Source organism: Schistocerca gregaria, chromosome 4 (assembly GCF_023897955.1).
Source record: "Schistocerca gregaria isolate iqSchGreg1 chromosome 4, iqSchGreg1.2, whole genome shotgun sequence".
Lineage (NCBI taxonomy): Eukaryota > Metazoa > Arthropoda > Insecta > Orthoptera > Acrididae > Schistocerca > Schistocerca gregaria.
Window position 1 is genome coordinate 193065916 of NC_064923.1, and position 72089 is coordinate 193138004.

Here is a 72089-nt window from a genome sequence, read left to right on the forward strand (position 1 = left end):
ATGATTGTAGGGTCTGAGTACATTTGAACGTATTGCAGCAATGGCTTACGCCACAACTGTAGCAAGACGGTGGAGATTTTATTTTGCCAACAAAACGGTGCTCTGCACACTTTGTTTCAGATGTTAGCGGTTACCTAAAAGCCGAACTACCTCAATGTAGGACTGGACATGCTTTCATCGTAACTCTCCACTTCTTCAGTGACTGTCATGGTCACCATATTTAATTCCACGTCATTTTTCCTTAGGGGGAGTGACTGCCAAAGATTGTGTGCTCCTGCCTCCACAGTCACTTAATATGGAAGAGTACAAGGAAGGATAATTAATGAGGTAGCTGATTTGTCCATGACATTTTGTGACATTTGGGGCAAGAGATTGACTAATAAATTGACTTGGATGAACGAAAGATCTCCTCGCTAAGCCACGGAGGTCCAATTGGTGTCTACCGGTTGCTGTGTCATCCTCTGCATTGTGGCGTCATGCAGATGTGGTGTGGAGGGCCATGCGGTCAAGCACACCGCTTTCCTGGTAGTTTTGCAGATTTTCCAGATCACGAAGCCACTACTGTTTTGTCAAGTAGGTCCTCAGTTGGCATTACGAAGCTGAGTGCACCCCTTACCAGTCCTCCCACCAAGGAAAAATTCTTAGCAGTACCAGGAATTGAACCAGAGTGCGCCACACGGCAGTTATACACAATGGCCACGCGGCTACGGAGGCAGCTGCACTGACATGTACTACATCAATATTTAGCACCTGTAATTTGATTGAACAACGTGGAGAGATGCCCTATCCGCCAATGTGTCTCTAGTTCCTGTATGTCTTTCAATGTTTGCACAGTCGCGTTCTAAAAACCCCGGAGGTACGAGTATCATTTGAAAAGTTCTACACACTAATGACAGCTTCCAAACGCTTTGGAAACTTCTGTATTTCGAGTAGGGCACCTTCATTGTTGAGCTGTCCGATTACTCGGGTCACGTCACTGGAAGCTTCATCAGTTGTATCAAAACGTTATTCCTTCAGCTTCGGAAATAAATCGCAGTCTGACGGGCTCATATCGGGGCTACATGGTGTCAAGTATTTCCTATCCAAATTTGTCGAGTATTTCTGTCGCTGGTGGGGCAATATGCGGTCTTGCATTATCGTGCAACCGCATTATTATATGACACCAGCTCCGAGCATGTCAGATCTTCTTTGACGAATTTTCGGGTGGAAAACATTATGCAGAAACAGCTTGTGGTACGGGAATGTTACAGACGTCCCCTTGGGCACTCTATATGCGAATATGAGTCCAATCACGTCATACGTAAAGATAGTCATCAGTCTCGTATTTAATTATTGGTGACAAATTTTTTCGGACGAGGGGAATCGGAACTTTTCCTTTGTGACGTCTATGACTTCAGTTCTCCACCAAAACATGGTATTCAGGTTTCGTCAACTATTCTGCCAATTCTTTTGCCACCTGCTTTCCATTCTTCATTCAGGTGATGTGGAAACTCTCTGACAGCAACTTTTCTCATCTTTATCTTTTCAGTTAGATTCTCTAAGATGAAGTGAGAGACATTCTGGCCTCATATGCAATTCCCTCTATCTCCTCTCAGAATGTCATTAATAATAACTTGAAAGATGTAGTCTGTTACAGGTGATGCGCTTCCACTTCTTGTGTTGTCTTCAGTGCTTACTCGGCCTTCATGAAAACAGGCAGACCATCGTGATAATGTGCTAATATACATCGCATATTTTCACACGCTTATGTCGTATGGTATTATTTTTTGGGGTAATTCTTCTGATTCAAAAAGGGTATTTTTGGCTCAAAAACGGGCTGTTCGAGCTATATGTGGTGTAAGTTCGAGAACATCTTGTCGACCCCTATTCAATAGTATGGGAATTATGACATTGCCCTCACAGTATATATTTTCTTTAATGTCGTTTGTTGTTAGCAATATAGCCTATTCCCAAGAGTTAGCAGCTTTCACTCAGTTAATGCTAGGCAGAAATCCAATCTGCATGTGGAATGCACTTCCTTGACTCTTGTGCAGAAAGGAGTGCAGTATTCTGCTGCATCCATTTTCAATAAGCTACCACAAGAACTCAAAAATCTTAGCAGTAGCCGAAACTCTTTTAAGTCAAAACTGAAGAGTTTCCTCATGGCTCACTCCTTCTATTCTGTCGAGAAGCTTCTGGAAGAGCTAAAAAATTAAGCAAATTCCAGTGTTACATTGTTGATTTTCTTTATTTAAACTTACGACTTGTCACCTGAATATGTTTTTTATATTTCATTTTATCTGTTTCTAATATCGTGTTATAATTTCATGTATTGACTCGTTCCATGACCATGGAGACTTCTCCTTAATTTGGTCCCACGGAACAATGAATAAATAAATAAATAAATCCACTACGATATTCCCACAAACCTCTTCCAATGTGTTATAAATTTCCGTTACTGTTCTTTCCACATGGGAATTCGATTTTGATGTACGAACGCTGGTCACTACGTATAATCCGAGTTGACTCCGTTCCAGCTTCCATTTTGAAACTGAATTACGATACAGCTACGTGAACCAGCGAAACACATATACGACCGTCGCGCCTAAAGTCTCGGTCACTACTTACAAGAATTTCAACTTGATCGAGTGAACGTAACGGCCGGGGATGCGCAGTGTGCAAGACTTTTGAAATGACCCTCTTACTTACGAATAACACTGTAAATGTAGATTTAGCTGGCAACTTCCAGCCACGGTTCAAGGAGTGATAAATAATGATCAAGAGTAGGTCTCTTTCCGGAATAAAATGGTTGCAGCGAGACGTCAGTTTAGCATCGGTTTTATTGAAGGGAAATCAGTGTTGCGCGCCCGTCACTCTGCGGGCGCGGCCACGACCTCCTCGGTGACCTCCAGCGCCGCAGCCTCCGTCTCCTCGGCGTGGTGTTCCTCGGCTGGCGGGGCCTCCGCTTCATCGCCCTCAGCTGGCGCCGCCTCCTCCAAATCGTCTCCGGGCCGCGGCTGCGCCAGGATCTCGTTCTCGGGCTCCAGTTCCGCCAGCTTGCCTCGCAGCAGGTCGTTCTCCTCGCGCAAGTTGTGCAGGGCGGCCACACTTTCCTGTGCGAATTTTTATTTATTTAACGATTACTTGCGGTGGTCAAATTGGCTCTCTTCAGCTATATCATTACATACACTACTGGCCATTAAAATTGCTACACCAAGAAGTAATGCCGATGATAAACGGGTAATCATTGGACAAATATATAATACTAGAACTGACATGTGATTACATTTTTACGCAGTTTGGGTGCATAGATCCTGAGAAATCAGTACCCAGAACAACCACCTCTGGCCGTAATAAGGGCCTGGGCATTGAGTCAAACAGAGCTTGAATGGCGTGAACAGGTACAGCTGCCCATGCAGCTTCAACATGATACCACAGTTCATCGAGAGTAGTGACAGGCGTATTGTGACGAGCCAGTTGCTCGGCCACCATGGACCAGACGTTTTCAGTTGGTGAGAGATCTGGAGAATGTGCTTCTGTATCCAGAAAGGCCCGTACAGGACCTGAAACGTGCGGTCGTGCATTATCCTGCTGAAATGTAGGGTTTCGCAGGGATAGAATGAGGGGTAGAGCCACGGGTCGTAACACATCTGAAATGTAACGTCCACTGTTCAAAGCGCCATCAATGCGAACAAGAGGTGACCGAGACGTGTAACCAATAGCACCCCACACCATCACGCCGGGTGATACGCCAGTATGGCGATGACTAATACACGCTTCCAATGTGCGTTCACCGCGATGTCGCCACACACGGATGCGACCATCATGACGCTGTAAACAGAACCTGGATTCATCCGAAAAAATGACGTTTTGCCATTCGTGCACCTAGGTTCGTCGTTGAGTACACCATCGCAGGCGCTCCTGTCGGTGATGCAGCGTCGAGGGTAACCGCAGGCATGGTCTCCGAGCTGATAGTCCATGCTGCTGCAAACGTCGTGGTACTGTTCGTGCAGATGGTCTTGCAAACGTCCCCATCTGTTGACTCAGGGATCGAGACGTGTCTGCACAATCCGTTACCGCCATGCGGATAAGATGCCTGTCATCTCGACTGCTAGTGATACGAGGCCGTTGGGGTCCAGCACGACGTTCCGTATTACCCTCCTGAATCCACCGATTCCATATTCTGCTAATAGTCATTGGATCTCGACCACCGCGAGCAGCAATGTCGCGATACGATAATCCGCAATCGCGATAGGCTACAATCCGACCTTTAAAGTAGGAAACGTGATGGTACGCGTTTCTCCTCCTTACACGAGGCATCACAACAACGTTTCACCAGGCAACGCCGGTCAACTGCTGTTTGTGTATGAGAAATCGATTGGAAACTTTCCTCATATCAACACGTTGTAGGTGTCGCCACCTTGTGTGAATGCTCTGAAAAGCTAATCATTTGCATATCACAGCATCTTCTTCCTGACGGCTAAATTTCGCGTCTGTAGCACGTCATCTTCGTGGTGTAGTAATTTTAATGGCCAGTAGTGTAATTTGGTAAAAGACTATATAAGGGCCAGTGGCTGGTCTTTTACGTTCGTGCAGCAATGTTGTCAGCACTTTCCACAAAGTATGATGAGATCAAAAGCATGTGCTGTAAATAGTCTACACAGGTTTGCCGCTGAATGACTTTGTGCAAATTCCACAATATTTCCTCGGAGCAACTGTCCGACAACTTCAGGAGGTTGAACCTTGCTGATGGCCAGGTACGACTGACGGCATCTGCACGTCGACATCCCTTTATATAGAACACGCACGTGAAGAGTGTTCTGTGTACAGGGGCGTCGACGTGCCGATACTGTCAGCAAGGTTCAACCTCCTGAAGTTGTCGGACAGTTGCTCCGAGGACATATTGTGGAATTGGCACAACGTCACAGGGTGGCAAACCCGTGTAGACTAAAGCAACATATCCGCTGGGAAAGCTTGAAGAGTCACAAAAGTGGGTGTGTCAGTTGCTCTATCTACACAGCCAATGAGAGAGAATCGGGCAGAGAACACGTTTGAAAGCAAGAGAGGAAGGAACATTGTCACTTTCTCACTCAAATATTGATGCGAAATCAGTTGAGTGTATGGGATGAAAAAATAGCTGTGCAGTAAGGTCCCAACCTTCCCTCAAAATCTTATATTGTGGCATATTCGAAAGAAACAGTCAAATGTTTCTGATAACAAAGATTATATACATTCTAAGGTAAAAAATAAATCAATAAACAGACGCATCACGAACGAATTATGGATCTGTTCGAATGGAATGGAAATCCGTATGCAGATGTACAGGCAAATAAATGAAAATTTATTTCGGAAAATTTGGATGATTTATCCAATTAAAGAGCTTCACAAATTGAACAAGTCAACAACTCGTTGACCCACCCCTGGCACTTATGCAAGAAATTATTGACTTGATACTGATTGATAGAATTGTTGGATACCCTCATGAGAAAATCATGCCAAATTCTGTTCTGTGCAATTGGCGCTTTAGATCGTCAAAATCCCAAACCAGTACAAGCGCCCTCCCCCCCCCCCCCCCCCCCGTGACGCTCCAAGTTGGCTTTGGTAAGCATGTTGACAATCAGTAGAAACCCTCGCTGTGTGTGGGTGAGCATTGTCTTGCTGAAGTGTAAGGGGCGTAGACTACCATCGACGTACTGCTGTTCTGTAAGGCTGCCACGAATGACAACTGAAGGGATCCTGCTATGAAAAGGAATGGCATCCAGACAATCACTCCCGGTTGGCGGGCTTTATGGCAGGCGACAGTCATGTGATATCCCCCCTCTACCCGCAGCATCTTCAGACACGTCTTTGCCTTGGCTCAGTTCGTAGCGGGTTTCAATTCTACTCCAGTTAATGAGATTCCAGGCCCCAATAACTAGTGATGATGTTTTTGAAGACGTCCCAGACAGCAATGGGATATCAAACTGAATATCGTCCGCCATGCTGCCTGACAGTGTGCCCTCTTTAGTTATCATATGCGGCACCCTCACAGGACAACGGTACACAGACGATATTCTACGCCCCGTTTCGTTGCCCTTCATGGCAAGCCATACTGAGCTTACATTTCAGCAAGATAACGCCCGTCCACACGCTGCAAGTGTTTCTACTGCTTAACATCATGCTTTCAAAACTCTACCTTGGCCAGCTAGGTTGCTAGATCTCTCCCCAATTGAGAACGTTTGAAGCATTATTGGCACGGCCCCCTCAACCCTCTCCGAATTATGACGATCTAAGGCGCAGTTGGAAAGAATTTAGCACGATTTTCTCAGGAGGACGTCCAACAACTCTATCAGTCAATGCCAAGCCGAATAACTTACTGCGTAAGAGCGAGAGGTTGACCAACGTGTTGTCGAGTTGCTCAGTTTGTGAAGCTTTTTCACTGAATAAATGATCAAATACTTTTGAAAATGTAATCGTTTGTTTGTCCACACATGTACTTCACGTCTACAGATTTTCGCCCCATTCGGATAACTGTTTCTTGGTGCGACGTTTTTGTTCTGTTTTGGAGTGTATTTCAATACTGCTCGTAGAAATACAGTGCCTCTTTTCGTGTCTCTCGCTGGTTATGAAAAACTCGCTACACGAAACTGGTGCATCGGAAATGAATGAGCTGTAGAGAAACACTATTGTGACTGACACCGGCTTCAATCTAGACTTTAGTCCACACTTTTTATGGTTAATATAACATAATTCAAGACATTACCACAGTTAATGATAATTATGACAAAATGATGATGATGATGATGATATGTGCACTGGAGAGGATGTTATAAGGAAAAGTATGTGGGGTTTCTGTATGGAAAGCATCCGAAGGATATGAATGGAATGACAGTTGGGCAAGAAAATTTTTGTCGCAGCCTTCATTTGGGATGGGCTAGTTAGGGCATGTCATTGTTGGCAGGATGAGCAGATTTCAGGAATGAACTTAGGTTTTTGGAAGGATGGACTATTGAAATCCCGCTGGGAAAGGAGGTGAAGTATTTAGAGATGGATGGAAGCTGGGGCATGGTAATAGCAGCGCAGCAGCAGGTCAGGGCTAACAAGATTGTGGGGGAGACTATTGAGCGTTGGGACTCAAGTTTACCAGAGATGAAGAAGAGACACGAAAATTCCAGGTGTTTGACAAGATGTGGCAAATTTGTGAGCCGGTACAGCATGTTGATGGGAGAAAGTAGATGGGTATATGAAAGTGAGGTAGTGTGTGTATAGTTCAAGAATATGGAGTGACTGATAAAACTTGGCTGGAGGGCAAGTCCATGCTGCACTTGCGTAGGTCAGTATAGAATGGATGAATGTTTTGTATGTAGATGATAGGTGTAGGATTTACTCTCCATATTCTGTCGGTTAGTAACTTTGTGGTGCTAGTTGGGAAGGCATACACGTTAGATTTTGATTGAGTGTTAGTCCGAGGCATTTTATTGTTTTAGTAAGGTAGGTTGGACAGTTGTGGGTTGTCAGACAAAAGCCTCTGGGATGGAATTCATGAATGGTTTTTCATATAATTATTCCCTTTGTTTTTGCAAGATAGATGGGAAGGTACCAGTGGTCACATCGGAAGGTAAAGTTGTTGAGAGAGGTTCAGAGGAGTCGCTGGGTAGGATGAAGGATAGGATGGATTACAAGGAAGGTAGTGTTATCAACATATTGGAATAGGTACACAGTAGGGGAGGGGTATTAGAGGACAGGTGTGTATTGGAGATAAAGGAGCAGTGACAGGGTGGACCATTGCGGCATGCCTGAATGTAAACGGAAAATTTGGTGACGATGTGAGTTGTTGATTGTTATATAAGATGGACAGTTAGTTGGAATGGAAGCCAGTGCTTGCTTTGACGCAACGTTCATACGCTCACAGATGTTTTATGCCTTACGTTTTAGCGCTTCAAATAAAATATTTAAGCCTGCTTTAAGTACATTAAGTCATCTCTTTATGTATGGGTCCATAACTGTTATGCATTTTTGAATGTCAACATTTTTATAAGTGACTTTTTTAAAAAAAAACGCTTTATTTCATTCAATGAGTTGTATTCATTACACTTAATTTTATTCCTTGCACTTTTTATTCATTATACTTTATGTCATTGGCTAATTTCGTCTACATCACACAAAATATTACAATGTACTTGTTACACATCATGATCCACGTATCAGTGTAAGAAGAACTACACAATGGGTCTCTATCAAAAATCCTGTGCACCCAACTATCAAAGATGTAAAGTATTATATAGAATTTACGGTCACTGCACTTTTTCCTTCCAACTCAAAAAACTTCAAATTTGAGATAGGATGAAGGAATCCTTCCTTCTTTCTGATTTCTTATTCATAATTAAATATTTTACACAATTGGAGATCACTCTTTTCAGTTGTCAGGCAAATCCGGTGCATAATAATCGTGTTTCACTTCCCTTCAGTTTACTTAACCACTTAATCTCCTTTCTCATGCCCACGGTTGATGATTTCACATAGCATAGTATGTCATACCACTCTGTCTCTTTTCCATCACAAAACTTGAAAAGAATTCCATCTTTCATTAAAAAGTTTTCGTAAGGCTGTGGTTTTCTACATGTTTTGTTCCAGAAGCAGATCAATGTTTGATAGTGCAGGAATGCTCTTTCAAGACTAAAACCCGTCTTGGTATCCTTGAAATCTTTCCTATCCGTAATCTTTTCGGATGCAGTGCAGTCTGTTACATCTTTGAAATATATTCCTAGAAAATACACTCACATTTCTTTAACGCATTAACTGAAGATAAACTTCAAACTCATAACTACAATATTTGTCTTACTCATATACCAGATCAGATGGAAATACCATTTAGAGATTTTTGTAATAACATGGCACCAAAGCCCTCTTTGCTTGTGTCTGCATGTAGCTCAGTTTCTCATTTTGGGTTGTTGATTTTTACTACTAGATCCACTGAAAAGATATCTTTGAGCGTCTTAAGTGCTCACCTCTGCTCCTTGAAACTTATACTCTCAATTATTTCTTAGTAAATCATTCAGAGGTTTGGTAATTGTAGAGTAATTTGAGATAAACTTGGAAAATACCCTATTAGTCCTAGAAAACTCTGTATTGCTGCATAAGGTTTCGTTTCTGGAAAGTTTTGAACAGCTATTGTTTCATCAGAGGCAGATCGGATTTATTCACACTCTATAGCATACCGAAGAAACGAACGGCTCTCTTCAAGAACTGGGATTTTGCTAAATTAATTTCCAAGTTGTATTCTGCTGTAGTTTTGAATACTAAACCAGCCTGTTGAAATGCCTCATCATTACTCTTGGTTCGTATAATAATATCGCCCATGTAAACAGATGCAATGTTCTCTCGAGCCAACGACAAAAACCTTCTTCTGTTCAACGTTATAACACTATAGGCGAATTTGAGAATTTGAATGAAACTTTCCTGAAATGCAACTTCTCTGAGTGTGTCGCAAACGAGGTCTATTTTCGGTTTTTCTGTTCAACATCAAAGTGAAAACAAAATTCTTGACGTCTAGCGTGTAAAGCACACACGTGTCTTATAGTTCATTTAAAAGATCTTCATTGGGGGGGGGGGGGGGGGGGGGCAACGGGTAACCACCTTTTACTGTAATTTTATTTCGTTTTCTGTAGTCTATACAGACGCAATGTTGTCCATTTATTTTTACAACTACAACTTGGTTAACGTATTCAGATGAACATGTTTCTGTTATTCCTTGATCAAGTTACACCTGGATTTAGTTGTCAACAGTTTCTTTCACTCCTGGTGACAATGTTCTTGGCTTACTATAGGTTGGTTGCCTTTCTTTCACAATAATCTTCACTGAGACATGAATGGACCTTGTCTTTGTTGGAGTGTAATTAGTCACTAAATCTTCGATAGGTTCTTCTGTTCATCACTAACGGAGCTTTCGGTATCTGATTCTGGTCTGTCAGCTATATGAATACAGAAAAGGTGAGCTTCTCTTTCTGGCTTCCTAAGAGCAACTCTGTCCTTGTTTACTAAACGTCATTTTAGTCTAGAAGATTGCTCACAACTTCCATTTTTTAATTCATGGTACCTCTGGAAACCAAATAATAATCTGTTTCAAATCTCTGATTTGGTAACCTCAATCAAAATGGGAAGGCTAGCATGGTTAGGACATGTTCAGCGGAAAACAGATGATCGATGATGGAGAAGGTTGTATGAGCGCACGACGGCAAGGTCTTCAGCGCCCGCTCAGTAACAGACTGAAACGGGTGTCGAGAAAATACTGACAACAGTAAGATAAGACAGAAAGTAGAACACATGTAACAAGGTTGGGAAAATATGTGCCTACCCACACCGAAACGTCGGACGAAGCATGCCGTCAGCAGTAAAACATGGACAACACAAGAAGAAAGTGGTAGAGGGAGCTAAAACAATATAGCAGATGGAAGTGGCTGGCTGACCTCAAGGAAAAAAGGGAGGAGCCAGCCACTTTGCAATACACTAAAACCTCAAGCCTAAAAGTTTAGGCCAGAGTCCAGACACATCACAAAACTTTAAAACCCTAGACACAGGCGTCTCAGCATTAGCTAAAACACAGGGCAGATCCCCGTCAACTTGTGCTTCTGCCCTTGCATCACGGTATAAAATACAGTCTGTTAAAATGTGCCGGACAGATATGTGCACACCACAAGCATCACAAAACGGGAGATCCTCCCGCTGTAACAGAAAGCTATGTGTGACACGACAGCGCCCAATCAGAAGACGCATGAGGGTCACTTCCTCGAGCCTGAGCAACCGGTAGGAGGAACGCCATGGCCGAGTCGTTGACTTCACCAACCCCAATTTATTGGCCATCACCGCCAGCCATTCTTCCTCCCACAACTCCATGCACTTCTTGTGGAGTGCAGAAATGACAGACTGCAAGGGAATCGGACACTGGACCACATCGTGCTCCCTGCAGGCCTCCTTGGCAGCCCAATCGGCCTGTTCATTGCCCCATATACCTACGTGACCAGGCACCCAGCAGAAGGACACCTCCTTACCCCCCGGTTGGAGCAAGTACTGTCGGTCATATATCAGCTGGACCATCTCCTCAGTTGGGTAGAGGTTCTGTAATGATTGTAAGGCACTAAGAGAAACGGAGCAGGATAGATATAGATTGCCTCGAACACGATTCATCTGCTCCAGTGCCTTCAGGATCACGTGGAGCTCCTCTGCGAAAACGATATATTCTTCAGGGAGGCAAATCTGGGTAACATGATCAGGGGACATAGCGATGATAGAAGAAAGGCTCCCAAAGAAGATGATGATGGGACTTCCTGGTCGTAGAAGAAGGAGAGGAAGACCGCGTGTGAGATGGCTGGAAGATGTGGAAGCCGACCTGAGAGCAGTGGGAGTGAGGAGGTGCAGTCGTGCTGAACACCGGGACTATTGGAAATCTGCGAGTTAGGAGGCCAAGGTCCACAGAGGACCGTAGTGCCATGGAGTAAGTAAGTAATCTTCACACCATCAATATCAACAATGCCTATAACATACTCGCGTCGAGAAACGATATTTTTCTAAATCCTCTCAATACTACCCCTGTATCTTACGAATGTGGAGCATTGATAATCTGTGAAATATTTTGTCTTAATAAATTAAGTTGACCGACAAAGTCAGTAAGCATCTTCGCCTCTCATTTACCTATTCGGAATGCACTTGAGGACTAGGGGTAGTGTCACTGATTAGTTACCGAAACGTCCACCGACCCATGCCTGAACCCCGCCACGGCTTAAATTTTGAATAAAAATCGTTAGCAAAGGCGTGGCGAAAGACTTTTGGCATAAGAAGCCACTCTCGTTCTGCTAACATCCTTGTCAAAGAGGGCAAAGGAGTGGGGAAAGCCTCAGACCACTCTCTTGTCCTTGGGGTGGGAAACTACGCCGACAAGGCGGTAGAATCATCAATGATCAACGGCATGAGGATACAGAAGGCTCTGGAAACCACTGCATTAAAGACACATAATATTTATCCACGGGGCATGTTGCCTGCAACTGAAGAAAGTGTCAGGAGGATCTATCCATCGGCAAAAGATTTTGGACTAGTTCCCGTCTCAGATTTCTGGTAGGGGCTCCAAGAGGGGAGGTAGTAATGAGAAAATGGCTGAATAACCAATGAAATGACACCGTTTTACGGGTCGAGGCGTGGAATGCCGGATGTTTGAGCATGACAGGGATGCTAGAACATCTGAAAATGGAAATGCTCCCGACTCAATCTAGATAAGGGGGAGGAGGGGAGTTTCATGAAATGGAATGGGAAGAAGACAAGGATTTCTAGTCAGACGAGTATGCGGTGATATCAGCAACAGAAGAAAATGGCATGGCGGGAGTAGTATTCGTTATAGGAAGGTAGGGCAGAGAGTGAGCTACTGCGAGCTGTTCGGTAATAGATTATCATCATCAGCATTGGCAGCAAATCAATACCGACAACAATAATACAGATATATATGTCGACGTCACAAGCAGAAGATGTAGAGATAGAGGAAGCATATGAAGATAATGAACAGGTAATTCAGTACGTAACGGGAGATTAAATTCTGATAAGTCGTGGGTGAGTGAAATGCAGTTCTAGGGGAAGGCGCAGAAAAAAGGGTTACAGGATAATATATGTTGGTTGGTTGATTTGGGGGAGGGTACTGAACATCAAGGTCTTCGGCCCCATCGGATTAGGGAAGAATGGAGAGGGAAATCGGCCGTGACCTGACAAGGGAACCATCCTGGAATTTGCTGAAGCGATTTAGGGAAATCACGGAAAACCTAAATCAGAATGGCCCGACGCGGGTTTGAACCGTTGTCCTCCCGAATGCGAGTCCAGTGTGCTAACCACTGCTGTTAGACAAAATCATGGTTATGCATAGATTCCGAAATCGGACATTGGACTGTAAGGCATACCCAGGAGCAGATTTAGACACAGATCACAATTTAGTAATGATGGAGAGTATTCTGAAGTTTGAGTGACTGGTCATGGAAATCAAGATGCAAAGAAGTGGGGTTCAGAAAAACTAAGGAATGAAGAGATATGCTTGAAGTTCCCTGGAGCTTTATATACTGAAGTACTGAACAGCTCAGTAGGTAGTTTGGATGAAGACGAATGGGCATATCTAAAAAGGGCAATCACAAAAGTTAGAAAGAAAAACATAGGTACAAGGAAGGTAACTGTGAAGAAACCATGGGTAACGGAAGAAATACTTCAGTTGCTAGTCGGAACAAGGAAGTACAAAAAGGTTCAAGAGAATTCAGGAATGCATAGACGTAAGTCACTTAGGAATGAAATAAATAGGAAATGGACACTAAGGTGAAAAGGACGTATGAAAAATGTGAAGAAATCGAAAAAGAAATGATTGTGAGAAGAAATGACTTAAGATATAGAAAAGCCAGAAAAACCTCCGGTGAAATTAAAAGCAAGGGCGGTAACATTTAGAGTGCCATGGGTATTCCATTGTAAGATGCAGAGGAAAGAGCAGATAGGTGGAAAGAGTTTATTGACGGCCTGTATGAGAGGGAGGACTGGTCTAATGACGTGACAGAAAAAGAAACAGGAGTTAGCATGGGAGAGACAGGGGATGTATAGGGTATTCAGAACTATAATCAGAATTTAAAGAAGTTTTAAAGATTTAAGATCAAGCAAGGCAGAAGGGATAGAGAACATTCGCTCGGAATTTCTAAATTCTTTGCGGGGGAGGGGGGGGGGGAGAGGGTGGAGGAAGTGGCAACAAAACGACTATTGACGTTGGTGTATAGAATATACGACACCACTGACACGCCATCAGACTTTCGAAAGAAAATCATCCACAAAATTCCCAAGATTACAAGAGCCAAAAAGCGCGATAACTATCGCACAATGAACTTAACAACTCATGCATCCAGGTTGCCGACAAGTATAATAATACAGAAGAATGGAAAAGAAAATTGAGGATCAGGTAGATGATGATCAGTTTGAATTCAGGAAAGGTAAAGATACCAGGGAGGTAGTTCTGACATTGCAGTTGACAACGGATGCAAGACACATTAATAGGATTGGTCAATCTGGAAAAGTATTCGATAGTGTAAAATGGTACAAGATGTTCGAGATTCGGAGAAAGGGTAATATGTAGTACGCGCAAAAATCAAGAGGTAACTGTAAGAGTGAGGACCAAACTGAAAGTGGAAGACCGAACTGGAAAGGGTGTCAGACAGGGATGTATTCTTTCGCCCCTACTGTTCAATCTATACAACGAAGAAACAATGACAGAATTAAAAGAATGGTTCAAAAGTGGGATTATTACTGGAGGAGAAAGGATATCAGTGATAAGATTCGCTGAGTTAAAGTGAACACGAGTGAAAGTAATGAGAAGCAGGGGAAATCAGACCAGTGAGAAACTTAACATCAGATTTGTGATCAGCAAGTAGATAAAAAAAAGGACAAACTGAGAAAGGAAGAAATAAAAAGCACACTAACAATGGCAAAAAGGGCATACTTGGCCAAGAGAAGTCTACTGCTGATAAATGCTGTCTTTAATTTGAGGAATAAATTTATGAGAATGTACATTTGGAGCAGAGCATTGTGTGGTAGTGAAACATGTACTGGAGGAAAACCAGAACACCAGAACAAAGGAAAATCAAAGCATTTGATGCGTGTTGCAGCAGATAAAGGTTGAAAATTAGGTAGGGAGACTAAGTCAGTGCCATCCCACACTCCATTCTTGCCAGATGTATCCAAGATGGCGGCCTGTAGACCTGGCAACAGCACATGTCATCATTCAAGATGGTTGCCATGTCGTCAGATTATGATGCAAGTACCATTAACCAAGATGATGGCTTTTAATGGGAAAGTGCCACATCGAACAAATGTGGAATGCGTTGTGGGAAGTATTGCAGCACGTCCAAGTGCAGTGATGAACATGTAAGAGATATCAACGACGTTGGTGGAGGAACGGATCGCCCCGCCACAAGAACTCCCTTCCGGCCAGGAGCGATTCTAGAAGTTGGTCAGGAGGGGGGGGGGGGGCGAGGGGGAGGTAAGGGGGGGGGGAGGCGGTTCGGGGGAATGGAATATGGCTTAACAAAAGGAGAGTTGGGGTACTCTACTAACAAACTGGTAAAATTTGGCGTTGCTTGAAGTAGTTTTTGGCAACTATTTTGGAATTCAGGGTAAATAATGTGTATTAATAAATAATAAGACGCCTATATTAAGTTAAATGATATATATTCGTTTAGGTAGCATGCGTTGCTTTATGTGGTGGTCACACACCCTATTAAGAACTACGTCCCGCCTTCTGTAATGTCCAGGGAACCATGATTAGTCGCGGTAATTTCAGTGCAATGATTGTCTTCTAACGAAGTGTCATTTCTGTTCGTCTCATAATGCATTTATTTCAGTTACTTTCTGTACTGTACTGTACTATACTGCAGCAGTTCTTTCTATATACGGCCCGAGTTTTATCGAGATATGTTACTTGGTAGGTGACAGATAATGCGAAAGTTAGTTTCGTGCTTAAGTTTTACTTGTTAACCTTGTCTGATTAGGACCATCAGGCTGTCTCTTACATCAGACCGGTACATTTTCTTTTATATCGTAGTTGTCTAAGAAATAGCATTTCTAATACGACGAATAGTATTAAAATGAACTGAGTGACTGTTGTGCAATGTAAGTAATACTCACTGTTGTGTACATAGTTCCGAGTAGTCAGCGCGTACACAACTTTCCCACTAGAGCGCGCCCCGCTAACCACAACAGCGCAGGCGCAGCGCTCGTCCGTCTCCGCACTACGAGATGGCGCTGCCATAGAGGCGGACCAATTTCTGCTTGCGCCAATCCGCGTATTAATATGTAACACAGCCAATGAGATTGCTGCTAACGTAGAACCTTTTCTCCTCGCGGATCACACTCGCGCAGTGACACATGAACGCGCGAGATATTACAACGAGTGTACAGATCTCCGATTACTCAGTCTGCTTCTGTCTGCACCAGTCCATACCAGTCTGCATTAGTCTGCAGTCAAGTTTCAGTGTGCGCGTAATAAGATTACCATATTCCAGTACATAGCCATGAAGATAAATGAATAGACACTTTGTCAAGTATCAGAGATATGTGAGAATAAGATTAACGTACCAAGACCAAAGGAACTTCAGATTGTCAATTGTAAATAGCATCCAGAATTAAGTTAACTAAGGTTTATAATTGTTATTATTTTAATAAATGTGTGTGATAATTAATCAAGTTCTGTTTAAAGTTGGCCACTGTCAATATGCAACTCTAAGTGTGCAAGTGGCATTTCTATCGTCTGACCTAACGGCAGAAGATAAACACGCCACAATAAGACCACGAGACATATTGCTGACACTCGCCTACTTCGTTAGAGCGACAAGTCAAATAATCTGATGGTGTGTGTACCGAAGGTCTTACAGTATGCACACCACACTCACTATGAACTAAAGAGGTTAATACTGGCAACACATGTACTGCTGCTGTTGCCACTAATAGTAATAATTATTAATAATATCTGTGCAGTCCTAAAGCATAGACTGCACACCGACCTGCGCAGTGCCGCAAAACAGCGTCGACAAGGCGCTGACCTGTGGGCCAATGGAAAGAGTGGGTAGCGCCACACCTCCACGAAGACATAGTTCAGCGCCCCCTGACAACGCTGTTTTATCCTGCCGCTCTTGGCTGATCGGCCCATTCCGGTCGCTATCTTCAAGGGCATCCAAGATGGCGGCCTGTAGACTTGCCAACAGTGCATGACCTCATCCATGACGGCAGCCATGACGTCAGCTGATGTCGCAAGTACAGTTAATTAAGATGGCGCTTTTGGCGGGAAAGTACCACGGTCCCCTGGCGGGAAGTTCATATTCCATCAGGATAAAGCAACTCACCTCCACTAATTTACTAAAATGGCAGGAAGATATGTGAATTGGACTACCCCCACTAACCTATATGACGCAACCGCTACCTCTTCCTAGGGATTGGTGGTAAGTGTGAATTTTAGCAGTAAAGAAAGGTCACTTGTGCTATCTCTACAGCAAAGAAAGGGAACTTGGGCTACCTCCACCAACCTAAGTCACTCCAACGGCCACCTCTTCCTTGGAACTGGAGGGGAAAAGGACTCAGCCTGTGCTCGACATAAGTCTCTATTTTGCATGCACTATTTCTTTAAACAATTAGAGGCAGTACCACCATCACCATGGGATCCAGAATCCAACTGACCTAGTACACAGTCCCGCCACCAGAGGATTCTGTTGCCCATTCCATGACGTAACCCAAGATATCTGTGTGGAGGGGAAGATGACGCAGTCTGTGCTGGGCTGCAGGAGAGAGGAAAAATTGTACTTTATTTATTTTGGAACAATTTATTTAGGGATGGATTTTAGATAGTATATTTATCACACTGACACAAACACATTCTCTGACATGCTTGGGATCACACCACACAGCCCACTGAAACTGTAAACTAATTATAAATTACTGAAATAACGCCCTGCAAACAACTATTAAATTACTGAAATAATTTCAGTACACAGACATTCAAACTCCCCCTAAATATTGCAGTACACTGATGTGCAGACACAAAATCAACTCATAAACTGTCCAAATGACACATAGCACAGCCTACAGACCCGCTCACAAAATAATGTAACAGACACGCAAAACAACCTACACAAGCACTGCAGCCCACCACCTGTCCCCTGGACCGCACAGGAGGCTACCGTAAACTCTCCCAGAAGTAGGGATGCACCGGCAGCTGCCAAGCCATGCACAGGTGCCCATTTGGTCCCTCAAACATGAGGTGGCGGAATCCCTTTCATACTTGACAATTGAGAAATTCCTCTCGAAATTCCTGATCACCTGGGCACCATTGCTGGCGCGACCAGACAGGAGCAAAGACCTATTTGCAGAGCACAGACGTTCAAAGTGCGCGCATGCATTGACACCACCATGAGCCACCACCAGATGCAAGCCAGAGCGAGCCATCACTTCCACGCCTCTGCCGACAGCATACCAAAGTCACCTCTGCAGTTAAAGTTCTTCAAGTGCTACATTGATGTCACATGTCAATCTAAATAGGTTTCAAGTCATCCTCTGGGTCGCACGAGCGTGTGTTCACCGCTGCTGGTGTGAACCTTCTCACTACATACGGTCCAGCGAAGACCTAATTGCCGATCAACGCACTCTCGCAGACGCTACAGAAATCCATCTTAGAATAGCTGCTTCCTCCTTAGCAATTCCATCGGGAATTACGTGATATGTAGCTGACACATCACTGTGCATAGCTAAATACCATTGCAAGCACATCTAGCAATGTTCTCAATGCTATACTGAAGCCACATGGCTATCTGAAATAAGAATAAAGTTGAACTCTTGGAAATCGTATAGTGCCTCGGAAATAGTTAAGTGCACTTTTGTAGGAGCTTTTGTGATGTCTCAGCTTGTATGAACGGAAATTCTTGCCATACAGAATCTGTTTACGAAAATAGCCCATAATAATGTCGAATGCATTCTTCCTCGCGATCTTAATGTGACACCGCGTCGATCAGAAGTTACCCTTTCTGCTTTCAACATGCGCAAACGTTTACACCACTATGCAGAGACTCCTATGTCCCAGAACAAACGATGTTTTGTGGATGAATTGTGCTTTATGATTGGCTCTTATCGAACTTACCCACCAAATTACTGATGCCACCAGTGTGGAAAAACTGACTGCCTTTTTTTTCTTTCTGCAGATGAGACTTTAAGCAGCAAAAACGGTTTTACACAGATCGTCATATTACACCAACAATTAAATTTTGCGATATGCCTCTACATATCGTCAAATACTGAAAAACTCTTGCTCAATTACACTGCTCTCCCACTGAAGGCTTGAATATTATAGTGCAAAACCGATCTCCAACCGAGAAATATAATACTGCGTAAAATGTTATGTAGTAAACATACAATTCGTATCCTGTGCCATACAAAATCAGCCATTTTACATCATTCGTACATATACTGCAAATACAGACAGCACCATATACATTCCTCACAGCACTAGATATTTCCCTGTGAGGTCAGCGGTCATCCACCACCAGATGGGTGACCAGAGCACCCTAGAGCAGACCGAATTCACTCTCACAACGGTTCTACACATGCAGGCTAGTTCCCACTCGGCACAACCGCGTTACTGTTTCTGGTCCGAACCTGCTTTCTTGTTTGTTTTTCTACACACATCTCCAGACTGTGAGATTACAAGAACACATGTATTTTCGCAAGGTTTGCCATAATATTATACCATTTTCGCGGTAATTCTCGATATCAAGCACACAGCAGTATCCTACCAATCGATTGCGCAACATAATTCTGAAGATATAGACTGGAAATTATGTCTCTACAAACTCCAAACCTTAGCGAGGAGGAGCGTGCTCTAGGTCATTGAGTAACTAGAAACTTACCCCATCTGTGAAGATCTTTATGTGTGAAATACGCGACGAAAGAAAAATAGAGCAAACTGATATTTCCACTCGCCAATACCGATTTCACTGATGTAACTGATTCCAAGTCATCCCTATAATTTACAAAGTCAAATAACTTGTTTCTCATGTGTAGAGAACTAGCAAAAGTGTCTTCCACTGCTAGATGCATACACCACAATCGATGTTCACTCAACTAAATAAAGACGCAAAATGTGAAGGAGCAGTCAACCGAACAATTTACATGGGTGGGAATAATGTTCCAGTGCAAACACACATCCGTATTTAATTTTGTTAAATTTACACGTTTTCACAAAAGCTGTCCAATACATACTAAGAATTAGTTCGCTATTCAGCCATCTACAGGACTACACGGTTAAGTCAGCTACATTCTTACACTCCAACAGGCCCTTCCATTCAGACAGCTCCTACCGTTAATAGGATTCGTGAATCATTCCCACCACTGGCGCTCCATGTCAAGGACGCATAAGCAGAATCATCCTAGAAAAGAGGTTATATATATGTTTTATCGCAGTACTTACGATTAAATGTTACGATCGCCGTCTCAATTGAACAACATTAGTCAATGTTGAGCAAAGAATCGAAAATACACCCTACTGACGGCTTTGGCTCTGGAAATAAAATTTCTGTACCATTCTTATGATTTAACATACTCTTCCCTTTGCTTTCACAGTACTCCAAGTATACGTTCCTATGCACATGTCTGAACATAAACAAATACTTCACAAGCGTCATACTCAAGGCGAACCTATCACGCACTCCCAACAACTAAGTATAATACTTTGTCAATAACTGATCGCTGGCGACACGAAATAATACTGACCGAAAATCAACGATGGGTGGACAGGTCTCATAAGTTTTTGTTGCGAGTGCCACCAACATGTCTTAGAAAAAGTGGTTTAATGGTCTTACAAGTTGCGAGACGTTAAACAACCTGTTTCCGACAATTGCTATATGTCCCTGTCACAAGCAGTCTTGGTTCTACATGTGCACACATATCCACGTTAAAAGCTATATCGGCTTTATAAATCTATGTATGGCATTACCTATGAATCACGTTGTTTTTCCAGGCAAATATCGAGATGGTAATCATAGGAGCGTATATTATAAAACGAGCAGTCTGATTACAAGAGCCCACGATGCAACCTTGTCATAAAATCGCTGAATTTTGAAAGTGATTCGGCTAAGGAGCGTCGTATGAAATCGGTATTAGAAACCCCCTCACTCCGCCATTACTATATATTTCTCCAGTATTTGTAATGCATTCTGTCACGATGCAATGTCAGAGGGTTGGTGATGTATCCACTGGGCTATAGGCAATGGTTTATTGAAATGGATCATAAACAGTAGATGGAATGATGACTGAGGTCGTAAGAAATGTACTCTAGGATTTCAGATCTTTAATGCCAAGCTATGTGTTAGAAATGCTGTCTGGGATTCGGTATCAAGTACCTCTATTGAAGCGCATGGTTGCATTGGACCCTAAGGAGAAGTCTTAACTATCACAACCACTACTGAATCATAATTCTGGCACTCTAATATCTCGAAGCGAGTCACATTTCCCGAATTTGTCTTGAACAGTACAATTCCAGCCTCGGTTTAGGTAGTCCAGATGCATCCTGCGACAACCCTCTGAGACTGCGCTGCCATCCCTGTAGCTTGGCGCATGTGGTTGTTCAAATGTAAGTTGGAATCGAGTAGAAGTCGGAGGGACCTATATCTGCCACCTTCTGCATACCGTATAGAAGCAGGCTAAGCTGCGATAGGACTGTGTTTTGACCATTCCATGGAAACAGGAACTGAGAGAAGGGCGAGGATTTTTGCTTCTGCACTGTGGTTCACCCCCAAGCTACATACAAGTGCTACAGATCCACGTCAATTCACATCTATCTCCCCAATATGCTATCTTTGTTATTCTTTACCATCCATCAGAGAAAAATTACGAACTATAAAAGCTCAACTAACTTCATCCGACAGAGAACTATGTAAGATTTTTACCGCATCTGCCTCCTCCCATATATCAGAAACAAATACATCATGCATGCGGGCATTGTGCACATGTGACAATCCTATTAAATATACAGGTATTGATCAACTGCACAGACCAATTTAAAGTTCTTTCACCTGTACTCTGGGAGGATGATCGTATCCCAAGGACTATACTGTAAGTAGCAAGAGACACCCCTTGTGGCCCAGTCTTGTATCTTGGAACATACAGAAAACAGAGCAAACACTCTCCAATTTGGAGGTAACTGGACACAATCTAGTACCATGCTGTACTACACCTCCTGATCGGTGGATTTGGGATAGGTTTTGGCATCTGTGCTACATTTACCAGCAATTTTAGGAAACAGAACGAGAGGTTATGTCATGACCGCATTGATAGATGTGATACAATCGTTAGAATTCCTAAAAATGACCGGGGAATAGGTATAAATTGACCAAATATACACTGAAATGTGGGGGAAATTGAAGAAGAACTTGCGTATCTTCTCGTTCGCCTAGAACAATTTGTACATGGCAAGAAGTATGTGGCAGCAAGAGGAATCCAAGAAAACGTCGACATAGAAATGTAGGGAATCAGGGAAGCAGTCAATTTTTCTCCGTCAAGGCAGCATGTACTGTATATCTATTAAGGTACCAGTGATACACGTGAGTTGACTACTGTATTTGACACTTTGCATGGAGACAGAGAAACATCTGCCTCTAAACGTACATGCATCTGCATTAAAGGATAACCGAGTGTGGACGGGGTGATCGATTAAGATGGAGCTGTAACGAAGTACGACTTAATGGTTGACTGAGTCATTCTAGAGAAGGGAAAGTAGCTGGAGGTCAATTTTTTTCCAGTGTTCTGTTCGGATGCATCAGTTGTGTGACATAGCCTGCGTCATACCTGTATACAGCCACGTGTTTTGTATGCGGTTTAAAGCACTGTCTACTTGCGAATGATAACGGTGAGCCTGTCGGTCATCAGAGGACTTCCATCTTTGATTCATGTGATGTATTCCATCCCCCCTACCGCATCTTAGGTGTCAAGTCGAGACTTCATCATCGTAACTAAGAGTTAGGAACTTGTGAGGGGTTGCAATCCCTGTGTACACATTCGCCCGTCAGATGTGCTGTTTACAGAGTTAGTGGCGGGATGACTTGTAATTTTCACATGTCGGGCGTTGCTGCTATACGTTTATCTATTTCCTTGTAAGAGGTATTCCCTATTACTAACTACCATTTTATATAGGGCTGAGGCAGGTATAGTATAATTTCTGAACCGTGATCGGATGTGATCAGTGGACGCTATACATCTCTGGAAAGCTTTATTGTGGCCGTATCACACAGAGCCAGCGTTTTAAAGCAGTCGTTTTTTCGTTTTACGGTTCGGTGACATAGTCTATCAGAGAGAAACCGGGAAGAAGGACGTATGTCCTGCACTTGAAATATATTTCTTACATTGGAATATTAACAAGCCGACATTCCATACGACTGATGGTCGGAAATGCATGCGATATAAAATTATAGCTCGTTTTAAGTGCAGAAGGCCTTAAGGGTGCGTGTGTTTACGTTATCTCTTACCAATACCTTACAGGTACTGACACTAGACTCTGGAATAATACTTTAGAAGTGATAGCTTGGTTGATTTACGTTAAAATGCGTCAAACTCCATCCACCTGGAGCTCCATCGCGCATAAAAACTTTCAAATCTGTTACTATACATTGATAAGGAGTTCTAGTCTTCTCGACATGGGCGCATCTTGAGAAATCTTCTGCAGTTGGATGGGTGAGGACTTGGTAAGCTCCATTCATTCACGAAACGTTAATTGCAACGGTCTACTTCTGGTCAGTTGCAAATTAAATCGGCAATGGTGCTGCAGGGCAGGTTGGTGGGGGTCTTTCAGGCTCTAATTTTACCCTAAAACTGCGAGAATGCTCTGTGACTCCCATCAGCATAGAGATAGATCATAAATTAAACACTATGCTTGAGGTGTTAGAAATGTGGAAAGCACTGTCTGACATACTCTGATGATGTATGTGTTCGAGAATTAACAGTGAATGGATGTACTGCATAGTCATCTATCCACACTCGCAATGATACTCGCAAAGTGGAGAAGGGGTGGTTTATCTATGACACTAAAGCTGGGAAATACGCTGTCACATCATTGGTCGGTGTTGAAATTAGTTTAAAATTGCTAAAATTGTTGACAGTATCAACTGTGATGCATATTGTTTCAGTACATCGACGGTGTCTTCCCCATCCGGCCGGCCGGAGTGGCCGTGCGGTTCTAGGCGCTACAGTCTGGAACCGAGAGACCGCTACGGTCGCAGGTTCGAAGCCTGCCTCGGGCATGGATGGGTGTGATGTCCTTAGGTTAGTTAGGTTTAAGTAGTTCTAAGTTCTAGGCGACTGATGACCTCAGAAGCTAGGTCGCATAGTGCTCAGAGCCATTTCCCATCCCATCCGTCCGCTGGCATGCTGTTGGTTACAACATAATAATTTGACAGCACTTGTTTGAGTTAGAGAAGGAGTTTTGTGAAGTGGTAACACCTTATGGGGATGGCTATCACTGAAACAGTGATCGTGTACATGATTGCAATATGAGGAATCAGTCAAAACGGAATGCAGAACCATCAGCTATTCCGTCAGTGTGAGAGATGAGATTAAATGTGGTTTGGAAACCCACGCCAACGCCGTAAAACTCTTCCAATTTCCTTATGTTGCAAACTACTTTTATTTAAAATCATCCAGTGTGAGAGGTGCGTAATGGTAACAGCAGTAACAATATGATTTACACACTGCGACGTCTAGAGGTAGCCTAATTAACCTATCTTTCCTCCAAAATTCAAACTTTCCGCTAGGGGGGGGGGGGGGTCTTGGGAGGGGCATGTGACACTTTGCAGCCACCTTGGGTAATAATACTCACGTCATCACCTGACGTCACGTAAGCCATTTGGAATGAAGCCAGTCATGTCACAGTGCAAAGTCTTGGACAACTGTTCTTTGGGGTGATGTCTTTGTTTTCTGTGAGAGGCCATGTATCGGAACGTGTTAATGAATGACGTCAGTCCGCATCTCGTGGTCATGCGGTAGCGTTCTCGCTTCCCGCGCCCGGGTTCCCGGCTTCGATTCCCGGCGGGGTGAGGGATTTTCTCTGCCTCGTGTTGACTGGGTGTTGTGTGATGTCCTTAGGTTAGTTAGGTTTAAGTATTTCTAAGTTCAAGGGGACTGATGACCATAGATGTTAAGTCCCATAGTGCTCAGAGCAATTTTTGAATGACGTCAATCGCATCATCAGCTGATATCGCAGCAGCTATCCTGAATGACGTCAATCATGTCACAGTGTGACATCTTGGAAACGGTACTTTGGGGTGCTGTCCTTGTTGTCTGCGAGAGGCAGTGGATCAGAACGTATTAATGCCAGTTTAGAACCTGACACAGACCTCGAAATCGTGGCAGAAAAACAAATTGACTGGCATTGTAGAAAGCGAAGTAGAGCAGAAAAATTTAATGTCTCAAACAGCGAGACAGGGCCACAGGGGGTGTCTATTGGGACCTACAGTATAGTCCTTGGAATACGATCATCCTACTAGAGTAAAGATGATGAAACTTTAAATTGGTCTGTGCAGTTGATCAAAACCTGTATATTTAATAGGATCATCACATGTGCACGATGCCCGCATGCACGATGTATTTGTTTCTGATATATGGGAGGAGGCAGATGCGGTAAAAATCTTATCTAGTTCTCTATTGGATAACGTTAGTTGAGCTTTTGTAATTCGTAATTTTTCTCTGATGGATGGTAAAGAATAATGAAGATAGCATGTTGGGGAGATAGATGTGAATGGACGTGGATCTGTAGTACTTGTATGTAGGTTGGGGGTGAACCATCGTGCAGTAGCAAAAATCCTCGTCCTCTCTCAGTTTCTGTTTCCATGGATTGGTAAAAACACAGTCCTATCGCAGCTTAGCCTGCTTCTATACGGTATGCAGAAGGTTGCAGATATAGATTCCTCGGACTTCTACTCAATTCCAACTCACATTTGAACGATCACATGCATGAAGCAGCAGGGATGGTAGTGCAGAGTCTGAGAGGGCTGTCGCAGGATGCATGGGGACTACCTAAAACGAGGCTGGAATTTTACTGTGGAAGACAGATTCTGGACATGTGACTTGCTTTGAGACATGAGAGTGCCGGAATTATGATTCATTAGTGGTTGTGATAGTTAAAAGATTTCTCCTTAGGATCCAATGGAAGTATGGGCTTGAGTGGAGGCACTTGATTCCGAATCCCAGACAGCATTGCTAGCAGATAGCGTGGCATTAGAGGTCTGAAAATGATCCTTCTCATTAAACCATTGCCTATAGCCCAGTGGATATATCACCAACCCTCTGACATTGCATAGAGACAGGCTGCATTACAAATACTGGAGAAATATCTAGTAGTTGCGGGGTGAGGGGGTTGCTAATAACAGTTTCATACCACGCTCCTTAACCGAATCACTTTACAAATTCAGCTATTTTATGACGAGGTTGCATCGTGGGCTGCGTGTAACCAGACTGCTGGTTTGATAATATACACTCGGTATTTGTCTGGAAAAACAACAAGATTCATAGGTAATGCCATACGTGGATTTATAAAGCCGATATAGCTTTTAATACAGATACTTGTGTGCACATGTTGAACCAAGACTGCTTGTGACAGTAACATACAGTAGTTGTTGGGATCGGGTTTTTTAACATCTGCCGGTTTGTAAGGTGATTAAACCACTCTTTCTAAGACACGTTGGTAGCACTCTCAAGAAAAGCTTATGAGACATGTCCACCCATCGTTGATTTTCAGTCAATATTATTCCGTATCACCAGCGATCAGTTGCTGACAAAGTATTATACTTAGCAGTAGGGGGTACGTGATATGTTTGCCTTGAGCATCAGGCTTATAAAGCACGTGTTTGCGTTCAGACATGTGCATAGGAAGGTATGAATTTGACTTGGAATACTGTGACAGCAAAGGGAAGAGTATGTCAAGTCAAAAGAATGGTATAGATATTTCTATTTCTAGAGCCACAGCCGTCATCAGGGTGTATTTCCGATACTTCGCTCATTGTAGAATGTCGCTCAATTGAGACGGTGATCGTAACATTTATTTGTGAGTATTGTCCGCCTCCGTAGCGTAGTGTAGCGGTACGTTACCGCCTACCACGCAAGGAGGCCTGGGTTCGATTCCTGGCAGAGGACTGGCTGTTGTGTGTCCTTCATCATCATTTTCATTGTCACTCACACGCAAGCCGCCGAAGTGGCGTAAGAGAAAAGACTTGCAATATGGCGGCGGAACCCTGAAGGGGTATATCCTGGCTAATACATGCCATACGATCATTTCATTGTAAGTACTGTAATAAAACATGTGTGTGACCTGTTTTATAGGGTGATTCCGCCTATGCATAATTGACATGGAGCCACAGTGACGGGAATGATTCACGTTTCCTGTTAATGGTAGGAGCTGTTCGAATGGAAAGGCCTGTTGGAGTGTAAGAATGTAGCTGACTTAACCGTGTAGTCCTCTAGACGGCTGAATAGCGAACTGTTCCTTAGAATGTGTTGGACAGCTTTTGTGATCACGTAGAAATTTGAGCAGATTCAATATGGACGTGTGTTTGTGCAGGAACATTATTCACGCCCATGAAAATTGTTGGGTTGACTGGTCCTTCACATTTTGCGTCTTTATTTAGTTGAGGGAACGTTGTTTGTGGTGTATGCATCTAGCAGTAGGAAGACACTTTTGCTAGTTCTCTACACATGACAAACACGTTATTTGACTTTGTAAATTATAATTATAGGGATGACTTGCAATCTGTTACATCAGTGAAATCGGTATTGGCGAGTGGAAATATCAGTTTGCTCTAATTTTCTTTTGTCGTGTTTTTTTCACGTAAAGGTCTTCACAGATGGGATAAATTTCTAGTTACTCAGTGGTCTAGAGCACATTCCACCTCGCTAATGTTTGGGGTTTATAGGGAAATAATTTCCACTCTATATCTTCAGAATTATGTTGCACGATCGATTGGTAGGATACTGCTACGTGCTTGATATCGAGAATTACCGCGAAAATGTTATAATATTATGGCAAACCATGCGAAAATACATTTGTTCTTGTAATCCCAGAGTCTGGAGATGGGTGTAGAAAAGCAAGCAAGGAATCAGGTTTGGACCAGAAACAGTAAAGCAGGTGTGCTGAGTGGGAACGAGCCCGAATTTGTAGAACCGTTGTGAGAGTGACTTCAGTCTGCTCTAGGGTGCTCGGATCACCTGTTGGGAATGGATGGCCGCTGCCTCGCAGGGAAATATCTAGTGCTGTGAGGAGTGTATACGGTGTGGTATATGTACGAATGATGTAAAAGGGCTGATTTTGCATGCCACTGGATACAAATTGTATGTTTACTACATAACATGGTATGCAGTGATATATTGCTTGGTTGGAGATCAGTCTCATGCTCTAATATTCAAGTCTTCAGCAAGAGAGCAGAGTAATTGAGTAAGAGTTTTTGAGTATTAGACGATATGTAGAGGCACTTTGCAAGGTTTAATTGCTGGTGCAATACGACGATCTGTGTAAAACAGTTTTTGCTGCTTAAAGTCTCATCTGCAGAAAGAAAAAAAAGGCAGTCAGTTTATCCACACTGGTGGCATCAGTAATTCGGTGGGTAAATTCGATAAGAGCCAATCATAATGCACAATTCATCCACAAAACATCGTTTGTTCTGGGATATAGGAGTCTCTACATAGTGGTGTAAACGTTTGCGCATGTTGAAAGCAGAAAGGATAACATTAAGATCGCGAGGAAGAATGCATTCGACATTATTCTGGGTTATTTTCGTAAACAGATTCTGTTAGGACAAGAATTTCCGTTCATACAAGCTGAGACATCACAAAAGCTCCTACAAAAGTGCACTTAACTATTTCCGAGGCACTATACGATTTCCAAGAGTTCAACTTTATTCTTATTTCAGATAGCCAATGGGCTTCAGTATAGCATTGAGAACATTGCTAGATGTGCTTGCAATGGTATTTAGCTATGCACAGTGATGTGTCAGCCACATGTCACATAAGTCCCGATGGAACTGCTAGGGAGAAAGCAGCCTGTGCTATTCTAAGATGGATTTCTGTAGCGTCTGCGAGAGTGCGTTGATCGGCAATTAGGTCTTCACTGGACCGTATGTAGTGAGAAGGGTCACACCAGCAGCGGTGAACACACGCTCGTGCGACCCAGAGGATGACTTGACACCTATTTAGTTTGACATGTGACATCAGTGTAGCACTTGAAGAACTTTAACTGCAGAGGTGACTTTGGTATGCTGTCGGCAGAGGCGTGGAAGTGATGGCTCGCTCTGGCTTGCATCTGTTGGTGGCTCATGGTGGTGTCAATGCATGCGCGCACTTTGAACGTCTGTGCTCTGCAAATAAGTCTTTGCTCCTGTCTGGTCGCGCCAGCAGTGGTGCCCAGGTGATCACGAATTTCGAGAGGAATTTTTAAATTGTCAAGTATGAAAGGGATTTCGCCACCTCATGCTTGAGGGACCAAATGGGCACCTGTGCATGGCTTGGCTGCTGTCGGTGCATCCCTACTTCTGGGAGAGTTTACAGTAGCCTCTGTGCGGTCCAGGGGACAGGTGATGTGGTGTGGTGCCTGTGTAGATTGTTTTGTGTGTCTGTTACATTATTTTGTGAGCGGGTCTGTAGGGTGTGCTATGTGTCATTTGGACAGTTTATCAGTTGATTTTGTGTCCGCACATTAGTGAACTGCAATATTTAGGGGGAGTTTGAATGTCTGTGTACTAAAATTATTTCAGTAATTTAATAGTTGTTTGCGTGTTTGCAGGGCGTTATTTCAGTAATTTATAATTAGTTTAGAGTTTCAGTGGGCTGTGTGGTATGATCCCAAGCATGTCAGAGAATGTGTTTGTGTCAGTGTGATAAATATACTATCTAAAATCCATCCCTAAATAAATTGTTCCAAAATAAATAAAGTACAATTTTTCCTCTCTCCTGCAGCCCAGCACAGACTGCGTCATCTTCCCCTCCACACAGATATCATGGAATGGACAACAGAATCCTCTGGTGGCGGGACTGTGTACTAGGTCAGTTGGATTCTGGATCCCATGGTGATGGTGGTACTGCCTCTAATTGTTTAAAGAAATAGTGCATGCAAAATAGAGACTTACATCCAGCACAGGTTGAGTCCTTTTCCCTTCCAGTTCCAAGGAAGAGGTGGCGGTGGAGTGACTTAGGTTGGTGGAGGTAGCCCAAGTGCCCTTTCTTTGCTGTAGAGATAGCACAAGTGACCTTTCTTTACTGCTAAAATTCACACTTACCACCAATCCCTAGGAAGAGGTAGCGGTTGCGTGATATAGGTTAGTGGGGGTAGTCCAATTCACATATCTTCCTGCCATTTTAGTAGATTAGTGGAAGTGAGTTGCTTTATCCTGATGGAATATGAACTTCCCGCCTGGGGACCGTGGTACTTTCCCGCCAAAAGCGCCATCTTAGTTAACTGTATTTGCGACATCAGCTGACGTCATGGCTGCCATCATGGATGACGTCATGCACTGTTGGCAAGTCTACAGGCCGCCATCTCGGATGATGTCATCAGCGCCCTCTTGGATGCATCTGGCAACAATGGAGAGTGGGTTTGTACCGGCCTAGTCCTCCTGCTTAGGTTGACTGATAAGGTAAGGAACAAGGAAATTCTCCAAAGAATCGCTGAGGAAAGTAACATACGGAGAACACTGACAAAAAGAAGAACATCTATTAAGGTATCAGGGTGTAACTTCTGTAGTATTGAATGGAGATGTAGAGGATAAAAGCTGTAGAGGATGGCAGAGATTTGAACACATCTAGCAAACAAGTGCAAGTGCAGCAAACCAGTGAATGGACTGACGTGTCAAACAAACAGATTTTTAATTTTGCAGTTGTTAATACTCTTCTTAACGGTATCTGCATTCATTGTCGCCTTTTGATTGTTCTCATTCGTGCATTCTGATGAGAGATGGACGCACTCGTTGTATCTGAACCATCTGTTGCCCTTGGCATTATGGTTGTAATCACTTCACCTGTGTCCACTGGCACTTGTTGGGATACCAGGCTGCGCTTTTAGTATTTCTGTTACTTGAGTTTTTAGCATCTATCGTTCTGGAGATTCAGAATTTTTCATCGCTGTAACTGTTGTTATTTCTTTTCGGTAATAATTTCGAAACTCTTTCGCAGTGCCCCATGTTTTCTTAAACTATTTCATCTCTTCTAGCGTAGTAGGAGTTTTGTACCTGAATCGTCTTCTATCCCACCAACCAGATACTGATGTAACGAATCGTTATCAATATCAGCACGGCTGACAATTTCTTTCATTACGAGAAAATATTTTTGCAGGGATTCTTCCCGTTTCTTTTTATGTAGTAGACTGCAGTTGGTGGGTGTCGCAGCACTTTCCTCCACGTCGAATTCTTCTTGCAAGGCTTTCTTCAGTTAGCCCACGATTTAGGACTATCCTCAACGTGAATAAAAATTTTAAACAAGTCTTCAAGCTTCTTCTTCTTCTTCTTCTTCTTTTTTTCTTTTCTCAAACGAGCATCTGCAGTTGACTCCAACCCATTAAAAACGGTGTTTCCTCGTAATCAGCGATCCACTTTTTAACTAGATATCCGTCATTGCCGCTAAATTCGTCTGTTTCTAAATCCGAATCTTTTTCCGTCTTTTTTTCAAGTAAACTCAGTCTTTATTCGCTACTCATTTTGATTGCATCCTCATCATCATCAGCGTCTTTGCCGTCCTTCCCATTCAATGTCACCGTCAATTTTCACCGCAAGTTTGTCACTGTTACATAAGTAAAAACAAATTTCGATAGTCATTTTATTTCCCCTCCAGCTGTCTATGTCCAATATGGTGAGATGGCTCCGAACTCCGCTTCAGAAAATGATGCTTCAATAAATTACTTCTTAGCTTCAAGTTCACCAGGTATTGGCCGGCCGAGGTGGCCGAGTTGTTCTAGGTGCTCAGTCTGGAACCGCGCAACCGTTCGTTCGCTGGTTCGAATCCTGCCTCGGACATGGATGTGTGTGATGTGATTAGGTTAGTTAGGTTTAAGTAGTTCTAAGTTCTAGGGGACTGATGACCTCAGATGCTAAGTCACATAGTGCTGAGGTCCTCACCAGGTATTGATTAAAAAGTAAAATCAGAAAATTCTCTCAGTCGTTTTGAATTTCTTTTGGAGACATTTCGAAAATTAACTTATTTACATGTTTAGCTGTTTTAACCGGCGCAGATACTATATTTTAATTAGGTTTGTAGATTTCACCCAACGCTGCCATTTCTAGATTTTTTTTTCCTCGGCTATTTCTCTTTTCGTCAGAATGTTTAAAAATTCTCCTTGTGTCGCTCTGCTACTGCTACTCGTTTTTAAAATGTGAATCCTCGTAAAGCTGCCACGCGAGGAACTTCGGCACGGTTCAAGCGGCTCCCCCCCATCGGAGGTTCGAGTTCTCCCTCAGGCATGGCTGTGTGTGTTGCCCTTAGCGTAAGTTACTTTAAGTTAGATTAAATAGTGTGTAAGCCTATGGACCGATAGCCTCAGCAGTCTGGTCCCATTTCTTCCCTCTTCATAGAATTAAAATCAACACATTAACACGTTGCTACGTCTCAGAAAAGTTTGTCGTAAACGTCGTAGGTCAGACAGGAAAACTGCGTCGTCCCTCTTTCAGTTTATATAAGGCAGAGGCCCCAAAATTTGTAGGAAACTGGTTCTGAATTTCAGGTAGAATTATTTCATTCTTTTTACAGTTGCGATCTTTAAAGCTCAACGGAAAAAACAGCAGATTCGTATTTTTCCGCCGGGCGCATTTTTCTGATGTTTCGGCAGATATCTACAATTTCGTTTTTGCGATGAGTTGATGGAGACAGCTGAAACAAGTGCTGCTCGTCATGTATTTCATGCGACGCCCATCGTCGACGTGTTTCCCGGTACAGAGAAATTAACTTTTAAAGTGGAATTTTACGTGCCCATTCCATACAGTGCCCCTAAATTAATGAGGTGCGATGTTTTGTTTATCGATGTGTATTAATAGGCATGGCAGTAGCAACCTACGTGGGTCAGGGCGGTGTTGTCGCTGGTGGATTACTGGCTATTCTTCGTGTTTTATTGTCCCTGTTAATACCTATCGATAAGACGAACATCGCATTAGATAATCTGGGATTATTCTATGGAAAGGATACACAATTACGCTTTAAAAGTGATTTTTTTGTCGACACTAGGCGTCGTATGAAAGACGATGGGGAGCCTTTGTCTGATCCGACTCCATCAACACATTGTAAAAATGAAATTTCTGATGTCTTCCGAAACACCAGAGACAATACATCAGATGATTCTTAGGAGAGATACCATGTATATTCATAACCTTTTATTTGAATTAATTGACTACATGTAAGCAACTTGATTTATTACATTTACTTAAAGCAACAGCAGTCTGGCTCGCCGCCATATGAACTACACTTGTCGAAGCCAAACGAAGCGTATGAGTTGCGGCAATCAGTTAGCTGACATAATTCCGTTTTTCAGTTTCAGATCGCTAGCAGTAATTATTATTTCTCTGCACGAAATTAGGTTTCAGATGGGCCAAGGTAAGTATATGGCTGCTATTGCGGACGATCGCTGCAGACTGAATGTATTGCAGAGTGAACCGGTATAATAGCGACGTGACTGCAAGGGGCCTTGTAATTACAGTATTAGGTGGGATTTACGCTTTGAACTTGTTTTCGGATCTTAAAGGTTCGAGATTGGTTTAATTATTCTTGCAAGTTCACGGTCAATGATTGCGTATCTGAGGGAGCATCCCGATTTGCACTGCCTTGAGCTAAGCCGAAAGCAAGCACATTATTCAGTTCTTGCACAGTTTCTTGATGAATCATTACTTTTATTTAATGTTCAACAGTAGCAATGCAAACTTAAATTCAGTTGTGCTTAAATTTTGTAAACGCGTACGTCTTGACTATTCCGATAAATATTTGTGTTCACACGTCGTTTCTAATTTGTTTTCTGGGCCATAAAGATTCATATTTTACTGCGTAGCGCAGTATTTTACAGATTTCACTAATTTTCCGTGGTAGCACTTCAGCTTTTTCTCACAAACATGTCTTAGAACTGTTACACTCAGGGTCTACTCAGACTCGCCAAATATGTGATGGTACTCTTTGTACATTTTTGATAGTGTATGTAGCCAGATGGAACACGCCTGTTTTTTGAAGTTTTTCTTGTATAGTAGCTGTCACATGATGATATCGAGAATATGTGCTGCCTGGCTCTTTCGATTTTTGGATCAGTAAGTCTGGTTTCATGTCTCTCTGTGTTATCACCGTGAATAACACTTGAAAATTAAGCTTGCACTTTTGTAAAAACGATGGCTCCAAGCGTGTTACTAACATCGTGAGTCGATGTCAACCATTCTTTACAAATGGGAAGAATTTTATTACTGACTATTGATGGTATTTGAGGATGAGGAATATCGTTTCCTGCTGCGTAATAAATTAAACTCTCTTCCTTTTTGTTTGATTTTCTGCAATTCTAATAAGGTTAGCGACATCAGCACTATGTTTAGAATAATCCCTTATGTTCCAGTCTTCTCGAAATATTCTTTCCCCCTCATTGTCTGTAAAACGTTCTTTACCCTTAGATCTACATTCATTCAGTTCCTTGCACTTGACTGCGAATGACTGTAGTATATTGCAAACTGAATAAAGCAGTAAACCTCTACGATCATCTAGAATTTGGCTGACAGCAAAACGAACAGTAAAGTCAACAACGTTACCAAAATCCTATGAAAAACTGTGCCATTTTAGTCTGTGTGGAAGGGTACCTGTAGACGTATATCTTTCAGCCCGTGTTATAAAAAGGATGCACAACGGGGGATATGTTACTTATAGTCTTCTGCCCGAAGGTCATATACACACTGAGGCCAAAAGCTTGGCATTGATTGAGAGAGCTGTAGGACGTCCTCCTGAGGAATATCGTGACGAATTCTGTCCAACTGGGGCCTTAGACCGTCCATATCTCGAGATGGCTGGAGCACCCTGCCTATAATTCTCCAAACGTCACTTATAGTCTTCTGCCCGAAGGTCATATACACACTGAGGCCAAAAGCTTGGCATTGATTGAGAGAGCTGTAGGACGTCCTCCTGAGGAATATCGTGACGAATTCTGTCCAACTGGGGCCTTAGACCGTCCATATCTCGAGATGGCTGGAGCACCCTGCCTATAATTCTCCAAACGTTCTCAATTGGAGAGAGACCCGGCGACCTTGCTGACGAAGGTAGGATTTAGCGAGTAAGAAGATAAGCAGCAGAAACTCTCATTGTGTGTGAGCGGGTATTATCTTAGTGAAAGACAAGCCCAAGGTGGCTTGCCATGAAGGCCGGAGTACCTGGTGAGCTGTGAGAGTGTTGCAGATGGCAACCAAATATGTCCTATCACGAAACGAAATGTCACAGTAGACCACCACTCCTGGTTTTCAAGCCATATGGCGAGCGAGAGACAGGATGGCGTCCCATCATGTCTTCCGACTCGAATCTCATTGGCCGGAGTAGAATTGTCTTCGATGACCAGCGAAGCCATGTCTGGAGATTCTTGAGGTGTGGAAGTACATAACTATTTTATACTAAAGTCGCCTGTGTTAGTATCGCAGCTATACTATCACGAAAGCCCCGACTCTTGGGGTGACATCCGGAATGCTGTTCTACGACCACAGTTCAACTCTACGTCAGGGCAGCCCGTCCAGATATCAGGGGACGCAGAGCCGCAACCACATTGGGCCCCCTGGGACCGGAAGTAATGCACCGGCCGTTAACATGAGCCAGTGGGTCACGGCTGTTACGTCATCTGCTGCCACCGTTGGTAGCACGAGGGACACAAAGTGCGCTGCTGCACACATGGCCGCAGCCAGCTGTAGCCGTCGTACCCGGAATTATCGCTGGCAGGAGAAATTGCATAGCAACCCATCGCTCGGTCTATGCCCACTCTGTCAGCACTGTTGGACGATACGCCACACTGGTGCTGCCCTGTAATGAATCATGGTGGGAAGCCACAATAAAGTAATTGGGAATTCCTGGCTGTTTGGCTAGCGCCGCACAGCATCCCCCTGAATCGTCCTGGCACCAGTCTCTCCAATAGTGCAAGACTGATGTCGCCTTTTCAGTAGAGCACCTAAACCAACAGCCCTTAGGTATTGTGAGTCAAGAAGTTTAATTGTTGTTGTTGAAATGTCTTGGTCACAGGAAAAAGTCTTGAATCCACGCTCTTTATAAAATGAATTATGTTAAAAAAGGGAGTTAGTGGATTTGCCACTCCTTAGAGGAAATGTAGGTCACGAATGGCTAGTGCTTGTCAGACGTACGGAGTGTAATTTAGAAGGTTATTCGGCACCATATACAGAATCAGTGTCGGCAGTGCTTCACACGTAAACATTACGAGTATATTACTAGACAATGCTCAGAACCGAAATGGTCGATGGCTACAGGGTGGTCCATTGATAGTGACCGGGCCAAATATCTCATGAAATAAGCATCACACGAAAAAACTACACAGAACGAAACTCGCCTAGCTTGAGTGGGGAAACCAGATAGCGCTATGCTTGGCCCGCTAGATGGCGCTGCCATAGGTCAAACGGATAGCAACTTCGTTTTTAAAAAAGATAGGAACCCCCATTTTTATTACATATTCGTGTAGTACGTAAAGAAATATGAATGTTTTAGTTGCACCACTTTTTTTCGTTTTGTGATAGATGGCGCTGTAATAGTCACAAACGTGTAAGTACGTGGTATCACGTAAGATTCCGCCAGTGCGGACGGTATTTGCTTCGTGATACATTACCCGTGCTAAAATAGACCGTTTACCAGTCGCAGAAAAGGTCGATATCGTGTTGATGTATGGCTATTGTGATCAAAATGCCCAACGGGCGTGTGCCTATGTATGCTGCTCGGTATCCTTGACGACATCATCCAAGTGTCCGGACCGTTCCCCGAACAGGAAGTGTTCAGCCACATGTGAAACGTCAACCACGACATGCAACAAATAATGGTGCCCAAGTAGGTGTTTTAGCTGCTTTCTCGGCTAATTTGCACATCAGTAGCAGACAAACTGCGCGAGAATCGGGAATCTCAAAAACGTCGGTGTTGAGAATGTTACATCAACATCGACTGCACCCTACCATATATCTATGCACCAGGAATTGCATAGCGACGACTTCGAACGTCGTGTACAGTTCTTCCACGATGGCTGAGACAAGTGAAACATCAGCGACCTTGGCGGGTTAATGTATGGTGCGGCATTATGTGAGGAAGGATAATTGGCTCCCATTTTATCGATGGGAATCTAAGTGGTGCAATGGATGCTCGTTTCCTATGTAATGTTCTACCGATTTTACTACAAGATGTTTCACTGCATGACAGAATGGCGATGTAGTTCCAACATGATGGATGTCCGGCACATAGCTCGCGTGCGGTTGAAGCGGTATTGAATAGCATATTTCATGACAGGTGGATTGGTCGTCGAAGCACCATACCATGGCCAGCACGTTCACCGGATCTTACGTCCCCGGACTTCTTTCCGTGGGGAAAGTTGAAGGATATTTACTATCGTGATCCACCGATAACGCCTGACAACATGCGTCAGCGCATTGTCAATGCATGTGCTAACATTACGGAAGGCGAACTACTCGCTGTTGAGAGGAATGTCGTTACACGTATTGGCAAATGCATGGAGGTTGACGTACATCATTTTGAGAATTTATTGCATTAATGTGGTATTTACAAGTAATCACGCTGTAACAGCATGCTTTCTCAGAACTGATAAGTTCACAAAGGTACATGTATCACATTGGAACAACCGAAATAAAATTTTCAAACTATTTTAATGTAAAAAAACCTATCTGTTATCAGCTGTTCGTCTAAAATTGTGAGCCATATGTTTGTGACTATTACACAGCCATCTGTCACAAAGCGAAAAAAGTGGTGCAACTAAAACATTCATATTTCTTTACGTACTACTTGAATATGTAATAAAAATGCGGGCCAACCATTGCGCCATTTGGTTTCCCCGTTCATGCTAGACAAGTTTCGCTCTTTGTAGTTTTTTCGTTTGATGCTTATTTCATGAGATATTTGGCCCGGTCACGATCAAAGGACCACCCTGTATATGTAAGAATTAGGTCAATGTATTTTGTTTTGTGTTTGTAATTATTGGTGTTACAAAATGAGTACCGATGAAGCGAGGGCTTTGGCTGAGTCAGAGACGCAAGGTATATCAGAACCAGAGACAGTTTGCATGTTGTTGGGAAAGGCAGTACAATTGACATCAAAAAATAAGAAGTTACATGGCCTAGTGGAGTTGCAGTCAGCACAGCGATGTATAGATTTGTCAGACAAGTTTAGTTGCTCCTTTCTCAGGTAAATCAGCTGAAAATGGGCAAGCGCCTGTCGAGAATCTTAGAAATTTGGCAGAGATTGAAGGCTGATCTGACACAAAACTATTGAAAACAGCAAAATTAAGATTAATGGGAGAACGAGTGCTTATACGGGCTATACAGATACTCTCAGGGTAACTGGAACATTTAAAGAATTTAGAAAGGGGTTAGCTCAAAAGCGTGCAAAGCAGAACAGTGCCAGACCTTCCAGGGAACTGCTAGGCACGGTAACAAAGAAGCATGCGGAGTCAATAGAAGAATTTACGGATAGGATAAGGAAGACACCGGGTTGTGCATATGCGTTGGGAAAGACTGCTATGGTGAAATAAGTAATTTTGCAGGAGGTTGAGCAGAGGACGCTTGACGAATTTTTTATAGGGGTGCCTTTGGAGATGGCAAGAAGAGTGGTTCCACTTGAGTTGTGCACACTTGCCACATTAGCACCAGAGTGCGAGGAAACTGACATGTCAAACAGATTGCAAGTTAGACAGACAGCTCTTTCTACCATTATAAGGTCTTAAAGTTTTGGACGGATGCGGAATGTATGGAAGCAACGTCACCAGCCACAGCACAGGGAAGTAGGGACAGAGGTCAAAAAAAGAAAAAAATGGTTCAAATGGATCTAAGTACTACGGGACTTAACATCTAGGTCATCAGTCCGCTAGACTTAGAACTACTTAAACCTAATTAACCTAAGGACATCATACCAACCCATGCCCGAGGCAGGATTCGAACCTGCGACAGTAGCAGCAGCGCGGTTGCGGACTGAAGCGCCTAGAACCTCTCGGCCACAACGCCCGGCGACAGAGATGAGCATTATGCTAATGGTATTTTCAGGAGCTGGATATTCGGAAAGGATGCGGGTGTTAAACATAAAAGAGTCTATCTACAGCCATTCCCAGTAACATTAGATGCTACCAAGTCTTATGCAGAGGTAGATTGTATGATCGTGGGAATAGTAGGGAAGAAGAATAGCACGATATTGTTGGACATACGGGGCATGTGCTGGCTGCCAGTGGTGATCTGGTGGAACATAAGCAGTGGAACCCACTACCGCATAGACTGTGTGGTCTGTGGAACAGAGATATCATATGATTGGGAGCGGTGGGCATAGTTTCTTGCCTGGGTGCACTACAGTTCAGGCAATGTGTGGGGATTGAGACACACATGAGTCAGGACTGTGACATGATTCTTGAGTTGGATTCCTTGGATCAGCATTGCGCCATAATCGATTTTGGGCAGTACATTGTGGAGCTTGATGAAACAATGTTCCATTTGGATGAAACCATCGTCAATGTAGCAGCGTCAAAGGGTGAGTCTAAGAACCATTTAAACCGTGATCCACACACAAAGACTCTTGTACAAATATTGAGCCTAACTTACCAGTAGGGATAATGCGTGTGGTGGAACCATTGGAGCTAAATGAGGTATTGGATCAGGTAAGTTATTCAATGAAAAAAAAAATTTTATTAGTAAATGAGGTGACTGGTGAGAAAATGGTATCCGTGTTTATTGACCAGTTTAGCACTGAGGATTTGAGGTTAACAAAGAGCTGTTGGTGGCTAACATGGATATCTTGGAGAAGGAAGAGTCGAGTACAAGCGGTGCCGGCCATGAACAATCGGCAAACACCGTTGCAACTGCGTTATGAGGGAAAGTGAAGCACGCAAAGGTAATTGATAAAGAACACGTTGAAGGTTTCTGTTGGAATGTTGAAATTTATTTATTTATTTAGTTCTGAGATGTCCGTTACCAGCAACGCATATTATGCAGCACCAGAAACCAGCAGGAGATGAATTACCTGTTTACCGCAAACTGTATAGAGTCCTGAGGTACTTGCAGCCTGTTGTGGAGGAGTTTATCGATTATCAGCTGAAGGATTGCCTCAGAGGGGCAGGAATTGTCGTCACGCCCAAGAAAATAGTGGTTGGGTCTTGGAAATATAAGTTTATTGCGATTATCGACTTCTGAATGCTAAGACTGTAACGGATGCCTACACTCTGCGAAACATTGTAGAAACCATAGGCTATTTAGCGCAGTGCAAGTATTTTCAACGATGGTCTTAAGGGGTGGGTGCACAATCAGCTACAAGGTGCTTCAGAGGCCCGACCAAAAGCAGTAATTTCGTCGTTGTAGGATCACTATCAATATAGGAGGATGCCTTTCGGATTAAAGAATGCACCTGCGACGTTTCAGAGGTTTTTGGGGGGAGTTCTCAGAGGACTAGAACGCCGTCAATTCATGGTATCTTGGTTATATAACAGTCTTTGCGAGTGATACAGGCCAACACATAGAATGCCTAAGGGAAGTATTCCTGAGACTGAGGATCGCGAATTTAACGTTAAGTACAGGTAAGTTTAATACTGTGTTAGAAGAGGTGGCACACATTGGTCACATAATTAATAATGACAGGGTTAAGACAGGCCCCGAGGTTCGTTAAAGCAATATATCAATTTTCGGTACCTCAATCAGTGGAGTAACTACACTCATTTCTTGGCGCCGCAAATTACTACAGAAGTTTCATAAAGGGTTTTGCAGATGTGCCCAGACCATTGACGCAGTTGGTGGGGGAAGAGTCGAAATTTGTTAGGTCAAAAGATTGTCAACAAAATTTTGATAAACTGAAGGAAGCTTTTGTAGCACGTACGTACTTAGTGTTTCAAAATTTCAAGAAAGAACTCATTCTGTCATGTGATGCATCCAGCTATGCATTTGGTTGTTTGTTGTCTCAAGAAATAGAGAGCGTGAAACACACGGTAGCCTATACATCAAGACAAATGAACTCATCAGAGAGGAATTACTCAACAATAGGAAAAGTAATGTTGATCCTCATCTATGGAATCACCTACTTCAAGTTATCTCCGTGGGAAATAGTTTCGAGTGAGAATGGAACATGCTGCGTTGAAATGGTTTCTCGGGTTGAATGCCCCATCCACTAGGTTGACACGACGGGCAGTACAATTGAGTGAGTTTGACTCTGAGGTCGTGCATAAACCTGGAAAGAAACACGGTAACACACATTCTGAATAGGAAGGAAAGTAGCAATATTGCAAATAGGTGGTAATGAGCTTAAGAAATGGCAGACAGCACAGAAGCTGGGTGATGAGTGCAAACAGCGTAGTAAATGATCACAGTTTTGTATATATGATGGGCTGCTGTGCAGAGTAAACAAGTTGGGGCCGTAGTGGTAGTGCCAGAAAAGCTGAGGGACAGAGTATTACAGGAGACACATGGTCGTGGGTTAGCAGGTCAAGGCGGTGTAGGTCTACCAACAGAAGAGTAATGGAGAAGTTTTAGTGGAAGAATAGGAGGACGGTCATGGACCAGTATATGCGGAACTGCATACAGTATACACAAAGAGTGAATATGTGGTGAATGAAAGTACCATTGCTAAGATTCTGAAGGATTAGCACTTTTTCAGTTGCTCAGAATTAATGTCTTAGTTCCTTCCAACAAATCACCTACAGGGGATAAATATGTACTCACGATTATAGACCATTCTTCAAGATATGAGGAAATGGTCACAATGCCCAAGCAATTGGCAACAACAGTGGCGCAAGAGCTAGTAAACAACTGGATACTGAAGTTCGGAACACCTGAAACAATACTGGAAGATAACAGAACCAACTTGGTGTCGCATGTGTTTAAGAAACTGTGTAAGCTGTTGCGTGTGAAGAATTTTAGAATGAGTCCTCCACGTTCTCAAGCTAATGGAAGAACAGAAAGGGCGTACAGAACTGCAGTGGAGATGCTAGCACACTATGTGGACACACACCATACCATCTGGGATGTCTATTTAAGATATCTCGTATCAGCATACAACTCGAAGCGGGACACGAATACAGGATTGTCACCAAATGAGTTGTACATGATCGTAAGATGTCATCTCCATTTGATATATTTAAGATCATGAAGTTAAGACAAGAGAATTGTTTAGAGTTTGTGAGAGACATAAAGGAAATATAGAACAGGCTTCACAATGCTAATATACTAGCACTAGAAAAGCAAGAGGAAGCAGTGAGCGATACGGAAAGGGTGCAGCAATCCAAATTTGGTCAATGGGCAATGCTATCGGCCTCTTACACTCGAAATGGGAAAACGAAGAAATTTTTTACAAGATATCAAGGGTTGATTAGACAGCAGTTGTACATGTGGAACGTTTGAAACCATTCCGGTTGAGTCCAAAAGTTACCTCAAGAAAGGTGGAGTCAGACTGGAAAGAAATAGTAAAAGAGAAGGTCTAGAGGAGCGAGCGAGAGATTGTAGGTGAACCACTGACAAGAAATCCATATGCTTTATGACGTCGAGGATAAAGAGTATATTTATAGATATAAGGGTGGCATGATGTATACCTTAAGGGAGCTGAATTGCTGAGGGGGCAGTAGGGGACGCAGGGGCAGAAAAGGGTAGTGGGTATCAGTGTTCTCAATAGCCATGTTACTGGACGTCATCGGAGTGAAAGCGTTACAGAACCATCATCTGGAAGGAGGGGTGCTGTTCGTGAAGCAAGAAAATATGTGGTGGTCGTCGGTCACCGCTGTGTGATATTTAACACGTGGAAGAGGACTAGAGGAAGCACTTCCCACATTCCAGCAGGGTGCAGAGAACCAAAGTGTACTTAAAGGAGTTAGAGGGGCATGTATGTGGATGCACGGGACTTATGAGAAGCTGAGGGACGAGAAGACGCAGGTTCTGGGGGTAACACCTCATACAAGTCGTCGCAGAGGTTGGATTGATGCAGAAGACCAGCTTCTGAGTGGAACATCACGCATATCGCAAGTTTGGAGAAAGATGTTTTAAACAGTTCTCGGTTACTTCGCCAGCTGACACAGGAACTAACGAACAACGCGAAAACTGTGGAGGAATCAGTGAATTAGAACATTAGGAGGTTACAAACCGAAGCAGAACTTTTGGAGAAGAAATCAGTGGTAAAGAAATGGTTACAATTTTCGGAAAACAGTGTATGGGAAGCGCGCGGAAACGTATCAGAGTTGCGGGAAGCTATTCAGCAGCTACTTGAGGACGACTAAGAGTAAAGTTGTTGTAATCGGATCAGTACCTGGAGGAGCTACAGAAAGTGCAAAAGAAGGTACCTCCAGAATTAGGGTTGATTCTGGAACCTAGTCATGAAAACAAACAGTTTTATTTTAGCCTAGGGACGGTAGCAGCAAGGACTGATGGACCAAAAATGTACACTTCAGTTTCCTTTTCACTAGCTCGGAATCAGACACACATCCAATATTACATAGTTTATTCATATCCCATTAAGTGGGAGAAGCTGAAAAAATTTGTTATGGAAAAGGTACAGCGATTGTTATTGATTGCCGCAGATAAGTGCAGGCATGTGAAAATGGAAGAGGCGGAGTTGCAGGAGTGTTACAAGCGTGAAGTTATGGTTTGACTGAACAGTGTAGTTAGAGGTCAGAACTCCTGTAAAGTAAAGTTACTGCTGGATCAGAAAACGGAAATCTATTGCAAGAGAACAGGTGATTAGGCTTGCGTTGTACTTCCAGCAGGTCGAGGGACACTTGTTGTACTCCCTCAAGAAAGTGATAGTAGTAGTCAGTTGTTCCGAAAAGGGGTTCAAATGGCTCTGAGCACTATGGGACTAAACTGCTGTGGTCACCAGTCCCCTAGAACTTAGAACTACTTAAACCTAACTAACCTAAGGACATCACACACATCCATGCCCGAGGCAGGATTCTAACCTGTGACCGTAGCAGTCGCACGGTTCCGGACTGCGCGCCTAGAACCGCGAGACCACCGCGGCCGGCTCCGAAAAGGGGAAACTCACGACAGCGAGAAGGACACAGCTGAATCAGAGTGGACTGTTAATAAACGGGACATCATGTGAAACAGTGGGACCTACTTTCCATCTACCTGCCACAATTTCAGGGATAAACCATTAAAGCGTTTCGCCGCCTCAATAGTATTGGCAAGAGGAAGTGCTGTCAGCCACAAGAGCTACACTTTAGGACAATAGTTAATCCAGTCCATAGACAAACTCATTAATAAACGGGAGGGACGAATAACTGTGCAGACGTTGGTGTTTCATGTCAGTCAGTACAGGGAAGAACTGCCAGAGGGAAACAACGTTGACCATTGCCATACCAGGTGCGGCAGCGATTCTTACTCTGCTTAGGGTAGTCCTTGTTTGCATGTGCAAACACAGGACTAAGATGGGACCCAGCCGCTGTAGAAATCCCGGTGGACTGGATTCCTAGAGCCTACGAGGCAGAAGAGGGAACTGTAACTGTAAGTTAAACTAAAAGGAACTAACGGAACGTGGGATAAGTAGTTCTTAAGAGAAAGTGGTGGTAAAAGTCATCTTGAACAGAGACTGGATCGGAACCAGTTGGGGCAGACGTCAGGGAACTTGTCACTCTAGTTTCATGAGAATTATCTAGTTAAAGGTCACCCAAGGGACCTGGTATTGTTAAGGAAGAGGGCAGCGTAGCGCACCGATCATATTCAAACAGAAATATGCTAAGTACGAAGTAGATTGCAGCAGCGCCAGCTTCAGGCGAGCGCGGATGTTATTCTTTATAACACCTTAACACAGCTGTCGCAATGTTGAGAGGCAAGCCGGCCTGGAGGGGTGTGGAAACAGTTGACACAGCAGCGCCTAAGCGGAAGATGGAGGATGTTTCTACACTGGCAGCTACGGAAGTGTTTAGTATACACGCTGCAAGGCATAGCAAGGCCCAAGCAAGCAAAGCCCAAGCAAGCGCAGCCTGAAAGCATATAAACACCTAGCCATTTTGTACTAAAGAAATTTGTGTTAGTATCGCAGCTATACCACCAGAGGTACTCTGACACTTGGGACGCCGTCTGGAACGCAGTTCCAGGATCACAGTCCCTCTCCATCAGGACAGCCCACCCTGAGATCACGGGGTGCAGACCCGTTACCGCATTGGACCCGCCCTGCCCCGTGAAGCAGCCCGCTAGCTGTCAACGTGACTCAGTGGGTCACATTCATCACTGCTCCTGCCACCGCTCCTAGCCAGCGCGAAGGATGCAAGAAGCGCCACCACACGTGAAGCCACAGCCGCTGGAGGCCAGAGTTGTCGCTGGCAGAAGCAGTTGCGTAATGCGCCACCATTTGGCCTACAGCACACTCTGTCAGCATTACTGGGCGACACGCACACGCAAGATTACGCAATGCCGCAGCCACTCAGACGCTGCTTGTAATGAATCACGGTGGCAAGCCACAATAAGCTAATTTTTAATTCTTGGGTGTTTGCCTGACTCTGCACGACGACTACCTGAACATCTGTGACTGCGGACCTCTTCATCAGAAATGTAAAACTGTGCACTTTATCAACCTAAAAGAGGTAGTATCCTATGACTAGAATAACAACGAGTCACAACTGGAATCGGTAAACGCATACAGACTCCTGGGCATAACAGTTTGTAGAGATATGAAATGGAACGATCACGAAGACTCAACCATTGGCAAAGCAGATGTTCATCGGTTCACTGGTAGAATAAGAATGAAATTTAGTCAGTTCATAAAGAAGACTCTCTATAAAACACTGTTGTGACCCATCGTAGAATGTTGCCCACACGTGTGAGACCAAGACCAAACAGGACTAGCAGTGGACATTCAACTATACTTAGAACGACAGAACTTAGGGGCACAGGTTTGTTGGAGCCATGGGAAAGTATCACGGAAATGTTGAAGAAACTGAACTGGCAGACGCTTGAAGATCGTTGCATAGTATCCTGAGGAAGTTGACATAGTAACATCCAAGAAGGAAAGATGCCTGCATGTGGGAAGGATGAGGAAAACCTTCCCAGTCAGGCAGATGAACGTGCACTTCGGAGTATCCCCGCCATTCATACCATAATATTTTACATTTATTTTAAAGAACCAGTTTTTAATTGATAAATGTAGGAATATACTACAACCTACACTTACCAGTCCAGTAGGGATGACGACGACAGGTTTAGATTAATTACAGCACCCACTAATGCATTTAAGCAATTGTTGTTCTTACGCTCCTTATGTGAATGGAAAGGGTTACTTTGTTTCTAAGTAACCCAAACAACTAGTACAATGGGAACTACAATGTACTATGCACTTCACAGTAATCTGCACAGTACGGATGCAGATGTAGATGTAGTTCTATTGTTATAAAGAAATTGTTTTCATGTTTTAAGTCACATACACCTAGTACTAGGAGTGAGAAAAGAGGCTACATACAATTCACGTTAACTATATGCACGCACAACGGCCTTTTAGTTAGTATGAAAATGCATATTATGTACATTACAAGTACCATTACTGATCAGCAGGTATACATCATATTTTATTTTGAAGTATGTTTGGAAAGCGGAAGAATACTATTTGTAAAATGTGTGTTTGTAATTCGGTTACAATCTCTTCTACAGCATTTTCTGAACATCAAGTCATAAGTAAAAGAAAATTATTATTGCGCAAAACATAAAAATTAAAAAAAATGGGTAATCACTTCCATTTCTATAAATTTAGGCATTACAGTGTCTGTGTGGTTTGAGGTTTTCGGGCGCTAAACAGCGTGGTCATCAGCGCCCAAACGCATAGAAACAGGAACACATGCGGTGAAGGGACGAAGACGGACAGTGAACAAGGAGAACTGCTAAAAGACACAGACCTGATGCAGTTCCAAATCCTCACATACAGAGGCAAAACAAGAGGAGAAGAAACGCACTAAAAAGGAACGGAAACACAAGGAAAAGAGAACGGAAATCGAAGTGAAACAATTAGGTAATCCTGACTGGCGGACCTCTTACCTAAAACCTGGGTGAGCCAGTCACCCAGCAGGCATTACAGTTCTTGTTCGGGCATCTCCAGTCCTGTAAGAAACGTCAGCTCTTCTACCTGCTGGGCAAGGAAGGAGATTAAAGGGGGAGCTTCAGTGGGTGCAGATTTCACTGACTGCAGTTGATAGGCCCCCATGCACAGATAGACTGGTCCGCCGATTCAGTTGCCAAGCAGGTCATCCCAAACAGTTTGCTTGTGTATTGGCGATGGGCTCCTGGTTGGGTCAATGGTCTGAATCCGTCAGTTCCACCAACAAGCCTCTACCTTCTTAGTCCGACTGTTATCTGCGAGCACACACTTCGTTAGTACAGCCAAGCAGAGTCTCCCAAGTGGTTGCTGGTGTCCACACACTGCTGGACAGGTAGCTGTTGCGGTGGTAAGCGGGTTGGAGGATCAGTTGGGCTGTAATGGGTGCATTAACTCTCCCATTCACTGTCCAGCAGCTCAGGTGAGCCACTCGCCGACCTGTTCGAATGTATGTGGACACTGGCGATTTTGGCGGACGTTACCTACTTGCACTGACGGATTATGGGCTGGTGGGTAGGGGTGGGGCACGCAGATAAAGGCATGCAGTTCGAACTGATGGAGTCAGACCACAGCTGGTCAACAGACCATTCTGGCTGTAAATAGGGACCTTAACAGGACACCCAACAGGACGCGGAGGCGCTTAGCGAGATCCTATTAACAAAAGAAAATTGAAAGTTATGCATCCACTGGACACCATTACCATAAAAGAAGAGCTGACTTTCCTCCAGTAGGTTTGCCAAAAACCGAGAGAATCGATTGTCTGATTGTCAGAGCCCTATAATGTGCCTACTCTGCTGAATAAATTATGTAGACGAAGCATTAGTCATTCCATAGCAGGCCAAGTCCAGAACGGCTAACGATGTTCAACAACCGCCAGCGGGTCGACCTCAGAACTTTTAGCTGTCTTGCCTAAGACGAGCACTCTTGAAGGAAAATTAGTCACAGTTAGGTAATAGCTACCAATTTCTTAGGGTGAATTACAGTTTCCACCGGGATATTATCAATCAAGAAATAGCGGAAGAGCTTACACACAAACATCCCCTTCGCTACCTGTGCGTTACTGGCATGACAGTTGCCGATGTTTTGAGGGTACAACCATCGCACGGATGAGCTTCAACCACGCGCCACATTGGTGTTGATGACATTCAGTTGCATTTTTTATTGTAGAATATCAGAAAAATTTTGGGCTAAAACGAAATAAAGAATTTGAGCAAAATTTGCTCCTCTATGTCAGAAAGCTTGAATTCCGGAAATATCGGGCATGCTAAAACTGAACTCGAGTTTTTCTCCTATGCCATCGTAAAGGCCAATGGACAAGGGACTCAGAAAGATTCAGTATTTCTGGAAAAAACTGAGTCATTACAATACTAATATGTGGGGTATCAAAATAAATTTGTTACCAAGTGGAGAATTTATCGGTAGCTGGACTCAGCATAGGCGAAAATGGGGGAAGACCGGTTAGCGTAGTGAAACCGGGTGCCGTGTTTCTGATCTCATTATTTATGCGCTCTGGTGGAGAGATACAGAACTGTAATCCGCTGGTCAAGAAGAAAGAGCGATCATACTGGCGTTCTGTTGCTGTTCAGTTCACTTCGTCTGTAAAAGCAAATTTGTTTTACGATGTCGACTGACTAATGTTCTTTTGTTTTTTAAAGCGTCGTTATTTTATAGTCACTAAACTTATAAAAACTCTATTTAATCAGGAATATTAGCTGATTATTAAGTACTTATACACTAGTAACCAACAAGGATCTGGTTCAACAAGTGTGCTTTTGTTTCGTGTTTATAACCTGTACCCGGTCTTGCTCCACCATATAATATTACACTACTTTTTTTGTTTTTGAAGAATCAAATACGCTGTGAACTTTCCAGAATAAGTGACAAATATAAAATCAAAATAATGAAGCCAAGAGAGCATGGAAGGGGCAGCAGCCGAAGTATTATCGGGTTGGATGGGCTACTTGAAAGCTGCAAGAACTTTCAATGGTCCACATAGTATCTCAGAAGGTAGATTAAAAGAGGGTGGGGCAAATCAACTAACGTATAAGGAAGTGGCAATTAAAGAACGATGGGCTCATGCCAGCTAGTGTCATCAGAACAACAAGAAAAAGAATTAGTTGATCATACACTAGTGTTAATGACAGAGTGTAGGACATTTGCTTTAACAATGAGGGATGTCTGAAGACTAGCATACCAAATATAATTTTAAGCATAAATTAAACGATGAAACGAAGATGACAGTAACGGACTGGCTATGTGGTTTTCTAAAGAGTTTCTTTGGGATTTCCAGAATATACTTCGGTATCAAGAGCCATGGGCTTCAATAAACAATCTGTTGGAAATTTTATTGGTTTATTATAATATGTACAAGAGAAACATAATTTTTTACTTGTGATATATGCAATGCCGATGCAACAGGAATAATCACTCCTCCTAATAAGCCACCAAAAGTTCTTGCTTTGTTAAGGAAAAATGGGTTGGATCATTGTTATCAGATGAGTGTGGTGCTTTAGTTACAGCTAAAATTTGTATGAGCGCAGTCGGTAACTTTACACCAATAATTTTTATTTTCCCTTGCACATTGAAGAAGCACTGTCAGCTACCTTTGCTCAATACCATGCTTCTGGGTGGACGTAAACTGAAATTGTTGTGTACTGGTTTCGAAAATTTATTGAATTTTCTAAGCCATCTGCAGATAAATCAGTACTCTTGAGTTTGGGTGGGCATGCCACACATACGAAGAGCCTCAATCTGATCAACCTGGCCTGAGAAAATGATCACAGATAGACATGGTCCATCAGAGGTAACTACCTTTCCAGAAGAAAGACTATTTCTAGATGAAAACCCTGCTTTAGATGAGAACCCACCTCTATTGGCAAATTTGATTCCAAAAGAGGACCAAGCTGCAACAGAAAATCTTGCACCACATACAAAGAGAAAAACTTGGAACTCTATTTAAGCCTCGATCTCTTTTAGAAACCAAAAATGTTGAGTCGTTTATAAATGAGCCATGCTGCTCCAAAAGTTTGGAATCAGAAGGTTCTGGTAATAACACCTTGGCTATGTCGTCTTTGAATGCTGTTATCAGCCAATGATGTAATGCCCCCACCTCGATTTGGAACAAGAAAACAGAAACAAGTGGTAAAAGAAGGGAGAAAACTGTCATTTAACATCACTATATAAAACTGAATTGCAATGTAAATTAAAAGAAAAGAAAAACATACAAGAGCAAATAGAGTTAAGGAAGAGACAGCTGCTTTTTGAGGACATGGAAAAACAGGAAATGACGCCATGAAAGTAAATCAGCAATAAAGGGAAGCATGTGAAGAACCAACATAAAAAATTGTGTCATCAAAAAATTCTTTGTGCTTCGACAATGATTCAGTGGATGAAGACGATAAAAACAAGTCAGACTCCAATTGCTTTTATCGTGTCGACGTACCGTATCTTCAAACGCAAGAGAAGCAGAAGTTTGGATTCAACGCGGAAAATGTCTTTGCTGGGCCCACGAAAACTGCAGTGCAGCAGCATGAAAATTTTGTGGATAATATTTTAAATTAACATATATCTTAATAAACATCTCTGCAGCTCTTCCACAGAAGAATTATAATTTCTACTTTCCCATTAAATTAGTATGTGTACCCGCTTATATCCCACTAGCGGGATAAGACCAAGTGATTTGATTTTTTTCTGTGAAAGATCCTCTCATTAAAAAAGTAATGAAGCTATGACTTTTCAGGAATAATATATTGTGTCCAGTTAAACAATGATTCATTTTAGCACATCTGACTATCTGTAAGTTAAATAGCTTAGCTTCAAAGGGCCTTGGAATGTTAAATACCCAATCTAGCCCCAGTATCCCCTATGTCTTAGATGTAGAGTCGCCGACACATGTAGAAATAATTTCGAGCGTGTCCCAGAGAAATGTAATGTGACCCTTACAATCCATTTTATGTACGAAAGACCTGGCAGACAATATCAATAATAAACGCAGACTCTTTCAGACGGGATAGTCATGAAGTGCTGTTCGAAAAAAGTGAATAAATATCCAGTGAGATCTTCGTAAAATTTCAAAATGGTGCCAGGAGTGGGAACTTGCTTTAAGTACTCATAAACGTTAAATTTCCCACTTTACAAACACTAGAATCGTAGTAACTTATTACTAGTATATCAACTTCAGTTGTGACTGAAATTACTCAACTCATACCTAGACGTAACAGTCTGTGGAGATATGAACTGGAATGACCATTTGAGCTCAGTATCTTGGGTATAGTAGACTGCAAGCTTCGCTTCATTTTTAGGATACTGGGAAAGTGTAGTAAGTCTGCAAAGGGGATTGCTTACAAAAATCGCGTTGGAATCGTACTGGATCCCGTGTGGAATCGATATCAAATATGACAAACAGGGTATCAAACATAAAGGAAAAAGGGGAGTACGAATGGTCACAGGTTTGTTTCACTCATGGGAAAGTGCCACGGAAGTTCCGAGAAACATGCACTAGCAGACGGATAAAGACAAACGTCAACTAAGCAGCCTTGGTCCGAAAGCCGAGTTACAGAGTCTCAAGATCCAGCATTAGCTGAAGAATCTAGGAATACTGCAGACACCGCGAAAACAAGATTAGAAAACCTGGGCATTCATGTAGTAATTCTTTCCACGTTCCTTATGCAAATGAAACGAGGAGAAACCGAGAAAGTAAGGTGAAATACACACATACTGATGAGTCAAAACATTATGATTGCCTATTGAATAGCTAGTTTGTCCGTCTTTGGACGAAATACATCACTGTTTAGAACTGTTCAATAATTAGTGACATCTGTACTGTAGTACAGATATAGTATACTCACACTCGTTGTAAAACCAATAATAGTGTTTAGCTCGATTCCGCTTATTCCTGTAAACATATTACTGTTATCTGACGTGCAACAGGCTCCTCAGACTGTAGCATACCTGGCATTTAGTTACAGGAGCGCAGGCTGTGTTAAGAGCATGGTGTTAGCCAGATCACGTAAGATCTGGTTGCGTGCAGTATTCGAACAGCCCTGGTTGAATTTTTTTAATCAGTATTTTTGCTATAAGACGTGTCCCGCACCTACATTGACAGCACTTTTTGCATAAGACGATGCATCGGAGATTTTTCAATTAACTTGCATTTAGACACAAATTTAGTGAAGAATAGATGTCTGAATATCACATTAGCCTTCCTAAAATCTATTGGAAACTGGAGAAACCTAAATCAGCTTCAGAATTTAGTACAAGCAGATGGTCGACTGTTAGTAATGTAGGACAGAGGTATCAAATTTTTTCTAAGTCCTTTTTTCACTATATTGCACCGAGTCAATGAAAACACAAAAAAATCTTTCAGGGGCATTAGGAACGGGACAGAAAATTAGTAAGGCACTGAAGATGCTTTAAAATGCATTTCCAAGTTTTAAGTAAAGTTACATTTCTTGTTATTGTAACATTACAAATAGTTACAATGTTTAATAATTTCGGTTCTCCTACACTAAGATTAGTACGTACGTAAAAGTGCATTTTATTCGATCATGACGTTAACCCAGCCCACCTTCTCAAATCGGTATAGTGAATAATCCTCAGTTTGACTGCGGAGACAAATTTGCTGGAGATATATGTATTTATTACAACGAATTAACTTAGTCTGTAACTGGTTTTGTATTCTCCACATTCTAACCATTTTTATTCGAATGCCGCCTAACTCGAATGTTTTCTCGTAAATAACAACGTGCTGATACTACAATGATATCTACAGACAGAATTTTGTGGTGATTAGTGTATTTTGTTCGTCACTTTGAGGTATAATTGTAACTAAATGGAATTTCTTTCAAAGATTTTAGACGTACAAGGATAATTTAAAGGTTAAATAAAAAATTGTGAAAACTTAATATACTGCCTGGTAAATCAAAGTTATATGAATATGCAATGATGCTATTAAATATCTTGTTTGGTAATGATTAGCGCAGAAACTACTGCTGGGCCTATATCATTTCTGTGTATTACATGGCAAATTTTAAAAAAAAGTTACTGTGATGTCTAGCATGTCTTGAGGAGAAAAAAATTACGCTCGTGGAAACATAAGACTCACCTGAACCTGTTCACGTGCCTGCTCCATCTCGCCAACAGTAGGGCGCAGGTCGCCCAGCGCCTTGCGAACGTAGTCGACAGGGTCCGGTGGTTTGTCGTTTTCCTCGTAGAGGGCGACGAGTGCCCTTGTCAGCGCGTCCATAACGCCCCCACGCTCCAGATACTGCCGGAATTCCTCGCGCTTCTCATCCACCGGCTTTGCCTCCGCCATGGTGACTACTTTTTAAATACAGCACAGGTACGACCTTATAAATACGACGCTCGCCGTTATGTGACGGGAGCGGCGCTGACAGCTTGACTTAGCTTGCCTTTTTACGTGTCACTCAGTAGATTTCCTTTCCAGTGGCATCTGTACCACGCCCAAAATTTAGTGTACATTTCTCCAAAAAAGTTATTCCCATGGAATAACGGCACCTGTTATTTATTGTGAAAGCAAAGACAATCTTTATTTCGTTTATTTCCAAAGGCGTCCGCAAGAGGCGCTTCAGTTCCGCAAAGAGTAAAAGATCTTCGTAGGGATCACAGTCAGTGTCTTATTTGTGCAAATAATTGAATAGTTAATTTACGGCATTGTCTTACATCTCGAATTTTCAGTATTGGTGTGAGACCTTTATATCGATTATCATTTTGTCTTTCATAGGAACGTAATAAGGGATCAAGAGAAATATGCGATGCTACTGTCGGCGTTGACCACTGACGTAATGGTAATGCTGCTGTGGGGTCACTTCTTGTGAAGGATATCTTTCTATTGGGTTATTCGTTCACGTGTATTTAATGTTAACATATAAATTACTTTTTAGTCTCTGCTGTTTATCAGAAAAAATTATGTTTCTTGTTTCTGCGCCAATTCTAAGATTTCGTCAAGTTATAAGTCTTTTTTGTCTGCGAAGTATGGAGATGGTGGCAGGTCCGCATATTGTACCTACTTCTGCCTGCGTTTTAAAGACAGCGGCAATGCTTATCGTGAAAATCCGGGACTGCGTTTCATTCATTTGAATTTGGATGAGGGAGCAAGACGTCCGAGAAAACGCGTTAGCTTTATGGAGCAATGTGGTTTCATGTTGCACTAGCCGTTTCTATTTGCTTCTGAAGTGTTTATATACTATGTATTGCACTTAACACCTGAGCTATAGGGCTATAACCAAAGTTTATTTTGAGCTATTAACCTTGTTCCATTTTCGATAAATATTACTTTTTTAATCTGTGGCTGAGCATCGTAATTGCAAATGATATTATCTTCCTCCGATTTACGATAATCGCATAGTGAGAGGTGCCTGTTTCATTTACGGTTATTCTTCGTCCACAAATTGGTGATAACCCTGGCGCTAGCATCAACCAACATGTATGGGACATGTCTGACGCACGGATGCCCACCGCTGCATTTGCGGTATTGAGCGTGAGTAATATTTTCCTCTGTTCCTGAGACATTACGAAAAACTCAACCTGGAGAGAAATACGACGAAGACGACGAACGTATTCGGTTTCGAAACGACAAAAACAGAAAACAAAAACGTTGGCACTAACGTGTGGTTGATTTATCGTTATTTGCCCAACACCCTTTGATGGTTGATGGAAATACCGCCAAGCAACAGAGTCGTATGAACATCAGGGCCAACGTTGGTGCCAATGCTATTTATTTCATCTATCCACACTTCTCTCGAACACTGTTGGCGCCAACGTGGCCAAAGATATGATATTATAGTCGCTAATTTGATTACATAGTCTGACGTACAAGTACATACCTGGTTAAATTAGACACACATGATCGCAATATTCACTTTCTGAGGTAATAAAATTTCTTCTGTAGAACAATTTTCTGCTGTAATAATGTATTCTGCGATTGGCTTTGTCTTTTTCCTTTCTTGCTGAGTCTGAATGAACTGATTTTTGGCACCCGTTAACTAGGACCAATCATTCGGCAAGTGTGTGGTATCCTGTAATTTACAAGGTGGTTTACTGTGACCTAATGTAGTCCATTTTTGAAAACTTTGTCGCCTTTCCTGTATTACTTTCATAAAAATGGTAAGAAAACAAATCGCCTTTATAATTGTGATTTTGTTACAATTTACAACATATTCCCAGGCATGTTGATTGATCTACAGACTGTGCTTGGCAAACTTTGACATCATTGTCTGAAACAGGTGACTACTGGTTCTGTTAAGTGTACATAGGCGTACCACAGATGAGATTCTTGAAAAAGAAAAACCCACGTGCTAACTTGATGGCTGGTAGGATTTTAAAGATGAACAAAAATTAATTATGCCTTTATTACACTGCTTGTAGCGAATACATGGACGTGTCACTTACCGAGATGCTACTCTGTAATGGCAACAATTTGTATTGATGGAAGATCGTCCTTCTGGAATGCCTCTTTACATTTCTTCTTCTCTTTTCGATGTTTAAGTGTTGTTCCCGTACGTACATCGTATTTCGTGCAACGTTAAGCGAAGAGGGTGTAGCTTGTCATTTGCTTTGGAATCAGGGCCTGTTATATTAGATTTGCTGTAAGTGTACTGTGGTTTAGGACAAGTGGAGGAAAAGGCTGTCGCAATCGAAGGGTTGCGCATCGATATCATACTGTTCAATTCACTTCACATGGACGCTACACTTGACACCAGCCCTATGAAATTTTAACCGATAACAATGATAACTACTAAACACTGCAATGGCCACTAAAATGTTGCATTATCCATTACAGAGGAAATTTTGCTTACCTTACCCGCGGCGTGAATAGAGCCTGTGGCGATAATTGCGTGAACTTGCGCAAATCATCATCTGTCGCAATAGATGTTTTATAAAATATCGGTATGACTTATTTAATGTAAATATTGTTTAGCAGTAATAACATTCTGGTTTTAATTGCTCTATCTTTATAATCTCATTTATTTTGATTATACAACGTATTAACATGTTCTAATTCGGTTTGGAACTGATTATTTTATTAGTTAAAATTATACGTTGCACCTATTATATCAGTACCACGTACCAAATTTTTTTGCCCACTATGTTTTTTTTCCCTTTAACAGCGATTTTTGACCAACGTCTTTCCTGCAATACATTATGAAAAATGTGTCGTGAATAATAGGTAAACGTCTTACGAGTAATTTTTAAAAGCCATATTCGCCATGGACACAACTATTTATTATAATTTTTACAATTATAGTTTCTACTTTTCAGTCACTTTTCATGCAGTTAAGGATCTGAAAAAACAGCAATCCATGGTGAAAACTTTGACTTTAAAAAATTAAACGGGAAAGCGGCTCAAGACAATACAATTATGTAATACGAATGTAATTGTTGAACTCTTCTTATACGAACAATTTACTATCCAAGAGTGCAGTTATCGAATATTCACCTGTAGCTGGCATCTTATGCATTTTCATGTTTGAAAACGGTGATTCCAATTTGTCGAAGCTAGTTATCGCTATACAAACAATTGCGATCTTGGCAAATAAAGTGTTCGCATATGAAAACTTCAACATTTTCAATTATAGATCGCCACCTACAAGAATGACTGTCTTGTTATCGTCATAGCAATGTTCGCGGCCCTTGGTCCTGCGGTAGCGTTCTCGCTCCCTGCGCATGGTGTCTCGGGATCGATTCCCATGGGTCAGGGATTTTCTCTGCCTAGTGGTGACTGGGTGTTGTGTGTATTTGATCATCATTGACTCGCAAGTCGACGAAGTGGCGTCAGCTGAAAAGGACTTGCAATTTCGTCGGCCGAACACCCCGCATGGGGTCTCCCGGCCAATAATGCCGTACGATCATTTCATTTTTTGTCATGGGAATATGTTATTGACGAATACATCAAAGCGCCAAAGAAACTGGTATAGGCATGCGTATTCAAATACAGAGATATGTAAACAGGCAGAATACGACGCTGCTGTCGGCAACGCCTATATAACACAAGTGTCCGGCGCGGTTGTTAGATCGGTTACTGCTGCGACAATGGCAGATTATCAAGATTTGAGTTGGAACTTGGTGTCATAGTCGGCCGAAGAGCGATGGGACACAGTATCTCCGAGATAGCGACGAAGCGGGGATTTTCCCGTACGACAATTTCACGAGTCTACCGTGAATATCAGGAATCTAGTAAAACATCAAATCTACGACATCGCTGCGGCCAGGAAAATATCCTGCAAGAACGAGGCCAACGACGACTGAAGAGAATCGTTCAACGTTACAGAAGGGCAACCCTTCCGTAAATTGCTGCAGATTTCAATGCTGGGGGCATTAAAAACTGTCAGCTTGCGAACCATTCAACGAAACGTCATCGATTTGGGCTTTCGGAGCCGAAGACCCACCCACGTAGCCTCAGTGATTGTACTACACTAAGCTTTACTCCTCGCCTGGGCCCGTCAACGCCGACATTGGACTGTTGGCGACTGGAAATACGTTGCCTGGTCACACGAGACTCGTTTCCAGTTGTATCGAGCAGATGGACGTGTACGGGTATGGAGACAACATCGTGAATTCCATATAAATTATTAAACAACGATCACATTTTTCTTATTATAAGACTTTATTATAGCTGGCGGCTGATGAGACCCAAGCTTCTCATTAGAGATTGTCGCGTCTTTCACGGCACAGGAGCCGAGAAATTTAGAAGAAATCAGCATATGAATTAATTATTATTAGCTACACATATTCCTGGCCTGCATTTCATTATTTAAAGTCGTATGTAGTATGCTGCGGTGCGTATTATTAGCTTGTCCTTGTATTTGTAACATTGGTAAATAATGCTAACAATTTTTCCACAATTAGCCTGCTAATTTCATACTCTGTTGTCTTCTTTTCATGTCATCAACTTTGTAACTAATCAAAAAGTTCTATATTGCAGTAGTTATGCATATTGGTACCTGACCTTTCTTGCTGACAAGTGCATTACTAACAAAGTACAAACATCAAAAAAGTTTTGCATCACTCCAGTTCCCAGAACTCCTGAAGATAGACGTTGACTGTGGATACTTTATCACAGACACAGTCCTTTTGGCTATTCAGAGATGTCACTAAACCCGCCAAAAGATGTAAACAAACATGCATGAGCAGCGCCTATTAGATGGAGGGCGTCCGACACATGTCTAGATCCAGTCATTTCACCAGGAAGGAGGTGCACGGCTCGCGTTGTCTGTAGTTCAATCATGCCTACACAGTCAATATCGCGGTTCGATCGTGTCCGCATTGCTGCTTTGTGCCAGAAGGGCTCTCAACCAGGGATGTGTTCAGGCGTCTCCGAGCGAACCAAGGCGATGTTGTTCGGCCATGGAAGAGATACAGGGAGATGGGAACTGTCGATGACATGCCTCACTCAGGCCGCCCAAAGGCTCCTATGCAGTGGATGACCGCTGCCTACTGATTATGGCTCTGGAGAACCCTGACAGCAACGCCACCATATTGAATAATGCTTTTCGTGCAACCTCAGGACGTCGTGTTACGACTCAAACTCTGATACCGCGCGCTGCGAAATTTGAATCCCCGCCAGACGTCATGGACGTCGAAGACCCCTAAAGGTCTCTGCACCATCGCGCCGTAAGCTGTGGCGGTGCGCGCCTCCTGGCCCGCATTTAGTGTGAGGGCGCCACAGTGAAACATGTGGTTTCAGCGGCCAATAGCGGCGTCCCCGATAGAGTTCTTAAGCGCCTGCCTCTCCCTCAGCCAGCCAGGCGATCGTAGTAGGCAAAACCACCCCTTCCTTCCACCTCCTCGATTTCTATGTCACCGTCTATGGCCGTCCTATCGCCCTCACCCCCACGCTACCTTGGTGCCACCCTTGACCGTCGCCTCTCCATGACCCCTCACCTCCGGACAACCAAGCCAAGGCACGCTCCCGACTCCGTCTCCTCAAGCTCCTTTCTGGCCGAACATGGTGTCTGGACCCCTCCACCATCCTCTATACCTATAAATCCCGCATCCGCCCTATCCTCTGCTACGCCCACCCTGCCTGGATCTCCGCTCCCCTTACCTTTTACAAATTCCTTCAGATCCTAGAACGCCATGCCCTTCGCCTCACCTATCGCATACATCTCCCCTCCCCCACACGGTTCCTGTACGACCTTATTACGTTCCCCCACCTCCTCCTTTTCCTCGAACGGATACGGATCCTCTACACCTCCCATAAACTCGATCCTCCTCACCCAATTGTCTCTCCCATCCTCTCCCGCCCCCATCCACTGCTGCACCTCTATTCCCATGTCCCACCTGCTCTCCATCTCTCCACTCTCCATACCCTTTCCCAAGGTGGCTTCCACCAGCTCCCACTCCTTGATGGTGTTCTCCTCCCCTCCATCTACCCCTCCTACCAACTTTAATCCTTCCTCCCTCTTCCTGTGTTTGTTCCTGTGGGCACCCTCTCTCCCTTCTCTCCCCCTTCCCTCCCTCCTCCCTTTCTCCCCACTCCTCCCCCGGCTTCCCCTACCCCTGTACCTTCATTCCTCCTACCATCTCCTCTGCTATTGGCATCTTTACTCTCCCCTCTCCCTCCCCCACCCCCATCATCCCCTCTTTGCAGGTCACCAGACTCGCACACGTTAAGTGGACATTCGCGCGCCATAGATCATTGCCATCAGTTTCTCGTGTGTGTGCCATCGTGTTTGTAGTTTAGTGTTTTTCGCCATCACGCTCCTTCGTTCACATGTGCCGTCTAAGACGTCAGTGTTTGTGCGCAGTGCCGACAGTTTTTTCGTCGAGTGTGAACGGCTTTGTGTTATTTGTTTCTGTGTCTACTGTTTTTTGCCCCCCACTTTGTTCAGTATCTTCTGTGTCTCCTTTGTATTTTGATTGTAAAACTTGTGGCTGAAGAGCAGCGTAGTATGCTGCTGCCAGTCCACCTTATGAAAGGTGTTTAAATAACAATAAAGAAAAGAAAAAAAGCTCAGCCAGCCAGTCTACGTTTCTAGATACATCGCCTCGCGTTAGACAGCTTACTTACTTTCTTGTTCTGTGTACGAGTGGACGTAGTTGTTAGGTTTCTTTGTAACTCCGTTGTTCGATCTTGTTGTTGTTCGTTCGGTCCTTCGTTGGTCGTGTCCGTCCTCTCCCGTTGTGTTGTGCGTGGGCCGCTCCGTTGGCCCGCCGCACTTTCCGTCACGTCAACCCTTCGACCGTTCCGGTCGCCGATACAACACCAACTGTGAGCAATATTCTGCATGATACGCAGCTTCACTCCCGACGTTCATGGCGAGGTACATCTTTGCAAACGACGACACCATCAGCATGCAGGGCGGTACAGATGAGCCCAACAAAATGCCGAATGGACAGCTCACGATTGGCATCACGTTCTCTTCACCGATGATTGTCGCACATGCCTTCAAGCAGACAGTCATCGGAGACGTGTTTCGAGGCAACCCGGTCAGGCTGAACGCCTTAGACATACTGTCCAGCTAATGCTGCAAGGTGGAGGTTCCCTGCTGTTTTGGGGTGGCATTATGTGGGGCAGAAGTACGCCGCTGGTGGTTATGTAAGGCGCCTTAACGGCTGTACGATACGTGAATGCCATCCTCCGACCGATAGTGCAACAATATAGGCAGCATATTGGAGAGGCATTCGTCTTCATGGACGACAATTCGCGCCCCCATTGTGCGCATCCTGTGAATGACTTTCTTCAGAATAACGACATCACTCGACTAGAGTGGTCAGCATATTCTCCAGACATGAACGCTATCGGACATGCCTGGGATAGATTGAAAAGGGCTGTTGTGGAAGACTTAACCCATCAACCACTCTGGCGGATCTACACCGAACTGCAATTGAGGAATGGGACAATCTGGACCAACAGAGCCTTGACGAACTTGTGGATAGTATGACACGACGAAAACAGGCATTAATCAATGCAAGTGGGCGTGCTACGGGGTAGGCAATCTGGACCATCACCTCTGTAGCCCTCGCTGTATGGTGACAACATGCAATGTGTGGTTTTAATGAGCAATAAAATGGGCTTAAATGATGTTTATGTTTATCTCAATTCGAATTTTCTGTATAGGTTCCGGAACTCTCGGAACCGGGGTGACGCAATTTTTTTTTTTTTTTTTTGTATATAGTATGTGACTGACTTACCGGCTTGAGTTACTTATGCACACTTGGGTCTATCAGAAATATAATCGATCAAATAACAGTAAGTTACAGTGACCCAAAGTCTAAAGATTGTCGACAGGAGTTACGTGACTTCTGGAAAGGGTAGCAAATGGTCTGTGTTCAGTACATTTACCCTTACAGCTCCGTGTATGTAGTATAGCTGCCTATGTACCGTGGAGATGACTTGGCTGACTGTAGAATGATAAAGCAATTGTAGGGACCAGAGGGCAGAAAGAATGCGGGAACGGTCTTTCATAAGCTGCTAGTGATACTACATATGGAACACATTAAAAGGAAATAAGCCGTTTATTTGTTGGTGAGTATCTCGTGAACAGTGATATAGTGCGCGTTAATTGCCAATGACAAACTAAAATAAAAAACAAAATGTTTTGCGAATGAGAGACAGCCACACAAACATCATTGCAGTATGCGGTATTAATGAAATAAAATGGATATACTGATGACAGTGAAGCTTCACAAAAACATGTATGGTTTTTAAAGTAGAAAACTTTGCTCCCGATAGAATCGTATACCCACGAATATAATAACTGTTATTACCTGCCGTATACTAATATTACAGTAAAACCTAATGCTTCTAAAGGGAAAAAACTCTACGCCAACAAAAAATTTGTATTGCCCGCGCTAAATACGAGGTGCATTCAAGTTCTAAGGCCTCCGATTTTTTTCTAATTAACTACTCACCCGAAATCGATGAAACTGGCGTTACTTCTCGACGTAATCGCCTTGCAGACGTACACATTTTTCACAACGCTGACGCCATGATTCCATGGCAGCGGCGAAGGCTTCTTTAGGAGTCTATTTTGACCACTGGAAAATCGCTGAGGCAATAGCAGCACGGCTGGTGAATGTGCAGCCACAGAGAGTGTCTTTCATTGTTGGAAAAAGCAAAAAGTCACTAGGAGCCAGGTCAGGTGAGTAGGGGGCATGAAGAATCACTTCAAAGTTGTTATCACGAAGAAACTGTTGCGTAACGTTAGCTCGATGTGCGGGTGCGTTGTGTTGGTGAAACAGCACACGCGCAGCCCTTCCCGGACGGTTTTGTTGCAGTGCAGGAAGGAATTTGTTCTTCAAAACATTTTAGTAGGATTCACGTGTTACCGTAGTACCCTTTGGAACGCAATAGGTAATGATTACGTCCTCGCTGTCCCAGAACATGGACACCACCATTTTTTCAGCACTGGCGGTTACCCGAAATTTTTTTGGTGGCGTGGATCTGTGTGCTTCCATTGAGCTGATTGGCGCTTTGTTTCTGGATTGAAAAATGGCATCCACGTCTCATCCATTTGTCACAACTGGCGGAAAGAAAGTCCCATTCATGCTGTCGTTGCGCGTCAACATTGCTTGGCAACATGCCACATGGGCAGCCATGTGGTCGTCCGCCAGCATTCGTGGCACCCATCTGGATGACACTTTTCGCATTTTCAGGTCGTCATGCAGGATTGTGTGCACAGAACTCACAGAAATGCCAACTCTGGAGGCGATCTGTTCAACAGTCATTCGGTGATCCCCCAAAACAATTCTCTCCACTTTCTCGATCATGTCGTTAGACCGGCTTGTGCGAGCCCGAGGTTGTTTCTGTTTGTTGTCACACGATGTTCTGCCTTCATTAAACTGTCGCACCCACGAACGCACTTTCGACACACTGCACACTGTTCAAGTAAGGAAAACGTCGCCATTTTAAGTATTTAAAACAGTTCTCATTCTCGCCGCTGGCGGTAAAATTCCATCTATCCCATCTGCCGTACGGTGCTGCCATCTCTGGGACGTATTGACAATGAATGCGGCCTCATTTTAAAACAATGCGCATGTTTCTATCTCTTTCCAGTCCGGAGAAAATAATCTGAGGCCTTAGAACTTGGATGCACGTCGTATTACACAAATACTGGCCCAACTGTTTGCACCACTGCTTCTAAGTCTATCGTCGTTATACTTCTCTCATCTGTTGCATTTCCTTGTGGAACATAGAAGCCTGAAATTAAGTATTACACCTGTCCTTAAACTACCAGGGTCACAACAGTCCTCTGCTTGATTCCGTGGACGCCGCATAGCCCCCTCTGCAGATTTTATACTGTGATAATCGATTCCACGATTCACTGTACCGTCACAGATTCCACATTTCCGAATAGTACTAATAAGATAAACAGTTTTAGCAGTCCATCTCCTTCGTTGGCTTCCGACCACAGATGCCATGTTTTTTATCTGTACGGAATGTACACTACGGAATGTACACTACTGGCCATTCAAATTGCTACACCAAGATGAAATGCAGATGATAAACAGGTATTCATCGGACAAATATATTATACTAGAACTGACATGTGATTACATTTTCACGCAATCTGGGTGTATACATCCTGAGAAATCAGTACCCAGAACAACCACCTCTGGCCGTAATAATAGCCTTGATACGCCTGTGCATTGGGTCACACAGAGCTTGAATGGCGTGTACAGGTACAGCTGCCCATGCAGCTTCAACACGATACCACAGTTCATCAAGAATAGTGACTGGCGTATTGTGACGAGTCAGTTGCTCGGCCACCATTGACCAGACGTTTTCAGTTCGTCAGAGATCTGGAGAATGTGCTGGCCAGGGCAGCAGTCGAACATTTTCTGTATGCAGAAAGGCCCATACAGGACCTGCAGCATGCGCTCGTGCATTATCCTGCTGAAATGTAGGGTTTCGCAGGGATCGAATGAAGGGTAGAGCCACGGGTCGTAACAGATCTGAAACGTCCACTGCTCAAACTGCCGTCAATGCGAACAAGAGGTGACCGAGACATGTAACCAATGTCAACCCATACAATCACGCCGGGTGATACGCCACTATGGCGATGACGAATATACGCTTCCAATGTGCGTTCACCGCGGTGTCGCCAATCACGGATGCGATCTTCATGATGCTGTGAACAGAAAATGGATTCATCCGAAAAATTCGTGCACCCAGGTTCGTCGTTGAGTATACCATTGCAGGCGCTCCTGTCTGTGGTGCAGCGTCGAGGGTAACGGCAGCTACGGTCTCCGAGCTGATAGTCCATGCTACTGCAAACATCGTCGAACTGTTCGTGCAGATGGTTGTGGTCTTTCAAATGTCCCCGTCTGTTGACTCGGGGATCGAGGCGTGGCTGCACGATCCGTAAAAGCCACGTGGATAAGATGCGGTCATCTGGACTGCTAGTGACACGAGGCCGTTGGGATCCCACACGGCGTTCCGTATTACCCTCCTGAACCCACAGATTCCATATTCTGCTAACAGTCATTGGACCTCGACCAACGCGAGCAACAATGTCACGATACGATAAACCGCAATCGCGGTAGGCTACAATCCGACCATTATCAATGTCGGAAACGTGATGGTACGCATTTCTCCTCCTTACAGGAGCAATCACAACAACGTTTCACCAGGCAACGCCCGTCAATTGCTGTTTGTGTATGAGAAATCGGTTCGAAACTTTCCTCATGTCAGCACGTTGTAGATGTCGCCACCGGCGCCAACCTTGTGTGAATGCTCTGAAAAGCTAGTTATTTGCATATCACAACATCTTCTTCCTGTCGGTTAAATTTCGCGTCTGTAGCACGTCATCTTCGTGGTGTGGCAATTTTAATGGCCTGTAGTGTAGAATGTCACGGAAGGCTGTACGCTGTCATGAGATCGGAGCCATATTGAGGGGCTCCTGTGATCCTGGCAGAACTGCCAAAGCTGTCCTCCTCAACCCCTCCCCCACACAAAACCACCTTTCGAAGATTTGTCTGCATACTTTATAATGGGACAATATATTCGACAAACCTCGATGTCTCGGTACATTATTCATTTAAAAATTTAAAAAAAATAGACGATTGTGAGTAGAGCTCCCGCACCGACAGGGTTTCGTTCAAATGTAATTATTGATATGTGAGTGCGTGCTGAAGACTAATGCTCCAAATTTCTTATCTAAAATCTGTTAAGGCTATTTAAATAAAACAGAAGTTATTAACATTCTCCATCTTTATTCTTCATACCTACAGACACTGATCAGCCAGTACATTATGACTACCTACCTAATAATCGGTATGTCCACCTTTGGAATGGATAACAGCGGCGACGCGTCGTGGAATGGTAGCAATGAGACCTCAGTAGATGGCTGGAGAGAGATAGTACCGTATATGCACAAACAAGTCACCTAATTCCATTAAATTACGGGGAGGGATGGCTATGAGATCTGGTGCTATTTTCCATCACATCCCAAGTGTGTACGATCGGATTCACATCTGGAGAGTTGGGGGACAGCACGTCGACTGGAACTCACCACTGTGTTGCTCCAACCTCTCCATCATACAGCTGACCTTCTAACATTGGGCGTTGTCTTGTTGAAAAATGCCACTGCCGTCTGGAAACGTGATAGTCATGAAGGAATGTACGTGGTCTGCAACCAGTCTCCTTGGATATCATGGTGCCTTGCATGAGCTCCACTAGACCCATGGGTGCCCACGTGAATGTTCACCAGAGCATAGCGGAGCCACCGCCAGCTTGTCTTCGTCCCGCAGTACAGGTTTCGCGACCTCCATTGGCATGATGAAGCATGTATTGGGATTAATCAGATAAAGTAACGCTCTGACAGTGCGCCAACGTCCAGTGATGATGATCACGTGCCCATTTCAGTCGTAATTTCCGATGTCGTGGTGTCAATGTTGACATTTCAGTGTTGACACATGCATGGGTCTTTGACTGCAGAGGCCTATTGTTGGGAGTGTTCGGTGCACTTTGTTTTCAGACACACTTGTACTCTGCCCAGAATTAAAGTCTGGCTTTAGTTCCACCTCAGGTCGCCTGCCCATTCCGTTTCGCCAGTCTGTCCAGTCTACGACATCTTACATCCGTAACAGGAGTGGTGGCCAAACCCCACGACGTCTGTAAGAGGGGTGGTCGCCCAACCCCACAACGTATGGACGTGGTTTCACCTTAGATTCGCCACGTCTTGAATACACTCACCACAGCACTCCTCGATCACCCGACTAGTCATGCAGATTCGGAAATGATCGTGCTGAGCCTCTGGACCATCATAATCCGTTCTCGGTCAGACTCAGATAGATCGTGCTCCTTCTCCATTCTACACACGGACAGCCCGCTCACTGGTGCTATAAGCACCGTGCGTGTGTCTGACTAGCAGTCATTCCTCGCCAGGTGACGCTGCTGTCGGCTGGACGAGTTTATAGCGATAGTAGGTCGGTGGTCAATGATTTGGCTGACAAGTGTATTTGAAGCCCTCTATCACTAGAGGGTTCCGAACTGTAGCATGTAATATTGTCGTGTGTAACGTAACTATGTTATTGCGTGAGACACAACGTGCTTTAACCAAGTCCGAGCGGTTCTAGGCGCTTCAGTCTGGAACCGCGTGACAGCTATGGTCGCAGGTTCGAATCCTGCCTCGGGCATGGATGTGTGTGATGTCCTTAGGTTAGTTAGGTTTAAGTAGTTCTATGGGACTGATGACCTCAGAAGGTAAGTCCCATAGTACTGAGAGCTATTTGAACCATTTTGAAGAACCACTTTGATAGTGATGAAGCGCTGCAAGCAGAGATGAGGTTGTGGCTCCGTCAACAAAGTCAAGAATTCTACAGTGACCGTATCAACAAACTAGTCTCTCTTAGGGGGGAATGTGTTCCTCGTAAGGGTGATCAATTTGAGAAATAAATATATAGATGCGAAAAATAAAAATGTAGGATGTTAGTCGCATTTCAGGGCACAAAGGAACTAAAGTCACTAGCTGCCGATGGGCACTGATTTATATCAATAGGACAAGTTGAACATTTTTGCTGAAGCTGCATTCGAACCTGCTTACTAGGCAGTACTGCCGTCAGACCCACTAATGATGTGCCTCTGCACATTAGCCTCATTTTTCCAGCTCAATGTGCATCTGCACTGAAGGGATCACCTTAATTATGTATATATGGAGTCTCTTATTTCGTATATGTCTGAAGGCCTTTTTTGTCCTGCAGCCACTGTAAATCTAGGCACTAGAGATTTAGAGACATTAGCTGCTAGTGGTCATTCATTTATATCAAAGGGTCAAGTTGAAAATTTGTGCTGAACTGGGATTCGAACCCAGGTCCCCTACTTACTAGGCAGATGAGCTGACCACTATGTCATCGGTCATCGGGACACGCTGCTCGCCACAACCGGATGGACTACCCTAGCACGCGTCCCTGCTCGTTAGCCTCATTACGCGCGATATCTCGCCGATTTCCATAATAATTCGAGCTTGTTGTGCATCTGCACTGAAGGGATCATTGCCCTTGTGGAGGAGAAACATCTGTTTGTCACTTGAGCACATTGGTTTGTATTAACTCATAAGCGTTACGAGTTTACATTATTCCAGAACAAGAAAGGACCCAGCATACTGTATGTACAGAATACTACTGAAGACTAAAACAGCGGCTCGCTGTGGCGACCACCAACGTTGTTACGGACATTGCTCCTACGAAGCATGTTCTGGTGCACACTCTTCATCACACCTGGCGTTTTTTAAGTTTCTATTGCAGCGGCCAGAGCTCGTACCAGCAGGTCTTCCTCAGTTCCTACAGCAGTCTCGTAAATTAAACTATGAAAATCAGACGTTAAGTGACATCAGATGACCGTCTGGCGTAGTACACATCATTCCTTTCCATACCAGACAACTTTGACTTTTCTTTTTCCCCTCAGCAGACGTGGACGCGTTACAAATCTGAAATGAAATTATACGTTTCCAGACATGTCCTGTTCAAAATATTATGTACTCACTCCGCTCTACAAGTCATACAAGTTTTTAATGGGAATTTCTGAACATCCCGTATGTGGTGTCCGTTCTTTCGGACATATCCGAAGGAACAGACACCACATACGTATAATTAAGGCGATGACTTCCAATGATTTTGCAGGAAGAGGGGAATTGGTTCCTGTCCATTTCAAGATTGGAAGGACCGTCTTATTCCCAAAAGCATTTTGATTTTCAGAAATTGACAAATGCCGCACGATAGCGTTCCTTAATTTTGATTGCAAAATTGTTGCAAGGAGAATAAATAGCCGCTTGTCGGTCTTCCTTACGCAGATTGTTGCAGTTCAGCAAAGTTGTGATCTCGGTCGCAAAGTCATGACCCCTGTCGCGGAGGTGTCGTAACGGTGGCTGCCATCACTTTTGTTCTTTCTGTCTTACTTCTTATTGATTTTAATAAGGCGTTTGTCTAAGTCACAGTTTATTTCATGTTTCTGAAGCAAACCGCTTTGAGATGAATATGTAATTTGACAGGAACACGACCGATTTGGTGATCTCAGATCTTCTACCTACAAGATAGGAAACGTATGATCGAGATGACAAAAAAAAGCGTTCTATCCTATTAAGGTATGCTCTATGAAAATAAAATACTGTAATCCACAACAAGCAGAGCGTTATAATTCTGTTTGACCAGTTGAAAAACTATCATGTTAAAAGCGCTTCATATCAGAAAGCGGCTTACAGCAGCCATCCACCCGCCACCTCGTGCAGAGCCTCACCGCTGGTCAATGTGCTCAAGTGTAGCAAGGAGGCCACTAGCGCCGTCATGCACGTAGCGGTGAAAGTTACAAACACTTTCGAGCATATCCGAGTATCATAGAAATTACTAAGGCCTCCGTCACACCCCAGAATCATATAATCCATAAAATACTTCATCTTAAAAATAGTTAAAACTAAATACACCAGACAACAGAGCACATAACAACAAGCCCACATTAGCTGAAAGCGGTTTAATTCATAAACATGGATTACTGTAGCTGCGGTTGCCTTCAACGGAAAGCTATTTGTCCCAGCTTATTGTTGGGGGTATTGGAAGCTGTCGGATTTAATTATGAACCGTGTCAAGTATTGCTCAGTCCTTTCGCTCGCATCCAAGCGTCTGTGGCCGTGACAAGCCAACTCAGCACCATAAATCACAATCTGTTGGGGAGCCCCACAAGGGACCACCTCTCCAAGTCACTATTTGTATTATCTCTGGAGCGCTGTACCGCTGCTGATGAACGTGGCTGGCTGTATTAGGAGAGCAATTCCTGGTGCGACCATATGTGCAAGATGTCATGGTCCTAATACGTAATTCAAATGAAATTCTTTTGCTGAAGGAAACCTTGGATGCCTTTTGTCATATCACTGGAGCCCACATTAATGAACGGAAATACAATTTGTCGAGTTTATGGGGCTTTACCGAAGCTGTGATCCCATGAGCCATGGTGGTTGATCGCTATATATCCGTAGGTGTCGTCATTGATCGTTGCTCCACGAAAATGACTGCACTCAATTGGAGATCGGTTACGGGTAAAATACAAGGGGCAGTTCTCGAGGATGAGGGCCACTCCCTTATATTATTTCACGAAGTTCCGATCTAAGATATATACGTTTTGTGGAAAGCGTATTATGTCGCACAAAGTTTTCCACTTCCCGCAACGATAGCCCCCAAACTAATGCGATTATCTGGGCGTCTCCTATCGAAACATTGCAGTTTTCGAGTACAATGTGAAGTGATGGCGAGGCTCCGTTGCCCTGGAGGGTTGGGGCTTCCTGATAAACAGATAAAGTCTTCGATATTATTTATCTAGCACACTATCTTAAGATGTTTGAGTAGTGTTGCAGCTCACGTGGTGCCGTTGGTAGGTTGGCATCATGCAATAGGAATAGTGGCGTCTCGTTTTCTTCTGGTGTTTACTGGCGCCATTATGTTTGCTAGCATTGTCTGCCTGTGAGTGGCAGCAGCAGTGGTTATCGATATCTAGTACCATGCCCGGACCAGTGGCGGCACGCAGGCCCTGCCAGATCGAGGGGCTGTAGTTGCTAGGGCCACAACCTCATTGTCCACCGGGCCCAGGACGTTTGAGTTGGGTGAACATTAACCCAGTAGTGAAACCTCCACTACTTTGAGATCACGCCGTTTGTTCGTCCGTTGCTGCTCTCAGGGTCGCTGAGATGACGAACAACGAGTGGAGTGCTTGGAGTTGGCGAAATTAATTAGCCATCCTCCACTTCTTATTAATCACTGAATTTCTTGTGTTTATTGGTATAGCTGAATCAGCGGTATTTTTATGACTAGTAGCCGCTAACGCCTCTGTTACCTGCCCTGGAGGTTAGCGTATTTTCACGGTAGTGTACCTTTCCTCACACTGCCGCTGCTGTCCGGTGAGGCGTGTAGTTCGATAGCCTCCTTGATTGTGGTTTAGATATTTGGTTTCTTTTGGATTACTTTGATCGTAGTGGTTTCTTCTGCTTATGGATGTTCTAAACACTGGATTCTGAAGACGCAGTGCTGTCGGCTGGTTCCGCCTTGCCTGGCTTATTCCATAGTTGTATTGGTTATCAGACGCTAGGTAGATTTTGCAAGAGTGTTGGTCTGCGTTTAAACTGTCGCTAGTTTCAGTTGCCATCCGGTTAAATGAACACAGCTTTTGTCTGTCTGTCTCATCGTTTACGAAGTTGAGAGACTTTCCCAGGTTGATCCTTGGAGCACTGTCTGAGGTCCACTTCTCTCTTGATTTGGTCAGAATGTGATTTTTTTTTCATTTTAATTTTCAAGTATTACTGCTTGGGCCTTCAGCCAACAAAGAGTTTGAATTTCTTGTTAATAAGGCCCTCAGCCGTGAGTGTAACTTGTCTTAAGAAATTTTAATTAGACAATATATCTTAACACTGAATTGTTGACGATTGTTTTTTAAATATCTCTCGAAAAAGTTTAATTCCTTCTCAAAATTTGCTATCCAGGCCTTCAGCCGTCAAATTGTTTTTTGATTATTACTATTGGGCCCTTCAGCCGACAAATAATATGAATTTCTGGCCAATAAGGCCTTCAGCCATGAGTGCAACTTGCTTAAGAAATTTTTATTAGACATTGTGTCTTAACAGTCAGATTTGATAATTGTTCCTTATTGCCGACCTTATTTGCAATTGTTTCCAAATAATGTGTGCGCGATTAAAAAAAAAAAAAAGAATCTGAGCAACCAACGGTAACTGAGTACTACCCCATCCACACCGAATCCTACCTTTCCCTAAGTTCCAGGTCTCAATTTTTCAGTTACGTTTCGACTGTTTACCTGTCTCCAGCCTGCTAGTTTAACTACCCCAGATGTTGGCCAGACTAGTTCAAAATCGAAGCGTGTAAGAAAGTTTTACATCTCTGTAAGTTGTTAGAGGGCTGAGATCCTCACAAAGACACACCCCACTACCAGATTCTGGTTCCGTCGGTGAGAAGGTCTCGCTTGCCTCTCCCTTTCTGAGCGTGCGTCACCAACGACGTCTTGCATGATGGTTTGGTTCCACATTAGCCTTCCTATTCTAACAAGGGACGGGTCACCGTCGTAGTATTAGGGCGTTCGCAGTCTTGTAGCAACCAATGAACCTCTCTTTCGCAACTGCTCAAAGTGCGAAGGACCAGTGCAGAAATTAGCTCCAAACTGATACTATAAAATTTTAAGATATAGATTTGTTCCTTGCGGTCGAGAGTAATGGGCGGAAACTGGCTTTTCTCACCCGATCGACCGAAACAACCTTTTTCGCTGCCTTACTTCGACGTCCAGACTCTTACCCGCGGGCGAAAACGAATACGTTTATATGGCTCATAGGGCATTACGTTGACTATACAGTGGGAGGTGAGAACCACCCAGACTATCGTATCTTTCAGCAATATGTGCTTACCGCTCACTGGAAATGGTAGCTGATGCCACGTTATCGCGCTTTATTTGCTAACACGCTGTTTCTTATTTTAAATCGCCAAGGGATTGGATAACTCAGATTTAGGTACGGCACTGTTATGTTTCGAGAACCCTCCGGGCCCCTCCATCAGTCCTGGTTTACGTAATAATATTTGTTTCGGATCACTGTTGTGAAGATTTTGCTTCATATGTCAATCATATTTCACAAAAAATTATAAGAAACACAGAGAAGTTCTCCTTTCTGTAACACTAGAGTCTTAGCTCATTGCAAGAAGAGATTCCAATTTTGCCTAAGGAGAAAAGGAGAAAAGTTAAAGTTATCTGGGGGCTTAATTTTTCATTTCCACGCAAACTTTTCGAGATGGAGGGAGTCTGCCAACGTGCAGTATTAAAATAATCCCTTCCTTATGTACACCACTGGTTTTGCCTAAAAAAAAGTGGTAGATCCTTT

The 72089-nt window shown here is 43.4% G+C and overlaps 1 protein-coding gene across 1 annotated transcript; it reads right to left on the reverse strand.

Annotated features, from left to right (window-relative positions):
* Window positions 1-2801: 2801 nt before the first annotated feature.
* LOC126267381 (c-Myc-binding protein-like) lies at window positions 2802-53312 on the reverse strand. The gene is made up of 2 exons (XM_049972566.1): window positions 52871-53312; window positions 2802-3092 (listed from the first exon to the last, which is right to left on the reverse strand). Exons 1-2 carry the CDS (start codon window positions 53078-53080, stop codon window positions 2850-2852), a joined length of 453 nt encoding a protein of 150 aa, XP_049828523.1. The 5' UTR covers window positions 53081-53312; the 3' UTR covers window positions 2802-2849.
* Window positions 53313-72089: the final 18777 nt, after the last annotated feature.

Bases quoted from the DNA above. Each gene is read 5' to 3' on its own strand.
- LOC126267381 (XM_049972566.1), bottom strand. From the start codon at position 53,080: ATGGCGGAGGCAAAGCCGGTGGATGAGAAGCGCGAGGAATTCCGGCAG. The intron at 3,093-52,870 runs GTGAGTCTTATG...AAATTCGCACAG, and splicing joins AGGCACGTGAACAGGTTCAG to GAAAGTGTGGCCGCCCTGCA.